General features: G+C 44.5%; 4 protein-coding genes and 1 long non-coding RNA gene across 9 annotated transcripts; 1 reads left to right on the forward strand and 4 right to left on the reverse strand.

Annotated features, from left to right (window-relative positions):
- Positions 1-14,266: 14,266 nt before the first annotated feature.
- LOC123094803 (protein FAR1-RELATED SEQUENCE 5-like) lies at positions 14,267-20,945 on the forward strand. Of its 3 annotated transcripts, XR_006445983.1 has the most exons (4): positions 14,267-14,641; positions 14,731-14,844; positions 18,558-18,689; positions 19,247-20,945. XR_006445983.1 is itself a non-coding variant. In XM_044516697.1 (2 exons), exon 2 carries the CDS (start codon positions 19,765-19,767, stop codon positions 20,563-20,565), a length of 801 nt encoding a protein of 266 aa, XP_044372632.1. In that variant the 5' UTR covers positions 18,289-18,689; positions 19,247-19,764; the 3' UTR covers positions 20,566-20,945. The 3 variants fall into 2 exon arrangements, 2 of the variants coding, with proteins under 2 accessions (XP_044372632.1, XP_044372633.1); XM_044516697.1 differs by lacking the exons at positions 14,267-14,641; positions 14,731-14,844 and having other exon boundaries at positions 18,289-18,689.
- Positions 19,076-24,322, reverse strand: LOC123094805 (uncharacterized). The gene is made up of 5 exons (XR_006445984.1): positions 24,066-24,322; positions 23,415-23,680; positions 23,050-23,312; positions 21,722-21,762; positions 19,076-19,339 (listed from the first exon to the last, which is right to left on the reverse strand). It is a non-coding gene; the product is annotated as an uncharacterized lncRNA (long non-coding RNA).
- Positions 24,323-25,242: 920 nt separating this feature from the next.
- LOC123094806 (uncharacterized) lies at positions 25,243-28,951 on the reverse strand. Of its 2 annotated transcripts, none has more exons than XM_044516699.1 (2): positions 28,015-28,509; positions 25,243-25,361 (listed from the first exon to the last, which is right to left on the reverse strand). In XM_044516699.1, exons 1-2 carry the CDS (start codon positions 28,243-28,245, stop codon positions 25,260-25,262), a joined length of 333 nt encoding a protein of 110 aa, XP_044372634.1. In that variant the 5' UTR covers positions 28,246-28,509; the 3' UTR covers positions 25,243-25,259. The 2 variants fall into 2 exon arrangements, 1 of the variants encoding a protein (XP_044372634.1); XR_006445985.1 differs by lacking the exon at positions 25,243-25,361 and adding an exon at positions 26,704-26,778 and having other exon boundaries at positions 28,015-28,951.
- Positions 28,952-33,410: 4,459 nt separating this feature from the next.
- Positions 33,411-36,698, reverse strand: LOC123094807 (uncharacterized). 2 transcript variants are annotated; one of them, XM_044516700.1, is made up of 2 exons: positions 36,194-36,681; positions 33,411-33,527 (listed from the first exon to the last, which is right to left on the reverse strand). In XM_044516700.1, the coding sequence occupies exons 1-2, from the start codon at positions 36,422-36,424 to the stop codon at positions 33,426-33,428; spliced, it is 333 nt and encodes a 110-aa protein (XP_044372635.1). In that variant the 5' UTR covers positions 36,425-36,681; the 3' UTR covers positions 33,411-33,425. The 2 variants fall into 2 exon arrangements, 1 of the variants encoding a protein (XP_044372635.1); XR_006445986.1 differs by lacking the exon at positions 33,411-33,527 and adding an exon at positions 34,883-34,957 and having other exon boundaries at positions 36,194-36,698.
- A 17,773-nt stretch (positions 36,699-54,471) lies between these two features.
- On the reverse strand, positions 54,472-64,241 carry LOC123092099 (retinoblastoma-related protein 2). Its single transcript, XM_044513780.1, has 18 exons — positions 63,979-64,241; positions 63,797-63,895; positions 63,590-63,717; positions 63,399-63,495; positions 63,240-63,286; positions 62,864-63,047; positions 62,561-62,627; positions 62,266-62,445; positions 61,972-62,162; positions 61,023-61,890; positions 59,904-60,048; positions 59,723-59,795; positions 59,472-59,645; positions 59,282-59,395; positions 59,033-59,162; positions 58,839-58,951; positions 55,084-55,199; positions 54,472-54,985 (listed from the first exon to the last, which is right to left on the reverse strand). The coding sequence occupies exons 1-18, from the start codon at positions 64,036-64,038 to the stop codon at positions 54,826-54,828; spliced, it is 2,946 nt and encodes a 981-aa protein (XP_044369715.1). The 5' UTR covers positions 64,039-64,241; the 3' UTR covers positions 54,472-54,825.
- Positions 64,242-71,223: the final 6,982 nt, after the last annotated feature.

The raw sequence follows: 71,223 nt of genomic DNA on the forward strand, positions 1-71,223 counted from the left end.
GAGGAGGTTTAATGGGATACTTTGGCGTGAAGAAAATGGAGGATGTACTTGCTACATATTTCTTTTGGCCAAAGATGGGACGGGATGTTGAGCGCTTTGTTGCTAACTGGAATACATGTCAGAAAACTAAGTTACGACCCAATCATCATGGTTTATACATGCCTTTTCCTATACCTAGTGTTCTAACTTTGTTTAGGTTTACCTCGAACAAAGAAGTCGAGGGATAGCATATTCCTTGCCATGGAAAAAGTTTAAAAAATTCCACATTTTATACCATGTTATAAAAGCGATTATGCTGCTAATGTTGTTGATTTGTTCTTTCGTGAAATCATTCGCTTGCATGATGTGCCAAATACTATTGTTTTAGATCATGATACTAAATTTCTTAGCCAGTTTTGGAGATGTTTATGGGCTAAGTTGGGGACTAAACTAATATTTGGTACTACTTGTCACCCCCAAACTGATAGACAAACTGAAGTAGTTAATAAAACATTGTCTACTATGCTTATGGTTGTTTTAAAGAATAACTTGAAAATGTGGGAAGAGTGTTTGCATCATATTTAACTTTCTTACAATCGATCTTCAAGAACAAGGGGAATGTTCAAAGATATACTAATTGCCATGGAATTAAGCTAATGAGACATACAATGAAGCTAAGGAAGAGAGTCCTTGAGCATCGCTTAAGAAGAATGACAAGCATGACAAAAAATCAGTTTGGTTTCATGCCAGGGAGGTCGACCATGGAAGCCATTTTATTGGTATGACAACTTATGGAGATATATAGGGAGCAAAAGAAAGACATGCATAGTGTGTTCATTGACTTGGAGAAGGCCTACGATAAGATACTGCGGAATTTCATGTGGTGGGCCTTGGAGAAACACAAAGTCCTAGCAAAGTACATTACCCTCATCAAGGACATGTACGCCTCATCAAGGAAATGTACGATAATGTTGTGACAAGTATTGGAACAAGTGACGGCGGCACTGATAACTTCCCGATTAAAATAGGGTTGCACCAAGGGTCAGCTTTGAGCCCTTATCTTTTTTCTTTGGTGATGGATAAGGTCACAAGCGATATACAAGGAGATATCCCATGGTGTATGCTCTTTGCGGATGATGTGGTGCTAGTAGATGATAGTTGGATGGGGGTCAATTGGAAGTTAGATCTATGGAGCTAAACCTTGGAATCAAAATATTTTAGACTTAGTAGAACTAAAACCAAGCACATGAGGTGCGGTTTCAGTACTACTAGGCACGAGGAGGAGGATGAGGAGGTTAGCCTTGATGGGAAAGTGGTCCCTTAAAAAGACACCTTTCGATATTTGGGGTCAATGTTGTAGAATGATGGGGATATTGATGAAGATGTGAACCATCGAATCAAAGTCGGATGGATGAAGTGGTGCCAAGCTTCTAGCATTCTCTATGACAAGAGGGTGGCACAAAAGCTAAAAGGCAAGTTCTATAGGACGACAATTCGACCTGAAATGTTGTATGGCGCTGAGTATTGGCCGACTAAAAGGTGACATGTTCAATAGTTAAGTGCGGCGGAGATGCGCATGTTGAGATGTGTGGCCACACGAGGAAGGACCAAGTCCAGAATGATGATATACGAGATAGAGTAGGAGTAGCACCAATGGAAGAGAAGCTTGTCCAACATCTTCTTAGATGGTTTGGGAATATTTAGCGCATGCCTCCAGAAGCTTCAGTGCATAGCGGACGGCTAAAGTGTGCTAATAATGTAAAGAGATATCAGCGTAGACCAAACTTCACATGGGAGGTGACCGTAAAGGGAGATCTAAAGGCTGGAGTGTCATCAAGGAACTAGCCATGGACAGGGGTGTGTGTGGAAGCTTGCTATCCATGTGCCAGAACCATGAGTTGGTCGCGAGACTTATGGGTTTCACCTCTAGCCTACCCCAACTTGTTTGGAACTAAAGGCTTTGTAGTAGTAGTAGTAGTAGTAGTAGTAGTAGTAGTAGTAGTAGTAGTAGTAGTAGTAGTAGTAGTAGTTGTTGTTGTTGTTGTTGTTGTTGTTGTTGTTGTTGTTGTTGTTGTTGCTGCTGCTGCTGTTGTTGTTGTTGTTGGTGGTGGTGGTGGTGGTGTTGTTTTACAATTGTTCGATGCATTCTCCCACTAAAAATGTGCCCTTTTGAAATTGTGTATGGTTTCCTACCTCGTGCACCCATTGATTTGTTGCCTCTTCCATCTTCGGGGAAGTTTAATTTTGATGTTCCACAATGTGTTGGATTGATTTTAAAAATGCATGAGTTAACTAAGGAAAACATTATGCGTATGAATGTTAAATACAAACTTGCTGAAGATAACGGTAGAAAACATGTTTACTTTGCACCTGGAGATCTTGTTTGGTTAGATTTACACAAAGCTAGGTTTCCTGATTTGTGATGTCAAAGCTAATGCCACGTGTTGATGGTCCTTTTAAGGTGTTAGAGAAAAAAATATATGATAATGAATATAAACTTGAGCTGCCTAATGCTATTGGATTAGTCCCACAATTAACATCGTAGATTTGAAGCCTTAGTTGTGTGATGAATATAAACTTGAGCTGCCTAATGCTATTGGGATTAGTCCCACAATGAACATCGTATATTTGAAGCCTTAGTTGTGTGATGAAGATGAGCTTCCGTCGAGCACACTTCAATTCAAGAAGGGGAGGATGATGAGGACATCCCTACCATAGTTATACCCATAGCCCCTACTACTATACATATTGGACTACCCGAGCTCGCGCATGCCAATTAAATTATTTGTACTTCCGTTTCTTGGTAATGATTCTAATGTTCATGAGAATATGATGCCTAAATTGGATATATTTGTGCTGTTTAGGAATGGAGGGCCTAGCATGGACAAGAGGGTGAACATTGGAGCATGATCAAGCATGAAGATGAAAGTGCATGCGCAGGGAACAAGAACAGAGTTTCTAGTGGAGTTTCCAACACTTTGAAGCCACCATGATGACATACAAGGACCTCGATGAAATATACAAGATGCCCTTTCATAAATTTTGTCTGAAGCTTTCTATAGTTGTTGCGCCACCTTATTTTTGGGCCAAGCCCATGTATTTTTTAAATACCTTTTCATGGCTATTTAGGGCCTATATTGTAGGGGAAATGACTCACGAAGGATTTTAGTCCCACCTTGCCAAGGGTGGACGAAATACCCTCTCTTTTCCCCTATAAATAAAACCCTCAGGGCATCATTTAAACTTGAGTTTTGGTTAGATTAAAGTTCGCCATAGTTGTAACTCGCCTACTTTGTTTGTGTCCAACGACAAGGCAAAGACATTTATAGAACACCCTACTTTCATCAATATCTTTCATCCTAATTCGCAATAACCAGATTGCAAATCTTACTTCTTGCTTGTTCTTCGTTTGTGTGCAGGAATTAGACCTTCGTGGTTAGGTTGATTGTGCTTCGGCGTGGTCAATAACCTCTCGGAGTTGGTTTGGCCATTGCTAAGGCACGACGCCTTCGCACGTTTGTAGTCTGACCATCAAAGTCTACTCCACCAAAAACGATAGTTACCCTTCATCAAAAGATTGGGACATCCCTGATCTATGAGGTTTGCCCACAACACAACCTTCTCTTGCATTCAACAACAGGGTAAAGCAACAAGGACCTCCCCTTGGTATTTCATGTACGACATGGATGAATTCACGGGGCATCATGCAACCTGCCAAAAGAAGGACGACATCAACAAACCGGTTTGACGTTCTTGCACCTGAGGACGGGATCTAGTTCAGACGGATTCAACAGACACTTGTCCAAATCATCAACAAGGACGTCCGCAGTGAGACAGTGTGCCTCTATGGCATCAGCGTATCGACCATTGAGGAGTAGTGTCATTGACACATGCCATAAGATCGTGACATGCCCGACTCCTTGTCGTCTCTGAAGCAGTGAATGTGCGGTATTGTGTTTAACAATAATTGTCGTTTTTAAAAAGTTTTTTCTAACTTGACGTGCAGCTAGACTTACCGTACCTTCCATGTAGTTGCTACTTAAGTCTTTAAGATGCATACTTGAAGTGACCTAGTATCTTGACTTAAGTAACCTTAATTGCCAAATATTCATTTCTAAGCCCATCACGTGCTCCCAATGAATAGTAAATTCGAAAACAAACTAGAAAAATCCAAAAAAAATCCAAGTTTTTTTCATTGAATATGTTCGAGTGCATGATGTCCATGCCAAATTTCATCATGTTTGGACATCTAAGTAGCTTTGAGCAAAAAAGACAAATCAGTCCGAATAGTAAATTTTCTCATAGGCCCCAAATTTTTGTTTTTTGATGAGAGCTAACCAGATGTCCAAACACGCTGAAATTTGGCATGATATCATGCACTCGAATATCTTCCATGCGAAAAACAGATATTTTTTTATTTATTGTTCACCCACGGCCACTTACCCTTAATTGCTATTTATGTTTTAATATGGGTGATTCATGCTGAAATTTGCTCTCCTCATTACCAAACGGCATAGGTTCGTCGACCGCAACTTTAACAAGGCCGAGGCACTGCCCCACGCAAAGCCGGCATAGTCAAATGCATGCTTCTAATTCAACCATATCGATGTGTTAAGTAAACGTGTGTTGCAATTTGGATATTTGAATTCATGCCATTTATTTACTGAATGCATTACTTTCATAGATATATGTAACAAAAATATGCAAATGTTGCCATGGAGGCAACCACTATCGTGGCAGATTCTTTTTTGCCCAAAAGATATACTAGCAACATTTAAGAGAGAAGCACGCGGCTTATGTTATGATACACTACTGGCGTGCGGATCTAGTACATGATGCTAGCTTTCTTTTGTACCTGCCACGCATCGAGAAATCACATGCTACTAGTTTAGGTATTACCAACGATGCACGGGGATAACTTGCTGCTAGTACGCAATGCTAATTAGGGGGCCCATGTACTAGTGTCTGAAGCTCCAGGAGCTAATGCTTTCGGGTACTGATGAATGGTGATGTCCCAGGCTTCTCATGTGCAAGGAAACATGCAGCAGTATCATATATTATTACGCAATCACTACAATGGTGCTACTTATATTGCTAAAAATAAATGAGTGTTGTAGATAGGTTAAAGTTGGGGGAGAAAAAGGTAGCTAACAATAGCTTATTAGTTGTGAAATGTTTCAGTCTTCTCATTTAACTGTAACTTTGTTCTTTAAATCTATGCAGTGTTCTCCTTGCAGGGCTCCTAGAGACCCAAATTGCTGATACACAGTGATCACCAAGAGTCCGCATGAACTTCTAAGGATAAATTGACACTATTCATCGACTAAAAAATGTAGCTTACGTTGACAAGAGCATTTGCAATCATGATCAATAGAGAACCATAAATCTGATTGGAGCAGACCAAATGACAAGTATACACGTACTGATAGATAAAACAGACAAGAGAACAAGTCTCAAGTAGTCACACCCCACCAGTGCTCTCGACAGTCCCACCGCCTTAAACGACGCTTCCTGCTTGGCCACACGACTCTTCTCCCCTACTATAGTGTCTGCCGGATGGCGAATTTGGTGATTTTGCCGATCTCTTCGACAGTTCCTCCTTTCTTCTCTCCTGATCTCTATTTATAGCCTCCTCAATAAGTTTTCTCTCTCTCTACTTCTTGCAGATCCCACCTGATTCCCCAGATCCATTCCCAATTCCTTTCCCCTTCGCTTCTTCTCTCTTTTCAGGGTTTCTGTCCATACAGGCAATTTCTCATCATCTGGTGCGGCTGGAGTCCTTGGCTCCATTGTTGATGGCGGTTGGTTGCGTTGGCATGGATTTGGTATAGCTGGAGAAATGGAAGGTGTGGGCATCACAGATATGTGACGATCGAAGAACCCTAGGGAGGGGATCGATCGCACGGGAGGGGAAGATCGGGATGAGGGAGGAAGCAGGTAGGTGAGTAGGAGAGGAGGAAGGGGATGAGAGAGTTCAGATCGTATTTCATTTCCTGTCTGTCTTGTTTGCGGTCATCGCTTAAGTACAAGTCCACACCAACACATGTTGGCTACAAGCGGCCCACTACACCCACTAGGCTTCGGCCCATGTGCTCTCATCCCCTATCTAGTCCACCGATGCATTCGCATCAGGCGTGACATTTGCCCCTCCTTGAACAGAAGCGTCGTCTTCATCCCAGTAAGGAGCCATCGGGTATCGGTGATGCAGCATGGTGTAGTCTTCCCAAGTTGCAGAATCTGGCGACAGCGAAGACCATTGGACTTGAACCTGTAGTACCGAGGAGTTGCCTTTCTTGACAGGGCGACGGGCGAGAATGGTCATCGGCTGTAGTGGAGCAGCAGTGAGGTCTAGAGTGTGTGGTAGCTCGGAGAAGACCAGAGAGTAGTCTGGCGTGAATGGCTTGATCTGGGACACATGAAAGACCGGGTGGATGCGGCTGCCCTCTGAAAGTTCCAGCTTGTACGCCATGGTGCCGATGCGCTGCTCGATGGTGAATGGACCAAAGAACTTGTATGCCAACTTGGGACAAGGGCGGTTAGCGATAGTTGATTGAATGTAGGTTGAAGCTTGAGCGGAACCTGTTCTCCCACTTGGAAGGAACGCTCCGAGCGGTGCTTGTCTGCCTTCTGTTTGCATCGATTCTGCGTGTGCACGAGCTGGGCACGCAGCCTTGTGTTGTGTGTCGCCCAGTCCAACTCCGTTCCCGCATCTTCAGGTAAGTTGGTGGCCAGGGCAGGCAAACCTCCCAAGTTGGGTTCCTTTCCATATAAGGCTTGAAATGGTGAAGTATTGAGTGAGGAGTCGTAGGTTGTGTTGTACCAGAACTCCGCGGTTGACAGCCACTTGCGCCATTGCTTCCGTGTCTCCTGGACTGCGTAACGAAGATACATTTCAAGGCACTGGTTCACCCTCTCACTTTTCCCATCGGTCTGAGGATGGTGGGCCGTGGAGTAGCTCAATTTAGTACCAGCAGCATCAAGCATTGCCCGCCACATTTTGCTGGTGAAAACACTATCCCTGTCAGAGATGATGGAATGGGGCACTAAGTGCAACTTGATAATGTTGTCCCAGAAAGCACGCGCGACAGAAGTAGCAGTGTACGGGTGACGGAGTGGCACAAAGTGTGCATACTTGGTGAACCGGTCGACGACGACCATAATCACCTCGTATCTGTCGGATGCCGGCAGGCCGTCGATGAAGTCCATCGTCAAATCCTGCCACAGTTGTGTGGGTACTGGTAGTGGCTGAAGCAGACCCGGAGTCCGGATATGTTCAGACTTCGCATGTTGACAAACTGCACACTGTCTCACAAAATCTCCCACAGTTGGGTTGAGGCCATGCCAAGTGAAATGTTTCTTGAGGCGCTGATAGGTGGCCATGACTCCAGAATGTCCCCCCACTGTGCTCGCAGGGAACGCACTAATTAGTTTAGTCTGCAGGTCAGTGTTCGCTCCGATCCATAGTCTGCCATGATGGCGAATCATGTCGTGTTGTAGCTCATAACCTTGGTCGTATGGACTGCAAAGGGCCAATCGCTGCAACATGGCTTGTGCCTCAGTATCTGCCTCATATGAGTTAGCGACCTCATAAAGCCATTGGGGTTGACAGACGGACAGTGCTTCGACGGACAGTAAGTGACCAATGCGAGACAAGGCATCTGCCGTGCCTTTGTCCTGGCCCCGGCAATACTTGAAGGAGAACAGTAACCCCACCAACTTTGACATGGCCTTGCGCTGAAGCTCTATTTCCAACTGTTGATCCCCCAAGCTACACAAACTTTTGTGATCGGTGACAATGACAAAGGGGGCTCTCTGCATATAGGCACGCCATTTATCAATGGCCATGATGATAGCGAGAAACTCTTTCTCGTAGATTGATAGCTGCTGATTGCGGACCCCCAACGCCTTGCTGAGATAGGCCACTGGGTGACCATCTTGGACTAACACCGCGCCTACCCCGGTGTCGCAAGCATCTGTTTCGAGGGAAAACGGACGCGAAAAATCCGGCAGTGCCAAGACCGGGGCATTGATCATAGCTTGCTTGAGCAGGTCGAAGGTTACTTGGGCTTGTTCAGACTAGAGGAATCCTTTCTTGGTGAGCAACTGAGTGAGGGGCTTGGCGATGATGCCATATCTTGGAACGAACTTGCGATAGTAGCCAGTGAGACCGAGGAATCCCTGCAGCTCCGTGGCATTTGTTGGTGTAGGCAACGAACACATGGTGCTAGTCTTGCTGGCATCCGTTGCCATGCCCTCCTTGGAGATCACATGTCCGAGGTATTCAATGCGAGGCTGGGCAAATGAACACTTGGATTCCTTGGCGTACAATTGATGTTTCCGCAAGATGGTCAACACCGTGCACAAGTGCTCGACATGTTCCTGCAAGGTATGGCTGAACACAAGAATGTCATCTAGAAAACTTATGACATACTTACAACTCCGACCAAAGAATGCTGCATTCATGACGCATTGGAAGGTTGGAGGTCCATTGGTGACTCCGAACGGCATCACGCGGAACTCGAAGTGCCCGTGATGAGTTTTGAAGGTCGTCTTTTCTTCATCACCTGCTCGCATGGGGATCTGATGATAACCCGAATGCAAATCAATCTTGGAGAAGAATGACGCACCCGCCAATTCATCCAGGAGCTCATTAATGACCGGAAGGGGAAATTTGCTCTTGATGGTGACTGTGTTCAATCTTTGATAATCCACGCAGAATCGCCATGATCCATCCTTTTTCTTGACCAAGAGGACTGGCGCAGCATATGGGCTCATACTATGGGTGATGAGACCCTTGCGGAGCATTTCAGCAACCTGGTGCTCGATTTCATCTTTTTGAAGTGGCGAGTACCTGTATGGTCTGCAGTTGATTGTTGTTGTTCCCGGTTCCAGGGTGATGGCGTGATCGTACTGTCGACGAGGAGGTAATGAGATTGGCTCCTCAAAGACATCACGAAAGTCTGTCAGTACCGGTTGGATTATCGGGGGAATTGGTTCCTCTTGGGTTGATGAGGGGGCCTGAATCTCCAACAAAGCCGCGCCCTAGATTTCGTTTGCCTCCTGCAATTACCAAATCATAGCAGCATCCATTGCGGCTAGTGTAGGCTGCTCCTCCGTGCGCACGCCGAACAGCTGTACCGTGGCTCCCTCCTTGAAGAATTCCATCGATTTCAGATTCCAATCACACTTCATTGGGCTATGCTGAGCAAGCCAGTCAACTCCCACGACAGCATCATACACGCCCAACTCCAACAGACGCATATCGGTGGCAAATTCATGACCCTGTATGGTCCAACGGAGCTGGGGTGCCATGGCTGTGCAGGTTAACCGTTGGCCGTTGGCGACGCGAACAGCCACTGCCAGAATCTTGGTTGTCGGAGCTTGAACACGTTCTGCAAAGGTTGTGCTGACGAAACGGTATGTACTGTCGGAGTCTACGAGCAATAACATGGTCTGTCCGCCCACAGCAGCACGAAGCCTGATGGTTTCTGCCGCTTCTGTGCCCTCAGCAGTGTGCACTGACATGAGGCAGCACGCGGCGTCAGCCACCACTGGTTCGTCCAACAATTTGAGAGCACGCACAGCATCATCTGACAGGACCTCTCCATACTCCCCAACCTCAATGGTAAGTAACTGAGCTGATCACTTGCACGGATGCTCCCTGGAGTACTTCTCTCCGCAGCGAAAACACATGCCATGTTGGCGTCTGTAATCTCGTAACTGCCGCTCTCTGCCGAAGTCATATGTCGCTAGTTTGGCTACTGCGATCGGTTTCGGTGGGTTCCCCGCTGGCAAAATGGTTGATGCTACCGGTAGGCGTCCCTGCGTTGGTGCAGAGTAGGGCATTGGAGGCGGTCGACCGGCCGGCAATGGTAGTGATTTGGGGTGCAGATTCGCGAGCTCCTCTTCCTGAATTCTCGCAAAAACTGTTGCACGGGTGATGTTGTTGGGTGCTTGAAGGCGTACATCAGTGCAGAGCTCATCCTTGAGCCCCAGCAGAAATTGTGTAACAAAGAATTTGGGACTCAGGGTTGTATCCAGGGCCAGTAAATTGTACATGAGAACCTCGAATTCCTGCATGTACTCGATCACACTCCCAGTCTGCCGCAGTTGCAAGAGACTGTGCATCACGGACTCAAATTCCTCCGGTCCAAACTCATCCTCAATTGCTCGCCTGAACATGTCCCAGCGGAGGATCGGGTTCTGTTGCCGAAACGCCCGTAACCAGAGGGCGGCATGCCCCTCCACATAGAGTGCTGTTGTGGTCACCCAGTTGTGTTCCGGCACGCGGTAGAGCCTGAAATATGCCATGCATCAATCCAGCCAGACGCACGGGTATTCCCCATCGAAGCGAGGGAATTGTGTTTGGGCAGCTTGGTGAAGTAATCCTCTCGTGGTTGGTGATGAGCGCACTCCGGTGGTGGTGGCTACTCTGGTATTGGAAGCAGGGACGGTCCATCGTTGGCCAGACATACGCGCGGCTGGCCTTCGGCTAGCGTCTTCAGATGTGGCAGCGCGCTTGGGGGCGGGGCGCCGCGCAGCTCGATTGGCGGCGGTGGTGGTGGTGGCGCCTGATGCTAAGGTGCATCCTTGAGAGGCGGCGTATGGAGCACGGTCGCGGCCGGGTCGTCGACGTCAGATCTGGCGGAGAGGGCCGACGAGTATGAAGAAGAGGCCCCTTATGAACGTCGTCGACCTCTGATTGGGTGAGGCCGATTTGCTTGGAGAGGCTTTTGAGCTTGTGGGAGACTTGACTGTTGAAGGCGGCCTGCACCTCGGCGCGCTTCCCCGCCTCTGCCTTCTCCTCGTCAAAGCGCTCGAGCAGCTTCTCCATGAGGGCCGAGAGGTTGGATGCTTAATTCTCCATGGCGGCCAGGAGATGCCGCATCTATGCAGAAGCCTTGGACGGCGCCATCGCTCCCGCTCCGAGCAAATTGAACCCCTCATAGGATTTCGCGCGGATTCACCAAAGCGAATCCGCACCTGATGCGGTGGATGTTACCGATCTGCCAAGAGAATGTGGGTGGCAGCGCGGATCGGTAGCGGAGGAGAAAAAATTTGTGGCCTCTGATACCAATTGTGAGGACCGAAGAACCCTAGGGAGGGGATCGATCACACGGGAGGGGAATATAGGGATGAGGGAGGAAGCAGGTAGGTGAGTAGCAGAGGAGGAAGGGGATGAGAGAGTTTAGATCGTATTTCATTTCCTGTCTGTCTTGTTTGCGGTCACCACTTAAGTACAAGTCCACACCAACACACGCTAGCCACAAGCGGCCCACTACACCCACTAGGCTTCGGCCCATGTGCTCTCATCCCCTATCTAGTCCACCGATTCATTCACATCAGGTGTGACAAGATAATCAATAGCTCGCCGGATCAGGTGCGAAGTTTCAAGATTTTGTGGGATAGGGCAGTGTCCCTGTTCAGATTAGGTGTCGGCTGGCAAACAAATTGCATCAACGAATTCTGGATACTGCTTCTACGACATCGGTGGCATCCAATAAGCATGTTGTTGGGCACGAAGATAGGAGTGAGGTGAAGCAACTGAACTTTATTGGTCTTGTTGCTAGCGGCGTTGCAAATGTTGCCGGCACTCGGGTCTGCTCCCTCAGTATGCCGGTTTTGCAAGCTTGTCCATCAGATGTCCACCGCCACCAGCCCTGCCAAATGGGGCGACACAACAAGAGTGAGGGCTGATTAATTTGATGCAGTGGTCCAGCCTATGGAATTTGTCCAAAGTCTGTCTTTTTTACGGAGGCCTTGTCCCTGGGGCTATTCTTTGTGTTCTAGCCATTGTTATCTTCTTGCTAAAGATTGATTTTTTGTGAGATGGCTTCAGTGGAATACAACCCATGAAGGCAAAATAAAGAAATGCATCATAAGGAGAGTAAAGATGAGGTTATTTGCATTTGTTGTGGTGCCTTTGAGCGAGGTATCAATTACCAAGGGTGGTAGAGATCGTGGAGTCAATTCGGCAAAGAGAATGGAGATTGACCGGGCTACACTATGGGAGAAGGTAGTACAAAATCTTTGTTCCTCTAGGGATTACGGTGCTGGCCTAAAGGAGATGAGGCTTCTCGATGGTAAGTTTGCATTCAAAGGAAAACAGAGACAAATTAAAGGGGATATGTACCGTCAGCAAGGATGTCAATATGGTTGTGGGATAATCTGTCAATTCTGAATGGGATCGGCAGCACCCTTCATGGGTGACTGCCAAGATCAATGAATATTCTAGCTCTGGACTGTCGGGGTTGCGGACGGCCCAAGATAGTTCATGAAATTAGTGACCTCATTAGGTCGCAACATCCAGGTCTAGTCTTTCTCTCATATACCAAGATGTCAGATAAAAGAGCTCAGGAACTTTGATGGCGGTTTGGCTTTGAACACGCTTTTGGTGTTAAGTATGTTGGCTTGAGTGGTGGTCTTTGTCTCTACTGGAATAATAATTCAAGTGTGTCACTAAAATCTTAGCAATTCTCACATTGACGTGATGGTAGAGATGATTCTATTGGTGATATGGAATGGAGGTTCACCCGCTTTTATGGTGAGCCGGTTAGATCAAGAAGGAAGAGGAGCTAGGATCTACTAGAATATATGAGGGAATATAATAACCCTTGGATCTACACAGGAGATTTCAACAAAGTATTAGAGGTTGAAGAGAAATTTGGCAGTTTGGAGAGACAAGAATGGAAGATGGAGAGATTCGGGCAGATGATGGAGAAGTGTAGATTCTCTGACTCGGAGTTCCAGGGGCTGCCTTACACTTGGGACAACAGGCAGCAAGGTGACAGAAATATTAAGGTCAGACTAGACGGAGCGCTAGGTGACGAAAAATTCTCTGAGTTTTTTGACAATACTCTGGTTAAACACATACAGTGTATGGAATCATATCATTGTGCCCTGCTTATTACAGTAAGAAAATCTGAATGGATTGATACAAAGATACGAGGTAAACCTTTAGGTTTGTTAATGCTTGGATGAGGCATGAGAAATATAAGCAGGTCGTGGAGGAGGCATGGCAGCCCCGGGTTAGTAATCTGAAAGAGATGTCGGATCATCTAAATAATATGTGAGTACAACTACAGTTCTGAAGCAAAACTAAGTTTGGCTCAATTAAAAAGCAACTCTCCTCCATGCAGGATCGGCTAGGAGTATGGAGTGAGTCGGTCCATTTTGGTCCTATGGAGGAAGAAACTGACCTGATGAAACATATCTCTGAATTATTGGCTAGAGAGGAATCTTTGGCAAATCAATAGTCAAGAGATCTATGGCTAAAGGAGGGTGATAACAATACAAGTTTTTTTTCATGCAAAAGCAAAGGAGAGGGCTCGTATTAACAAGATTAAATCTATCAAGAGGTCCGATGGTACGGTGGTAACTTCATAGGTGGATTTGGAGATGGAAGCTAATAATTTTTACAAGGCTTTATTCATAGTCCATGGTGATACAGAGCCAACCTTGGTCATTGATTGGGTGACTTCAAAAATAACTGATGCTATGAATAGCAAGCTTTGTGCCCCAATTACAAATGGACACCAATATCCACCACATGTATGGCATTTAGGGGCTGTGCCACATGCCCCATGTGGCACAGACACGGACCCGCCTGCATGACGGCATCCGGGTGCTCCCATCCACAGCCCACACATCTAGTGTGTGGAGCGATCGCCCGCACGTCCGGGCGAGCGACCCCGCTGCCCGCACAACCTCACGCGTCCGTCGGTCGAACCCCCCGTTCAAACCACATTGCCACCGGATGTCGTCATCTCCAACCTTTGCATCGGCACATCTTCCCCTACCTTTGTCGTCTTCCTTCTCTAGTTGCCATGACAACCAAATCAGATCCCTAGCGCCCACACTCCCCATCGACGGAAAACACGGCAACAAGCACGCAGGTCAGAAACATGTAGATTGCCCAACCCCTTCCCCACCCCCTACCCCTCCCCTCCACCCCCCTCCCGTCCCCACATATTTCACTTGTAGATTGCCCATGTAGATGGCGACTGGATCCACAATTCCAGTTGTTCGTGTTTATTCTCCTCTGCCCTCCAACGATCAAAAATTTGCCATGTTCTATCATGGATCTGATCTAAGAATTTAGGTTCCAGATGCTGTCAGTAGGTGTTCGAGAAGGATGTTTGAGATTCACTAAGAATAGGGCAGAACAGAGCAATTTGAGCAGGTCATATGGAGCGAAAAAATATTTACCACCTATCTATGTCGTCAGTTGCCACCTATCTATGTCGTCAGTTGTCATCATATTATATTGTTAGTTGCCATTAGTTCAGCAAACTAGTTGCCATCCAGGTTGTAGAAAGAGGATGAACATGCATGCCCTATCATCCGAAAAATGCACAGCTATGATGATTCCTACTTGGCATGCTGTAATAGTTGTTTATGACATAAATGTGATAAGATTGCCATGTTTCCTTTTATGTGAAAACAACAAACAAATGGAATTCAAATACTGAATAATGATGCGTTCTTATTCGTGCAGTGACCAAAAACACAGTGCGAAAAGCAGAGAAAATGAATCATGAAGACAGGACTGGTCCTTGGTTTTCTGGAAGGCCACAAGCGCCATCTTGGGATGCAATAGAGTACAATCAACTCATTTCCGCAGGACCATTGCAGCCACTTCTAGAGTAGTACGCGAGCTTAGGTACGATGCATGATCAAAAAAGGATAGTTGACATGTTTTCGGACTTCAAATGGTATTCTACTTATGTACTACAATGACATTGTTCGCAGGTTCTTATGACACAATCACACAGGTAGGTATACCATGGCAAGTTGGAACACAAGGGGCTATCGGTGATAGATATACAGGAAACCAACTTCAAGTAGCAAATGTGTCAAATCAAGGTAATGCAAAAAGAAAATAGCATGTTGATGTGACGAATAAAACTTGCAAGGATGGCAAGACTTACGAGTATTTTTGTAACATCCCAAAATTCTAAATTTTGAAATGTTATAAACAAATAGATAGATTTGATTGATTGTTTGATTGATTGACTGAAAGTGAGTGAATTCGAAACTTTTGAAAGTTAAATGAGAGGGAATAAAAGGACTTTCCCAAACTTTTATTTTCTTTTCTGATCTTCATGAATTCAAATTCTTTTCACCACCAAAACCCTGGAGAGAAGTTGACATGACTTCTTCCATTTATTTAAATGACAAGGGGTGTTGAAAATATTTGAATTTCATTTGGGAAATATTTCCAACCCAGGAACTTTATGCAACTCAACGATTTTCACGAGCGAAGATAAAATGACTTCTTCAAAACATATGAAATATGAGTTGGGAGTTTCAAAGAATTAAATTCAGAGTTCTTTTGAATTTATTTTCAATTTGGAGTTATTTGTGTTTTATTCAAATTATTTTTCTCCAAAAATTAAATATATGGCAAATAGGGTAACATGATTCCCTACATCAGAAAAATTGGAGAGAAATAAATTTGAATTAATTTTGGTATTTTTAAAATGATTTTTATTGGGTTTTATTAGGGCAGAAGCACTCTTGTTTTATTTGAATTTGTGTGTATTTTATTTGAAGCTAAAATAATGTTCATGTTGTAGAAAATCTTTTTCTGAAAATTTTGATATATTATATGCCCATATAATATTTTCATTTAATTTGTTTTATTATTTCATTTGTCTGGTAATTGTTTATTTAAAAAAAATCCTCTAGCCGAACTGGGTCGGCCCAGCTTCCTGCCAGGCCGCGGCCCAGCCCAGCCGCCGTCACCCCGTCCCCGATCTCCCGCAGGAGACCGACTCCCGCACGGGAGCGCCGCCGCCGCCGTCCCATGGCCGGACTCCGCGCCGCCCTTGCCCCTTGCCCACGCCACCGCCCTTCCCCTGGCCTTTAAAAGGCGGGCCCCGACGCCCCAACTCCCCTCTCTTCCCTCGCTCGCCGCCCCGCCGCCCAAGTCGCCGCCGCCGGCGAGATCCGCCCCGCGCCGCCGCCCGAAGCCGCCACCCTCGCCGCCTATGCCCACCGCCTTCGCCACCACTGCACCCGCCGCCCAGCGCCGCCCCTCCCCGTGCGCCTCGCCGTCTCCTCTGACGACCGGAGCCGCCCGCCGGAGCCCCCGCGCCGCCTCGCCGGACTCGCCGGAGTTAACCGAACCGCCCCAGGTTTTTTTTGACGAAAACCGCCTACGGTATAAAACCGTCCCGATTCCCCGTTTTTGTCTTATAAAACCGGTTTTTTTTGTTTAGTTATACAGAGAACGTTTTCCGTTTAGGTAGATCTAGCGAACGATTTCGTTCGTTAGCGTTCTGTAACGAACGTTCGCTATTTAGTTTTTTTCTTTTATTTTAGTTTTTCTGCCAGGGACTCGTTTGTGAATATTTTTATTTACAGATTAGCCCCTGTTTTTCAAACGACTATACTTTTTACCCATTAGTCGGAATCCAACGAAAACAATGCCGACTTCTTCGTTATGATCTCCTCTATCCAGTAAAACAACTCAAACATGTTTTTGAAAGTTTAAAATTTGAATTAGATCAGATTTGAATTTGAACTTCGTTTGATTATAACTTGAGTTTTATAACTCCGTTTGAGTTGATTCTTTTTGCAAATCGAAGCTCTTGACCTAAACTTTCTGATAAGGCCAAATTCACTTAGTTTTGGTACTGTTAGAAATTGTTTTATGCTGCAAGAGTTTTTTTCTTGGTTTTGATGTTTTCCGAGTTGTTCTCTTCGTTCTTTCCGATCTTTTGATTGATTGCTTATGTGTGGTTACTATTGATTGCTTACGATAGATTGACCGGAGTGTGACGAGTAGAAACATCAAGAGTATTGAGTGTGAATCATCTTCATCAACATTGCAGGCAAGTAACACTTTGATCATACTTCTTCTCATACCCAGTTTTTATGCATTAGATCTATCCTCAAACACTTGCATGATTAGGATCTAATTAAATTGTGGGTTTTGGGAAGTAGATTGAGGTAGTACCTATTACCTGGTTTATTATCAAACCCTTGGGAGTTACTTCTACGTTGCTTATTATGCCATGCTATGCTAGTAGACGTGGATTGGGTGAGTGTATCCATGACAGATGTGAGATTGTTATTTAATGGTTTATTTAAGGTGGCAACTTAAACACACATCTGGGTGGATTGAGGCACCTGGTTTCTATCAGGATTTGCCTGTATTTCTTCGGACCGCCACCCAGGCTCAAAGGGATCATGAGATTATTCAAACTAGAAACTTCCATGTGCAGCCACAAGCCATTATGGGCTCTGGCATAGTTGATTAAGTTGTGCAAACTCTTACGGGTAGACTAGCAGATGTAGGGGAAAGTAGGTGTACCGGTCTACCCACAAGTAAGGTGCTAGTGCTTCTGAAAGACTATGTCTCGGTCATCCGTCTCTCAAACACCATGTAGTGCGAGAAACCAAACGGAGGCGATCGAGTCTTGTGGGGAAAAGTGCGCAAACCTCTGCAGAGTGTATAAACTAATCATGGTTAGCCATGTCCCCGGTTATGGGCATCTTGAGTATCTAGAACTTGGATATCATGTGAATCTCATCATGTTACTCTAATTTAATGTTGTTGGGTTTAATGAGTACTTTTAATTGGGATTGAGGATGCTGTCAACCATTCTCAATGTTCAACAACCACCATGATAGTTAAATAAATTTATTCCTTTGAAGTAGGGAAAAATTGGCTTTTCGCAAAACCTTATAACCATAGAGCTTTTCCACCAGCCATATATGCATGTAGTATAGGCTTATTCATTCCATTATTCTCTATGTGTTACATTGCCAGCATATTCCATGTGCTGACCCGTTTTCGGGCTGCAACTTTTCATGTTGCAAACTTTTCAGACGACGAGTAAGTGATACGTTAGGGTTACGATTTCCTATACTCAACTTTGCCGTTGGTGTTGATGGGAATCCACAACCTTGTTGCTTCCGCTATCTTTTGGATTGAGGTAATAGTATTTACGTTATTTATACATGTGATTTACCTCTGTTATAAATCCTCGAGTACTGTGTGTCAGCATACCGATCCAGGGATGACACATAAGCACAGAGACTTGACCCATTCGGGTCGGGTCGCTACAATTTTGCAAAAACATAGTACCATCATGCAACACGTAGCGACAGGTGGCAACCAGATACCTGCCATCAATGTCGTACACAGGTGAGACATATGAAAATGATCTTGCGGCTAGTGTATCAGGAAAGGAAACTAGATGACATTGGTGTTCGCATGGTGTGACGATAAAACGGAGAAAAGATGGCAATTTGAATTTGTAGTTGATAGAAATAAAGAAAATGATGGAAAGTGCAAATGCCAAGCCTGCACAGCTATATTTGCCATATGTGGAAAACTGTGTGTGTGAAATTAAATGTAGGGTTGATAGTTGCCATGTCTCAACAACTGTAGTTGCCATGTCTCAACAACTGCAGTTGCCATGATTGAATAAGTACATATGCCATTTTAACAGCTATGGTTGCCATGCATGACCCACTGCAGTTGGTCAATGCTTGTTAACTGTACTTGCCTTGCATGCTGGACTATGTTTGCCATGATTTCAAAGTTAACTTCCATGTGATTGCAGGTTATTATGGTGCAACCACACCAGCAGATGTCTCGTAGCAAGCTTCACCATTGCAGGCCATCAGTAATGCAGATACAATGCACCAAATTGAAGTGGCACACCAACTTCGATTAGCACATGTGGCACAACAAGGTAATATCTGAACCAAGAAAACATCATGCATTTGCTTTGTGCAAAAGCATTGGGAAAGTGCATTTGTCACGGTGGTGGTGGCAAATGCCACCAAGTGAATATGTCCATTAGTAATCTAGGATCATCTAGATTTGTCAATTACTATCTGTGGGTATTAGCCATTTGTGATTATATGCATCTGCCATGTGGGCTCATATCTAGAATGCAAGTGTTGATGTTAAGATGTTGGTTGCCATGACTTGGCAACTACAGCTGCCATATTAGGTAAACTGCAGCTGCCATGGCTAGAGAACTGTAGTTGCCATGCATGGAAAATTGCAGATGCTCAAGACTTGCATATATTAATGATATCATGCCAAAAAAGGATGGGTTACAGTTGCCATGATTTCAAAGTTGCACATTCCAGCACTTTATACATGTAAATTATGCAGCTGTAGTTGTGTACCATATTTCAGATGCAGTTGCCATGAACAAATCGGATGCAGCTGCTATCATTTCATTACGGCGAATATGCCATTCAAGCAATACTGCTTACACGCGTACCTGATTTTTTGCAGGAGCTTCAGCTACAATCAACAGCGGCGTAGGAACATCTACTGCGAGAACCTCAGAGCACATTGAAGGAGCATTCCACGAGCAAGTCACCGATGCTGCAACAAACAATGCAGAATCAGTGTCAGATATGGCAATCGTTCCAGCAATGACGACAAGCACGCCTCTGCAAACCAGCACAAGCAACACTCAAGCAAATGAAACATCCGCCAATACTGAAGTGAATGATGAAACTGATGACGAAACACAAGGAGAAGAAGAAGATGGACAATCGGAAATCATGATACCTCAACCACCATATGTTGGGCAGAGATTTGGTTCTTTTGAAGATGCCAAGGAGTACTACCAGAGATATGCGATGTTCCATGGATTTGCGTGAACACATAATACCATAGGAAAATTAAAAAACTAACGAGTACAACAGAGGTGAGATAAGGTGCTACAAAGCACGAAAGAACAAGAAGAGTAAAGGTGTTGTGCATGTCGTGCCTGAACGAAAGAGAGGCATCATTCTCAAGACGGGATGCCCTGTCCGGTTGAAGCTAAACGCAAATGGAGCATGGTGGGTGTCACCAAATATTTCAAAGAACACAACCACGACCTCACAAAGAAGTTTGACCTAGTAAAAATTCTGAGCGCCCACAGAGGATTCAGCCGCATCAAGAAGAAATTCATAAGGTTGCTACATGATTGTAACGTCGGTCCATCAAGAATGGTCCAAATACGGTCCCTGGTCCACAGCGGAGATGGTAGTCTGAGTAGCATGCCCTACATACCAGCAGATGTCACAAACCTAAAGGCAAAGTACCGTAGAGAGAGCAGGTTGGATGACATAGAAGACACAATAGGCTACTTCGAAGAGAAAGCAAAAGCAGATAATGATTTCTTCTATAGGATAAGATTGGACGATGAGGACCATGTCAGAAACATGTATTGGGTGGATGGTGCTGCAAGAAGAGCCTACAAACATTTCCGTGATTGCATTTCGTTCGACGCGACATATCTCACGAATATGTGCAAGATGCCCTGTGATCCATTCATAGGAATAAATAACCACAATCAGTCCTTGCAGTTCGGTTGCGGTCTCGTTCAGAACGAAGATACCGATGGTTACAGGCTGTTCAAAACCTTCTTGGAGTGCATGGATGGACTTGCTCCGATGAACATAATAACAGACCAGGATGTTAGCATGCGCGCAGGCATAGAGGAGGTCTTTCCATCGGCAGTGCACAGGCACTACAGGTGGCATATTATTAAGAAGGATGAAGAGACGCTAGGACCATTCTTCGCTGACCGTCCAGAGCTACACAAGGCATTCGAGTAGTGTGTGGACCACAGCTTGACGGTGGAGGAGTTTGAACAGAGCTGGACGACTATGATTGAAACATACCAAGTCCAAGACAACGAGGCACTAAATAGCTTGTTGGAGAAGCGAATGTACTGGGTGCCGGCCAACTTCATGCAGTGCTTCTTTCCATTTCTGCAGACTACACAACACAGTGAGGGGTTCAATGCTGTTTTGAAGCGTTACGTGAGCCGTGGCAACTCATTGCTGCAGTTTGCCAAGCAATATTCAGCTTTGCAATAGAAAATACTGGGATCTGGGCTACAACAAGAAGAAAACACCGCACTCAAGCAGCCTAAATTGCTAACATACTTACTGATGGAGAGGCAGATGAGCAAGATATACACCAACAAGATATTTAACAAGTAAGCGATTGATCTTACGGTCTTATTTGCCATGTACGACAGGGCACATTCAACATTGAAAAATGCTAAAAAATGTATGTTTGCCATATCTGCTGATTTGAAGCTAACATCTGTAGTCAACACATGAATGCAAAACAAAATGAAAAACTATGTACTTGCAAAAACAAATATTAGCTGCTGCTTGTTGTGAAACAAAGTATAAATACCACTTAGAATGTGTTGTGGTTGCCATGTGGGATGTAGTATAATTGCCATGTATAATGCAAGCTTTATTTTCACATGGTAAATGCATTGAGAGCAGCATGATGCAGTTGCAGTACCATGAAAGTTGTTACCATCTTTTGACATGCTGATTGTTTGAAACACAGTAGTTGACATGTGAAGATAAACTGCATTTGCCATGTGAAAATGCAATGCATTTCCATGTGAAAATGTAATGCATTTGCCATGTGAAAATAAAATGCATTTGCCATGTGAAATAAACTGTAGTTGCCATGTGAAATAAAATGCATTTGCCATGTGAAAGAAACTGCATTTGCCATGTTAATAGTCTGCAGTTGCCATGTGGGAAACAATCTTTACAAAAAAATATGTCAAAAAAAAGCTTCTTTGCCATTGTTGATTTCAATATGTTTGCTATGTTGTGACCTACCTCAACAAAAGGTGCTACAAAAAAGGATATCAGAATTTAACAAGCACAAAACATTCAGATTCCAGGAAGAAATAAAGCGAGCCAGCATGAACACAGCTTACCAGGTTGACTAACATACCTTCAAGGTGTGTACTCTCATGGGCATTTCCGATTCAGAACCTGAAGACCCGGACAAGGGAAGAAACTACTTTGTCAAGGCCTCAATAAACAAAGGTGAATACTACTGTCAATGCTGCAAATACGAATGGGACGAGATTGTGTGTTGCCACATACTCAAAGTAATGGACATACACGCGGTCATGCGATTGCCCCGCCATTTCATATGATGGTAGTGGACTTGGGACGCTGACGATGCGTTGGGGCCACAAACATCAACTGCAGTTTTGGCTGTACATGATGACAGACCAGAGGCAACCATGGAGTCCTTGAGGCACGTTGTATTAACCAAGAACTATGATGATCTAATAGATGAAGCATGCACGAGTGATGAGACAGCCAGGGTGGCAGAAAAGCACAGGAAGGCCCTGAAAAGAGAGCTTGATGAGATCAAGAAGAGGAAGGCTAAAGAAGCCTTGCATCGGTTTCCCCGCACCTCAAGTGTGCCTTCGTCCACGGGTTCATCCTCTGAAAACTCGGAGGTAGGGTCTGGAATAGCAAGCACGCAGACTCAGGTCAGGAACCCACCCCGTTCCATCACAAAAGGGCGTCCAAAAGAGATACGATACAAATCGGGGTTGAAAATTCAAGCAAAGCACAAGAAAGCAAAGAAAGGGGCGGGCAATCCATAAGCAATTGTGGAGCATTATAACTTGGGTCTTGGTGAAAATTTTGTAACGTAGATGATCAAGGCTTAAAAAATGCGAGAGTGAATGTTGGTGGACAACAGGAATTGAAGAAAATGCCATGTATGCACAACTAAAATTGTCGTGTAATTGCTACTAAATCTGCCATGCAGCTTGCACTGAATCTACCATGTAATTGCTACTGAAACTACCTTCGCGTAGATTACCATTTTCAGCCCATGCATTTTTTGTTTCACACGTATTGAATTGTATACATACTCTGTACGAACTAGTTGAAATGACCACGTGCAAAAACACGAGATAGAACAGTTGCTTATGAACTACCATGCTTACCGATACAGTTATCAATGCAAAAACCCAAAACAAATGAAGTGATTACTTGCACTAACCATGCGTGATCAACTATATTTGCCGTGTTTCATCCATCATAAATGCACTCGAACTCTCAAATTGGTACTCACATTCACAAACACATACTAACAGTAAACATGAAAGTAGTTCTTGTCACACCTAAACAGGTTCAGGTCCGCACTTATATTACAAATATTCAACGCCACATACACGCCACCACTATATACTACAGTAAAGGGGGATGCAGTCATAACATAGCACAAGGACATAGTTTCAAAGAACAAGGTGATACCTTACGTTCCTCAGCCACAGAATGTAAGGTAGGCATGTGTATGAAGATTCACGCAATCACTTGTACTTCTTGTTTGCGGATTTGACAGCTCCCTCTATAAATTGTTGTGCTGAAGCCCGCTTGTTGAAATCTTCATTCAGCTGCAATAGTTGTGCATACATGGCATTTTCTGGAGCTCGACAACCATTGCAGCTGTGATCACTGGGACCCGTCGACCTTCCCACTTTGCAAGGTATTCCAACATGTAAAACCCGCAATCATGCCTAGAACAAAGCAAAACATGTGAATACATGCAAACAGAAACATAATAAACATTGATGAAGAGATGAAAAAGATGGTGAACACATAAAAAAGATAGTAATTACTCATTTTCTTGCTTCTCAGTCGTGACGTACTCAATTGGAAAGTGACTGATCTGATCCTTTGAGTTTTCGTAATGACGGTTCCAGGTCTCTTTCAGGTTGTTGATAAAGAATTCAGCATGAGTAGTAAGGTCTTCATCAGCTCCTGAACGGATTGAATCAAACACCTAAAAACGTTGGTTCTTCAGGTCAAGGCAAATGGAGTAGTGGTGACCACACATGTCATTTGGGTCTTCTGGTGCAAGCTCCTGGAACATGGGGAACATGACCTGCAAGTAAAAAAGGGGCAATAAAAAACAGAGTTCACATCTAAAACATAATGATGTAGTTGAAAAAATGGTATATATAAATATTGCCACATGCAGTAAGAGATACATGAAAAGGCAACCATTAAAGTGGCCAAGTGCATGCATGGAAAAAGGTTCATTTGCCATGTGTAATTATAAGAAATTGCCATCCATGGGCAAACAAAGTTGCCCAATATTTTAAGTGAAATTGCCACATAAATTGAATTAAAAAGTTCACACTAATGTTACATGGCAGTTGTTGCCACATGAAACATCTGTCATGAAGAGTATGTAACCCACATATGAAGTATAACTGCTGACAAAAACATAGCATGGAAAAAGATGTACAATGAGAAGAAACACTCACGTATTTCTTCAGTGTGAGCTTAAAATCACCATGTGCGGCAAAATGCTTCCTCGGGATTTTATAGTGGAAGTCACCATCCCAAATTTTGCAGGTCACGTTGTACTGCATGATCGTCTTGTCGGAACAAATGTCCACATGCTTGTTCATGAAGTCAATCCCACGCGCAACTACATTCTTCGACGATTTTACCACTAGGCCTCACAAACTCAGCAAGATCGCCTAGGTCGACATATGTCGCCTCGCATTGTACGATTTTGGTTCTGTCCAAACATGAGCTGTATGAAAATGATATAATATGAAAGAATCATGTCTACTAAAAAATTAAAAAACAATGCATGGTCAAAAGGACAAAAAAGCAAGTAAGCGCTTGTGTGGTATGGACATTACGCTTTCAGCTCCTTCATGTGCTTGTTGTTCGACCTCGCATTTCCGAATCGCTTGACAATATCGTATAGTTGGGTCTGCTCCTTTGTAGCCTTAACATCGGGCTCAAACTCATCCACCGGTGGTGCATGAACTACCCTCGTCTGCTTCGCAGACCCAGGGGTTGCACTTCTGATGGTATCCTCAAATATTGCCTCAGTAGGCACATCATAACTTGTTTTGCCCTGATTCCATGAGGACCTGCTGTTTAATGCTTCCTGCTCACCCTACGGTAAGCTTCTTAAAGGGACGACGAAATCTCCTCAGGGGTGGCTAGTAGAATAAAACAGTGTCATAAGAGACTTGGACGTAGAAAATTGTTGTGCAGGAAGTTCAAAATGTGAAGTGAAAGTGCTGGTAAGAAAGTATGAATGTCAACTGTTAGTTCGTAAACAAAGTTTGATGTGTGGAAAGTACAATGCAGTTGCCATGTGCAGGGCACTTCATCTGCCATAAGACAACAACTGCGGTTGTGTAACGCCCCCGATTCAATCGTACACTAATCATGCACGCAAATGTGTACGATCAAGATCAGGGACTCACGGGAAGATATCACAACACAACTCTACAAATAAAATAAGTCATACAAGCATCATAATACAAGCCAGGGGCCTCGAGGGCTCGAATACAAGTGCTCGATCATAGACGAGTCAGCGGAAGCAACAATATCTGAGTACAGACATAAGTTAAACAAGTTTGCCTTAAGAAGGCTAGCACAAACTGGGATACAGATCAAAAGAGGCGCAGGCCTCCTGCCTGGGATCCTCCTAACTACTCCTGGTCGTCGTCAGCGGGCTGCACGTAGTAGTAGGCACCTCCGGTGTAGTAGGGGGTCATCGTCGATGGTGGCGTCTGGCTCCAGGGCTCCAGCATCTGGTTGCGACAACCAGGTAGAAGGGAAAGGGGAAAAGAGGGAGAAAAGCAACCGTGAGTACTCATCCAAAGTACTCGCAAGCAAGGAGCTACACTACATATGCATGGGTATATGTGTAAGGAGGCCATATCGGTGGACTGAACTGCAGAATGCCAGAATAAGAGGGGGATAGCTAATCCTGTCGAAGACTACGCTTCTGGCAGCCTCCGTCTTGTAGCATATAGAAGAGAGTAGATTGTAGTCCCCCAAGTAGCATCCTCAAGTAGCATCTCCAAGTAGCATCTCCAAGCAGTATCGCGTAGCATAAACCTACCCGGCGATCCTCCCCTCGTCACCCTGTTAGAGAGCGATCACCGGGTTGTATCTGGCACTTGGAAGGGTGTGTTTTATTAAGTATCCGGTTCTAGTTGTCATAAGGTCAACGTACAACTCCAAGTCGTCATGTTACCGAAGATCACGGCTATTCGAATAGATTAACTTCCCTGCAGGGGTGCACCACATAACCCAACACGCTTGGTCCCATTTGGCCGGACACACTTTCCTGGGTCATGCCCGGCCGCGAAAGATCAACACGTCGCAGCCCCACCTAGGCAAAACAGAGAGGCCAGCACGCCGGTCTAAACCTAAGCGCACAGGGGTCTGGGCCCATCGCCCATAGCACACCTGCACGTTGCGAGGGCGGCCGGAAGCAGAACTAGCCCCCTTAATACAAGAGCAGGCTTACGTTCCAATCCGGCGCGCGCCGCTCCGTCGCTGACGTCTGAAGTGCTTCGGCTGATACCACGACGCCGGGATACCCATAACTACTCCCGCGTAGATGGTTAGTGCGTATAGGCCAGTAGCCAGACTCAGATCAAATACTAAGATCTCGTTAAGCGTGTTAAGTATCCGCGAATGCCGAACAAGGCCAGGCCCACCTGTCTCCTAGGTGGTCTCAACCTGCCCTGTCGCTCCGCCACAAAGTAACAGTCGGGGGCCGTCGGGAACTCAGGCCCACCTCTACCGGGATGGAGCCACCTGCCCCTTCAGCCCCCAACTCCGAACAGTAATACAGGTAATGTAACAGTGTAAAGTATATAGCATATGCCCGTGATCACCTCCCGAAGTGATCACGGCCCAGTAGTATAGCATGGCAGACGGACAAGAGTGTAGGGCCACTGATGGAACACTAGCATCCTATACTAGGCATGTAGGATTGCAGGTAAGAGTAACAACAGTAGTAACAAGGACAGGCTATGCATCAGGATAGGAATAACGGAAAGCAGTAACATGCTACACTACTCTAATGCAAGCAGTATAGAGAAGAGTAGGCGATATCTGGTGATCAAAGGGGGGGCTTGCCTGGTTGCTCTGGCAAGAGAGAGGGGTCGTCAACTCCGTAGTCGTACTGGGTAGCAGTGGCGTCGATCTCGGTGTCTAGCGAGAGAAGAGGGGGAAGAAACAATAAATATAATGCAAACAAATGCATGACGATACATGACATGACAAAGCGTGATGCTAGGTGTGCCCTAACGCGGTACGAGGTGGTACTTGTGAAGGGGGGAACATCCGGGAAATTATCCCCGGTGTTTCGCGTTTTCGGGCAAAGGAGCCGGAGGGGGAAAGTTGCGTGTTCGCTATGCTAGGGATGCGTGGCGGACGAACGGGCTGCATATTCGGGTTTGCCTCGTCGTTCTGAGCAACTTTCATGTACAAAGTTTTTTCATCCGAGCTACGGTTTATTTTATATTAATTTTTAAAATTTTAATTCATTTTCTAAAATTATGTATTTATTTTAATCCGAATTGACCAAGTCAAAAGGACTGGTCTAAATGGGAGTTGGTGGCCCACATGTCACTGCTTTAATAATTTCCAAAAGGATTTATCTAAACTAAATAGATGGGACCCACATGTCATTTGCTAATAGGCTAACTTAGCACTAAACTAATACTAAGCTACACCTAACATAATTAAACAAGGACCGGCCACTACTGGGCATAGCCTAGCCGGCCACACGTACGGCGCGCAAACACACAGAGCACACACGCACACACAATGCTTGGGTTTAAGAGAAGATAGCATTTTGTGATTTTTGTTGGATTTAAACCATGCATCAAATGAATTTGGTCCAATGGAGTAATATGTAGTTTGTCAAGTGTACATTCTATTCATATTTATTTTTGGCCTGTTAGTAGTTGTTTAACCGCTGATTAGAGGCTGCCTAGGGGGTTAGTCAAAGTAGATATTGAAAAGCTAACTAGTAGTACAGTAAGCAGCAGCAGTTATGCGCAGCAGGGCAAGAGCTTCAACAGAAGCAGCACGAGCAGGCACAGGGGCGCGTGCGGGATGGCAAGCAGGGCCGGGCGCGGCGTCGGGCGAGCAGCAGGCGACGGAGGCGGGCGCAGCCAGGCGGCGGTGAGAGCGGGATGCTGCGGGGTGACGCCGACGCGGCCGGGCGAAGGCAGGCGCGGCCGGCGCCAGCGGGCGCGAACGGCGACGGCGGACAGGGCCAACAGCGGCGCAGCAGTAGACGACCTCGAGGCCAGGCGCGGGCGAGACGCAGGGGGTAAGGCCATGGGCAGCAGCACCACGTACGCGTACGCAGACGAGCTCGGGGACGGCGGCTACGGCAACAAATCAAGGGGGTAATGAAGGAGGATGGACGCGGCTCACTTCGAGGGAGGTCGTGGACGTGCCTGGAACCGCCGGGAGGCGCCGGTGATGGAGATCGACGGCGATGGCGCCGTGGCCGTGGCGGGGAAGACGACCAGATGGCGAGGTTGTGGAGGGCTTCAGCTCGAACCGAAGGTTGTAGGCGATGCAGACGAGGTCAACGGAGCTGCAGAGCATAACCTCACGGGTCGGGGACGGCTCCGGCCATGGGAACGATGATGACGCGGCCATGGACGTGCTTGGGGCATGGGAGATCTGTGGGGAGGGAGAGAGGGAAGGAGTGGGGGGGTGGGATCGAGGGGTCGGGGCGTGGCGCCCTTATCCCCTCCCGGCGCTGTCGGCGAGAGGGTGCGGCGGCGACCAAGCCCCTGTAGCGACCTGGTCGCGTGAATAGGAGAGAGAGGAGGGTTCGGTGAGGGTGGGCCGGCCTGATGGTTTAGTGGGCCAAAGCCCGGGGGTAGGCTGGTTCTTTTTATTTATTTATTTTGTTTCGTTTTGGTTTTCTTTCTTTTTATTACACTTTGTTTATATTATTTTAGTAGGCAAAAACAGCTTTACTAAAACATATGACTGTCTCTATAAATCGATTTACAAAATAAACCACAACCACAAAAGGTTTCACACATAATAAAAATAGTTTAAAATTTTAAATTAGGAAAGGCATTTAACAATTATTTTTAGTCACTGTTATATTCACAAAAGAGCATTCAAATACTTTACAAAAGTGTTGGATCACCACCATAATTAGTTATGTAATATTTCCCACACTTTGAACATTTTATTTTGCATGGTCGGGAAATTTAAATTTTAAGCTTTAATTTGAATTTGAGTTTGAACTAAGAGTTGGATCAAACAAGGATTAGCAACAGTAATGTGATGACATGGCACCATTAACGGGGGATTACTGTAGCTTAATGATCCGGGCATCACAATTCTCCTCCACTACAAGAAATCTCGTCCCGAGATTTAAGAGGTGGATGACGGGGAAAGGTCTGTTTACGAAATTCTAACGAATCTTCTCGGTCTTGGTTGCTCTTCTCAAAGTGGTCGATCCATTTTATTGATGTCTTCATTTTTCTGTTTCAAGTCATCAAGATGAAGTCGGTATCCTTTCTTCGGGGGTTCCATCGTACTTACGAAAGAATAAGGGGGGTATTCCGGGTGAACGAACCTCTACAAGGTTGACTATCTGGTCGATAACATCGGGGAAGGTGGCAGAAAGTAATTCTTGAATTGAAACTTAAGAAAATATCGAGAGCAAGGTAATGATGTTTCATGGGAAGTTTCGAGCGAGCAGGCAATCGTTCGATGCCTGAAACAAAGTGTGAAAGGGGTCTAGAGCAACGAGAATAAGTATTGCGTCTGATACCAGAATAGATCACTTGGCAGGTGGCCCGTGAATTACATAAGAAGTCAAGTGCGAGAATAACTTTGTCATCAGGGTGTACAAGAGAGTCAGGTTTCGGTCCTGGGACCTGTGGGTTATGGGCCCACCATGTGGGTTAAAAGTAGGAGGAACGGTGACATCTTGCACGATCAGGATAGGAAGGCATGTCAGAGGGTAGACTGTCAGTTATGTCGGCAACAACATCGATACCAAGGGCGAGGGACGAAGAGAACCATTTTCTTGCTCGTTGAACGAGGCGGACCATTAGGCAAAGTTCTCGTCCATCGGTGGATACCGAAATGTCATCAACAATAGTAACAGGTTCTTACTAACAGAGTCGTACACCGAGGTGCTTACAAAAGCAGGAGAATATTACTGCTTAGATCATATAGATCACAAGGAAGATTAAACCAAACAATGGAAAGGAAAACATATGTATCAGATTAATCAGGACAATGGAAAGGATAATGTGTTTAAACACATTTTCAAGGGTATATCCTTCCCAAGAACAATCAGAGCATGATATCCATGACAGGATAGAAAGTAGGTAAGGGGAGAGGAATTTCAAGACATTACCCATACAACGGTGTTTGGATAATTGAGCAAGAAACATTTAGCATTGGGCTTCAAATGCTCTTATTGAAAATCGGAGTACCACAGACATGCTTCAAGATAGCATTGACATGGTCAACAGGTGAAAATCAGACTTTGGAAACAAAAGGATCCATCAGGAATAACTTGTAGAATAAATCTTATAGTTTCCCACGGAAGAAGGGGTAACCTTACTAAAAGGGGAACTATAACAATAGGGCCTCCGACCAGGTGCGCTAGGCACGAATCACCTTACCGGGTTAAAGAACAATGTTATAACTCTTGGAAATATGTTCCAACCATCATATCTGACCGAGGTGCAGATCTAATTGGTGTCATGATACCTCAGACTCAGGATGTCCGAGAAGAAAAGGTGCAACACAAATAGTCGAAATGACATTGCAAGATTCTCGGGAAATGAACCATGGGAGAGGGTTCCTGGAATAATAGTTCATCATTAAACCAAGGAGGGGATGAGAAGGTGGTTGTTGGGCTCAGCGACAATTCATCGAGAATTTCAAACGGAGGGCTTTCCACAATAATGTGAACAAGAAGATGACACTAGTCAATTCAAATGATATAATTTTGTATGTTCTAGGAAAACATACACCATCAATCATAGTTGAGAGGTGCAACCAAAATGTGGGCTTATAGTAGCATGATCAACGTTAGAATGGTGGTTCAGCAACCGATAGGCTAAGAATGAATTATCGATCATTAACTCCAAAGCAATAGGGTTGCTAGAAGGGCAAAATCCAAACAGCACCGTTCACTTGTTGGTACCCCGGTTGGAATCAATATGAGGACCAAGAAAGAATGGTCATGGTGAGAAGTATCACTATACCAAGAATTCTTAAGTGGTGGAGCAATCCTCACAACATTCTTGACATCAAAGATGGTAATACTTCAAGGCAGAACACAACATTAGCTGGAGAGCAGGTGGTATTCATAATGTGGACAAGCTCGCGATGAAAGGAAGTCAAGGGTGTTGTCGATGATAATAAAAATCATCGAGGGCAAGGAGGGTATTTCTCATCATGAACACAGTTAACATCTCGAAAGAAATCAAAGTGTTGAAGGTGATCCGACACAATTGTCGAGAGATTTCATGAAGGTGTAATTGATCGACGATGACAACAAGTCAAAGGAATGATGAAGCGAAAGGTTTTTGAAACCACTAGTACAATACAAACTTGAAATCAAAGATTGTTATTCAAGGCGAAATGATATGCCGAGGACGATCGTCGTAAGCTTAGCTATCATCGAAAGTTGTGCTCCGGGAATAAGGACCAGGTAGTACGGTTAAAATTTAGCATGATAATGATATAGCCGATCAGGCTAGGAATGACTTGATGGAGTATTAAAATTCTCAACAACAAAGCACTGGGAGTACTGAATCTCAGTGTTGATTTGATTCACAACCCGGTGTTTTCGGTTGACGACAACCTAGAACCCGTGGAGTGACTATGACGGGGAAAGGTATTACTTCATCAGAAATTCATAAGATGAAGTGCAATGGGTTGATATCCTTGAGATACCAGGGGGTAATACTCGAAGGTAGAGTAGAATAGAAGCTTGACAGGTGAAATGATGTGCAAAAGACAAGTAATTTAACTTGTCCGAGAAACGGGATCAAAGAAGAACAATATGGCTGGAACCACGATTGCAAAACATCAAATCCCAGATATAAGATGAAATTACACCAAGGGGATAATTAATTTAAGAGAAGCTTCCATCATAAGATCTACATCGTGTCCATGGGCATGAACACAAAGTTCAAGGTCGACTCCCACTTCTCCAATGCATAACCTTTCATTCACTTCTCACGTTCGATGAAGTTGCAGTGTTGAAATTTTATCTGGTGAAGCACCAGAAGAGTATGACTCGTGAAAACTTTCGGGTTCACACGGTTTAGAGAAGGCATATGTTCAACCCATAGGGGCTTCTTAGAAGCATATACCACAAGTTTCAAGAGTAAATAACACAAGCCCGAAAGCAGAGCATGGTTGGCCAAGCAGAGGATACAACTTAACAAAGGCATTATGTATCAGGGGAAGAACTCACAAAGTGATCAAATGTGAAGGACACTGGCGGATAACAATCCAACAAAGGACTTGATGGTCCACAAAGGATCTGATACGAGTATCGGTACTCAACTAGAGGAAGAAGAATGCAAGGAGATCATATTATAGAAACAACTGACTAACTCATTTGTCAAATGCAAAGGAAATATGATTTCCAAATCAAGGGATCAGAAGCAATGCTCTGATTAGGGGTGGATAAGTTGAATAGCCTTATGGTACAATCAAAGACAATTGGATTGGTCGAGAACCAATTCCAGTCAAAAGGATGGCAGCTCAGCCGGAAAATTAATTTATAAGGATCAATGATGATTGCGTGTATTCGCAAACATATTGAGTCAACGGACTCAAAATGATAATGACAAGGAATGTCATTAAGACTACGAGACTTATGGGATTAACCATAATTCAAACAAGCAAGAATTTCAAGAGCCAAAGGCTCCAGAGGATTTTCGGAAGATCGAATATTATTTTGAAGACTTTTGTGAAACACAAGAACAACTGGGGATGAGCGGATACTCGGCAAGCGCGAGTAATTATCCGTAGGGGTATTCATGCAGCAAGGAACTGCAGGGCAGTAAGCGTAAAGAATTCTCGGAATACCGAAGAGTATTTCAGGACATTTTGTAATAACAAGAGCAACTGGGGATGACAATATGAACGATAGGTGTAAGTAGTTATCCAGAGGGATTTATCGATGGAAGTGAATTGCAAAAGCGATGGCACATAGTCTCGAGAGCACATCGTAGAGTATCTTCGGAATCTTCTGGTGCAGCAGGCGGTCATCGGTAACAAGTGGCTCTCCGGGAGAAAGTACTTGCGAGAACCTAAAGTTAGTTTTGTTTTTAGCAAAATCATTTAACCCGAATAGAAGGGAGCTCAGAGTCCCAGACTAAAGGTCGAGGAGTAAAAGATCCTAATACCATCCAATTGGCGACATGGGCCCATGGGCCGCACAGCCAAGTTAGTAAAACAATTTTCATCGACTAGACTCAACTTCGGCCAAGGAGTTGGAAAGGGGGATTCCTACAGGCAGTCGGCTCTGATACCAACTTGTAACGCCCCCGATTCAATCATACACTAATCATGCACGCAAATGTGTACGATCAAGATCAGGGACTCACGGGAAGATATCACAACACAACTCTACAAATAAAATAAGTCATACAAGCATCATAATACAAGCCAGGGGCCTCGAGGGCTCGAATACAAGTGCTCGATCATAGACGAGTCAGCGGAAGCAACAATATCTGAGTACAGACATAAGTTAAACAAGTTTGCCTTAAGAAGGCTAGCACAAACTGGGATACAGATCGAAAGAGGCGCAGGCCTCCTGCCTGGGATCCTCCTAACTACTCCTGGTCGTCGTCAGCGGGCTGCACGTAGTAGTAGGCACCTCCGGTGTAGTAGGGGGTCGTCATCGATGGTGGCGTCTGGCTCCAGGGCTCCAGCATCTGGTTGCGACAACCAGGTAGAAGGGAAAGGGGAAAAGAGGGAGAAAAGCAACCGTGAGTACTCATCCAAAGTACTCGCAAGCAAGGAGCTACACTACATATGCATGGGTATATGTGTAAGGAGGCCATATCGGTGGACTGAACTGCAGAATGCCAGAATAAGAGGGGGATAGCTAATCCTGTCGAAGACTACGCTTCTGGCAGCCTCCGTCTTGCAGCATATAGAAGAGAGTAGATTGTAGTCCTCCAAGTAGCATCCTCAAGTAGCATCTCCAAGTAGCATCTCCAAGTAGCATCTCCAAGCAGCATCGCATAGCATAAACCTACCCGGCGATCCTCCCCTCGTCACCCTGTTAGAGAGCGATCACCGGGTTGTATCTGGCACTTGGAAGGGTGTGTTTTATTAAGTATCCGGTTCTAGTTGTCATAAGGTCAACGTACAACTCCAAGTCGTCATGTTACCGAAGATCACGGCTATTCGAATAGATTAACTTCCCTGCAGGGGTGCACCACATAACCCAACACGCTTGGTCCCATTTGGCCGGACACACTTTCCTGGGTCATGCCCGGCCGCGAAAGATCAACACGTCGCAGCCCCACCTAGGCAAAACAGAGAGGCCAGCACGCCGGTCTAAACCTAAGTGCACAGGGGTCTGGGCCCATCGCCCATAGCACACCTGCACGTTGCGAGGGCGGCCGGAAGCAGAACTAGCCCCCTTAATACAAGAGCAGGCTTACGTTCCAATCCGGCGCGCGCCGCTCCGTCGCTGACGTCTGAAGTGCTTCGGCTGATACCACGACGCCGGGATACCCATAACTACTCCCGCGTAGATGGTTAGTGCGTATAGGCCAGTAGCCAGACTCAGATCAAATACCAAGATCTCGTTAAGCGTGTTAAGTATCCGTGAATGCCAAACAAGGCCAGGCCCACCTGTCTCCTAGGTGGTCTCAACCTGCCCTGTCGCTCCGCCACAAAGTAACAGTCGGGGGCCATCGGGAACTCAGGCCCACCTCTACCGGGATGGAGCCACCTGCCCCTTCAGCCCCCAACTCCGAACAGTACCACAGGTAATGTAACAGTGTAAAGTATATAGCATATGCCCGTGATCACCTCCCGAAGTGATCACGGCCCAGTAGTATAGCATGGCAGACGGACAAGAGTGTAGGGCCACTGATGGAACACTAGCATCCTATACTAGGCATGTAGGATTGCAGGTAAGGGTAACAACAGTAGTAACAAGGACAGGCTATGCATCAGGATAGGAATAACGGAAAGCAGTAACATGCTACACTACTCTAATGCAAGCAGTATAGAGAAGAGTAGGCGATATCTGGTGATCAAAGGGGGGGCTTGCCTGGTTGCTCTGGCAAGAGAGAGGGGTCGTCAACTCCGTAGTCGTACTGGGTAGCAGTGGCGTCGATCTCGGTGTCTAGCGAGAGAAGAGGGGGAAGAAACAATAAATATAATGCAAACAAATGCATGACGATACATGACATGACAAAGCGTGATGCTAGGTGTGCCCTAACGCGGTACGAGGTGGTACTTGTGAAGGGGGGAACATCCGGGAAATTATCCCCGGTGTTTCGCGTTTTCGGGCAAAGGAGCCGGAGGGGGAAAGTTGCGTGTTCGCTATGCTAGAGATGCGTGGCGGACGAACGGGCTGCATATTCGGGTTTGCCTCGTCGTTCTGAGCAACTTTCATGTACAAAGTTTTTTCATCCGAGCTACGGTTTATTTTATATTAATTTTTAAAATTTTAATTCATTTTCTAAAATTATGTATTTATTTTAATCCGAATTGACCAAGTCAAAAGGACTGGTCTAAATGGGAGTTGGTGGCCCACATGTCACTGCTTTAATAATTTCCAAGAGGATTTATCTAAACTAAACAGATGGGACCCACATGTCATTTGCTAATAGGCTAACTTAGCACTAAACTAATACTAAGCTACACCTAACATAATTAAACAAGGACCGGCCACTACTGGGCATAGCCTAGCCGGCCACACGTACGGCGCGCAAACACACAGAGCACACACGCACACACAATGCTTGGGTTTAAGAGAAGATAGCATTTTGTGATTTTTGTTGGATTTAAACCATGCATCAAATGAATTTGGTCCAGTGGAGTAATATGTAGTTTGTCAAGTGTACATTCTACTCATATTTATTTTTGGCTTGTTAGTAGTTGTTTAACCGCTGATTAGAGGCTGCCTAGGGGGTTAGTCAAAGTAGATATTGAAAAGCTAACTAGTAGTACAGTAAGCAGCAGCAGTTATGCGCAGCAGGGCAAGAGCTTCAACAGAAGCAGCACGAGCAGGCACAGGGGCGCGTGCGGGATGGCAAGCAGGGCCGGGCGCGGCGTCGGGCGAGCAGCAGGCGACGGAGGCGGGCGCAGCCAGGCGGCGGTGAGAGCGGGATGCTGCGGGGTGACGCCGACGCGGCCGGGCGAAGGCAGGCGCGGCCGGCGCCAGCGGGCGCGAACGGCGACGGCGGACAGGGCCAACAGCGGCGCAGCAGTAGACGACCTCGAGGCCAGGCGCGGGCGAGACGCAGGGGGTAAGGCCATGGGCAGCAGCACCACGTACGCGTACGCAGACGAGCTCGGGGACGGCGGCTACGGCAACAAATCAAGGGGGTAATGAAGGAGGATGGACGCGGCTCACTTCGAGGGAGGTCGTGGACGTGCCTGGAACCGCCGGGAGGCACCGGTGATGGAGATCGACGGCGATGGCGCCGTGGCCGTGGCGGGGAAGACGACCAGATGGCGAGGTTGTGGAGGGCTTCAGCTCGAACCGAAGGTTGTAGGCGATGCAGACGAGGTCAACGGAGCTGCAGAGCATAACCTCATGGGTCGGGGACGGCTCCGGCCATGGGAACGATGATGACGCGGCCATGGACGTGCTTGGGGCATGGGAGATCTGTGGGGAGGGAGAGAGGGAAGGAGTGGGGGGATGGGATCGAGGGGTCGGGGCGTGGCGCCCTTATCCCCTCCCGGCACTGTCGGCGAGAGGGTGCGGCGGCGACCAAGCCCCTGTAGCGACCTGGTCGCGTGAATAGGAGAGAGAGGAGGGTTCGGTGAGGGTGGGCCGGCCTGATGGTTTAGTGGGCCAAAGCCCGGGGGTAGGCTGGTTCTTTTTATTTATTTATTTTGTTTCGTTTTGGTTTTCTTTCTTTTTATTACACTCTGTTTATATTATTTTAGTAGGCAAAAACAGCTTTACTAAAACATATGACTGTCTCTATAAATTGATTTACAAAATAAACCACAACCACAAAAGGTTTCACACATAATAAAAATAGTTTAAAATTTTAAATTAGGAAAGGCATTTAACAATTATTTTTAGTCACTGTTATATTCACAAAAGAGCATTCAAATACTTTACAAAAGTGTTGGATCACCACCATAATTAGTTATGTAATATTTCCCACACTTTGAACATTTTATTTTGCATGGTCGGGAAATTTAAATTTTAAGCTTTAATTTGAATTTGAGTTTGAACTAAGAGTTGGATCAAACAAGGATTAGCAACAGTAATGTGATGACATGGCACCATTAACAGGGGATTACTGTAGCTTAATGATCCGGGCATCACAGGTTGCCATTGTCAATGCTCTGTAGTTGCCACATGGCAACAACTATGGTTGCCATGTGCAGTGTACTGCAGTTGCCACATGGCAACAACTATGGTTGCCATGTGCAGTGCACTGCAGTTGCCACATGGCAACAACTGCATTTGCCATGTGCAGTGCAGTGCGTCTGCCATATGGCAACAACTGCAGTTTCCATCCGCAATGCATTGCACTTGCCACATGGCAACAACTGCAGTTGCCATGTGTCAGCAACTACAGTAGCCATGTGCAAATGCACTGTAATTTCCCTGTGCAATCAACTTGAGTTGGCATGTGGCAGCAACTACAGTTGCCATGTGCAACTAACTACAGTCACCATGCATCAACCTCTACAGAAAGAAACGGTTGGCATCTAGTAAAAATAAAAAATCAGTTGCCATGTTTATATGAACAGCAATTGCCAAATTAGGTAACCTAAAAATGACAACTACATGTGCATCCCATGAGATTTGCCATCACAGTTGAGAACCCAAAAGGTTTACCTTGCACAATGGGATCTGCAAACTTGATAGCCTTCCTGCCATCAGCCGGTGGATGCGCCATCATTGGGACCGTGCCTGCCGAGAAAGAAAGGGCAACAGGCATAGGATTGTGCACTGGTACATCCTGAGTGCGGTCGATGCCAATACTAAAGCTCGGTGGGGTGAAAGCCATGGGGTGCCTCTCCTGTCTACCAGCCAGATTGCGAACAAATTGATTGGGAGAATCTAGAGGTGACAGATCAACAAACATGTCTGCCTCGTCTGCTGCAGGATCATCAGGCTTGTTAGTGGGTCGGGGCGTGCTATCAGCGATCTCAATCACAATCTGAGGATCCCCTCCAATCATCATCTCCGGCGTCTTCTCCTCTCTCAGGTGATACTCTTTTCTCATGGCGACCAATTCTGGATCAACCCTTGGCTTGGATTTCTCCAAGGGTTTCGAGTTTGCGGATAAGGTTTTCAGATCTACTGGCTTTCCCGTCCATCCTACGGACGACACTGGCCATTTCACGATGGTTGTGTCTTTTGGATGGCATGATTTTCGGCTCTCGGAAGATTCTGTGGCGGCGGCTTTGGAGGCGGAAATTGGAGGTTCTGCCATTGAGTTAGGAGTTTCATGCATTCGGGACAAGGTTTTTTCCTTCAACGTTTCTTCTAAGCAAGTTAGCTTCTGTGTTCTTGATCTACGCTCATTTGCTTGCCTAAATTTTAAATGCTATTTCAATCTATGGGGTCGTGGTGGACCTAATTGGGAGCATGAGTTTTATTGTTGGAAATTAGAGTGTGATGCTGAGTGGATTCTGGTTAGTCCATCCAAACATCGTGCGGCTTTAGGGATGTTGGCTATGCATCATCCACCTCGCAAATCTTCCATTAGATCGGGGCAAGCCATTAGGATGAAGCTTTCCTTTGCCACGCTACAACAATATGATGCTTGTAAGGGTTACCAGTACCCTGCCACCCAGGATGATATTCTGGCCCTCTCTGATGTGGGTTATGATTTTTCGGCACATGAGAGGTCTATTGTTCCTCCCCCACCGCCGGTGAACCTTCAATGGACGGCGGCGGCGCCATCCATTGTTTTTGGTACTGTTAGATCACCGGTGATTCAGCGTCTGGATATTTCGGCCAACTCTATGCAACTGCATGATCTGCATGGCAGAGAGGAGAATCTTCACAATTCGGTCACGTCGGCCCAAGAATCTCCGGTTTCCCATGTTGAGCCGGAGTTAGCGGCTGGGCTGGATTCACTCAGCCCCCAGGATGACCTGCACGGCCACATTCCGTCAACACAGGAAGCTGATGCGGCGTTTGATGCTATAGTCGATGACATGGTGACCCGTATATTGACATGCAACAAATGTCATCAGCAGGGCCACTTGTCAGCTGCTTGTCCAATATGCCTAGCATGTAATCGTTTTGGTCATCGCCGTTTTCAATGCACTCAATGGGCTCGGGATAATGGATATGTTTGGAAAGTTAAAAAATTGCTGGAAATCTGGGTAAATCGCAGGCGGTGGTATCCATACCTGCCACGACTCACAATCCTATTCAACCACCACGGGACTCCTCGGGTTTTGCGACGACTACCCACGCGCCCCAGCAGGGTATTCTCATGTCCCAGCCGTCTTCCCCGATTTCCTCTGCTCCACAACCATCGACTCCCCCAACAATGGCAAAATTTGCTCTGGACCCGATGGAGTTCATCCCTCCTGGCTTCGACATCATCGATGGCGGCCCGACGCGTCTGCCACGAACTTTCTTCTCGCCTGCAGTTGCTCAGATCATCGTCATGAGCAGTACGCCATTGGCATCGTTGAGCCTCCGCCGCCGCCTGGGCAGCTTCAGCAATTTCATCAGATGGTTAGTGATGTCGTGATTACTCAGCTTCACCGTGATGTGCTTAGTGATCAGCCATGGATCGAGGGTGTTGGTCTGTTTGAGTTTCATAGCCCTGCATCTAGACATGCCATTATGGATCATTCGCCTTATGACCTTGGCAATGGCCACTTTGTCTGTTTCATCCCGCATGATCATGGAATCAATCATAGAGCTACTCAAGGTTTTCGCCGTGGCTGGATTATGCTTCTGGGTGTTCCGTTAGACTACCGAACAACTCAATACATATCTGATGCTGTTACTACTTTCAGTCGATTTCATTTGTGGCACCAGGAGGATCCTTGTATGGTCAGAACTCTGTTTTATGCTTCTTTCCCTTCCCCTGAACAAGTTCCTCGTGATGTGGTTTATCGCGAGTATGCAGATTTTGGAGGAACCAGGGTTTCTTGGATTGCCCCTGTTTATGTTCTATATGCTGAGTTCACCGATATCTTGCTGGATGATGAGGATCAGATGCCCCTCAATGGCAATCCCCACCCTTTGCCTGGTCATTTGCAGTTCGACAACTTGAATTTTGTCATGCCTGAGTTTCCGCGGATTGGTTGGGATGACCCACCTGTACAGCCTCACAACCATCATGGAGATATCAATGATGATAATGTTGAAGTGGAGGATTGGATTGAGGATGAGGATCTGCATGTTGTCTCTCAGGAATCAGTAGCGCTGCAGAACTCTGGGCCAGCTGATAGCTCGGAAGCTGAGAATCAACATGCACTGGCAGTGTATCAACCTCCTATGGTTCAACCTCAGATTGTTATTGGTCGGGTGCTTACTGTTTTTGGACCTGAGCTCCCGCCTGTTATGCAATGGACTAGAAGCTTTGCTCTCGTGATGCCTTTTCTGGACGCTCTGCATATTCCAAAAGGAATGCCAACCATTAGTCCTTTCAAGCCAGTTGTCTTGTCCAAGATATCGTGGGATGTGTCGTTTTCGTACACTATCATGGGCAATAAGTTGGTGTATCATCAGTCTCCACCACGCAAGTTTGTGACTGCTCGTCCTAAGCCTAGTGTGGCTCGTGCTCTCTGTTTTGATGCAGTTGTGGATAAATCTGCTATTTCAGATGATTCTGTCTTGTCTGACACTACCCCTTCTATTCTATCAGAGGTGGAAATGAACGCGTTCAGCTTCACTTCCTCTGTCAAAGGATCACGCCGTCCTCGCAAGCAAAAAGTTGTTGTGGTTGAGTCTGAGGTCAGACGAAGTGCTCGTTTATCGGCCCTCAGGGATGGCTTCAAGCACAGCTCGCCCAAGCCAGTTTCTCTTAAGAAGCCGTTTGCCAAGCCTATGAAGAAGCGCAAAGTGTTGCATAGTTCACTTGTGCATGAGCCTGAAGATTCACATGAGGCTGCTCCTCCTCCACTCCAATCAGGGTTTTGCAACACATTGGAGGTCGTCTTGGAATTGCTCCAGAGAAGCTCACTGATGACCACCTTAATGCTGGTCCTATATCTTCCTCAACTACCCCATCTTCTAATGATAATTAGAGCCTTATTATCGTTGGGTTTATGGTTAACCCGTGTGAAAAACATCTATCTAGGGCTTTATTTGCTTTCTTATCAGTACTTTGTTTATGGTGTGTGGCTGGAGTTGTACTGCCATTATGTGGTCGTACTTTGATTCTATTTTGCTTTGGTCTGTAATGAATCAGAACAACTTTAGAGATTGGAAGGTTTTACGCTGGAATGTGTGTGGCTTGAACTCTGAAAATAGGCAGCATGCAGTTCGTCAGAAAATTGATGAAAGTGGGTGTTCAGTCATTTGCCTGCAAGAGACTAAGTGTGAAATGATGGATCAGCACTTCATTCACAAATTCTGCCCTCGACGTTTTGATCATTTTGTTTTTGTGCCATCTGGTGGTATGATTGTGTTGTGGAACTCTGCACTTTTTAGTGGCAAACTGATTGCTTCATTAAGCTATGGCATCACTGTGGAATTTCAGTCTAAACACAATTATGATATATGGACTTTAGTAACTGTTTATGGCCCTTGTCAAAACCCTGCCAGAGAAGAGTTCATTAACTGGCTGCATAATTTGTCCATTCCTGTTGATGCTAACTGGCTTTTGTTGGGTGACTTTAATTTCTTGCGATCTATGGAAAACAGAAATAAACCAGGAGGAAATGTGAACGACATGCTTCTTTTTAATGAAGTCATTGGTCACTTGGGGCTAATTGAATTACCCTTAAAAGGGAGAAGGTTTACATGGTCCAATATGCAAGATGTACCTCTCTTGGAGCAAATTGACTGGTTTTTCACAACTGTCAGTTGGACTTATAGTTACCCAAACACTATGGTGCTTCCCCTTGCCAGGACTGCATCTGATCATACACCCTGTGTGGTTTCTATCAGAACAATGATCCCAAAGGCAAAGATTTTTCATTTTGAAATATATTGGGTCAACCTGCCTGGCTTTCTTGACTGTGTTAAAGATTCTTGGTCCAAACCAGTGCACAAAAAGTCCTCTGCTGTTGTCATCACAGCTAAATTCAAAAACCTCAGACACACACTCAAGATATGGCATACTAATCTTTAAAAGGTTAAGGCCTTAATTGATGATTGTAATAAGGTTATTTTATGCCTTGATTCTCTTGAGGAACAGAGGCCTCTTTATTTGCGTGAATCCAACTTTAGAAGAATTGTGAAGGTTCATTTGGAAGAAGTTCTTAGACTTCAGTTCATATATTGGAAGCAAAGATGTACTATTAGGTCAATTAGGGTTGGAGAAGAGAACACTAAATTTTTTTCATGCAATGGCAACTGAACGTTTCAGGTCCAACACCATATCTAGCAGCACTGTTATGGCAGCACTGTTATGGCAACACTGTGGTCTCTGACTTTCTGTTATGGCAGCACTGTTTTTGACGGATTTCAAGCAAATAATGGGCTGCTCTAATGAGATCCAGATGGGCCTTGATCTAGGGACCATAATCAAAAATGTTAATGGGCTGGATGATTTGACAAAGCCTTTCTCTGATGAGGAGATTAATCTGGTAATTAAGCAGATGCCTCCTGACAAAGCCCCTGGACCTGATGGTTTTACTGGCTTGTTTTTAAAAAGATGTTGGGATTATCAAGGATGACTTTATGCTACTTGTGCAAGATTTTTCAGAAGGGAAATTGGATCTTGAGTGAATTAATAGCTCTCTGATAACCTTGATCCCCAAGAAAATCGGTCTTGAGACTTTAAATGATTATAGACCAATATCACTCACTAACACCTCTCTGAAGTTCTTAACTAAGCTCTTGGCTAACAGGTTGCAAAAAGTGCTTTTTTCATGCATTCATAAAAACCAGTATGTTTTTTTGAAGTCTAGATCTATACAGGATTGTTTGGGATGGTGCTTTGAATATATTCATCAATGTCAAGCTTCTAAGAGACCAATTGTGCTGCTCAAGTTGGATTTCACAAAGGCATTTGACACCATTGAACATGAGGCAATTATCAGAATCTTGAGGTACAAAGGTTTTAATGAAAAGTGGATTTCTTGGATCAGGAGCATTTTATCCTCTGGTTCATCCTCTGTTTTACTGAATGGTGTGCATGGCCATCATTTCAAGTGTAATAGAGGTGTCAGACAGGGGGATCCAATGTCTCCCCTGCTTTTTGTGTTAGTTGCTGACATGCTTCAATCTGTGGTCAATGACATGTGTGCAAAGGGCATCTTATCTTTGCCAATTCCTACAAACTGTCAGGATTATCCTATAGTATAGTATGCTGATGACACTTTGATTGTTCTTCCTGTTGAGGATCAATAACTTCTTGCTTTGAAGGGCATGTTGGAGGTTTATGCTGCATCTACTGGATTGTCTGTTAATTTCTCCAAGTCCATGATGATACCTTTGAATGTTTCTCAGGAGGAAGCTAACAGATTATCAACTATCCTGGGTTGTAAGCTGGGAACAATGCCTTTTACTTATCTTGGTTTGCCTATGGGCACCACTAGGCCTTCTGTTCAGGATCTCATCCCCCTTGTGCACAGAATTGAGAGGAGACTTTCTGCTACTTCATGCTTCCTCAACCAAGGCAGCAGGTTGCAATTGCTACAGTCTGTCCTTACTTCTATGCCAATATATTTTCTTTGCACTCTGGACATTCCACCTGGCATTTTGAAGCAAATTGAGCGTATACAGAGGCAGTGTCTTTGGAGAGGCAACATAGACACACCCAGACAATCTCTTGCTGCTTGGAGCTTGGTTTGCCTTCCAAAAAGCAAAGGTGGGTTAGGAGTTCTGAATTTGAGAGTGCAAAATGAGGCCCTCCTCATGAAATTCCTTCATAAGTTTTATAACCATCATGATATTCCTTGGGTTGGTCTGATATGGGACTCTTATTACCATGAATTTGTGCCTCATGCAACTACTCTTTGTGGTTCATTCTGGTGGAGGGATGTGTTCAAGCTATTTTCAAAATACTGTCAGTTTGCTAGGCCTTCTCTTGGCAATGGAAGATCCATAATGTTCTGGAATGATACTTGGATTTTGGAGCTGAATGGATCATCCATTAGTCAAAGCTTCCCACGTCTATTTTCATATGTTCTTGATGGGCAGCTCTCAGTGGCACAAGTTTTGGGGAATGATTTGCTGGAAAAAAATTAGTTACCTCTGTCCACACAAGCTTTTCAGGAACTGCAATCTTTGCATCAGATTTTGGCTAACTATCAGATCTTTGCAATGAATGATCATTGGATTTGGCCTTTCAATAAGGGGTGCTTTAGACCCAAATCATACTATATTCAAGTGCATGGCAGTGTTGTGATTGATCCTATATTTCCATGGATATGGAAGAGTTCATGTACCTTGAAGATCAAGATGTTTGGGTGGCTTTTATTGAGAGATAGGTTAAACACCAGGGATATGCTTCAGCGCAGGCACTGGCATGTGGATGATCATACTTGTGTTCTTTGTCCCCATTTAATACATGAAGATGTTGGACACCTTTTTTTCTCCTGTAATTTCAGTCAAAGGGTATGGAATTATTTGCAAATCACATGGGACCCTTTGCCTGGCATGACAAGATATCAGATGGCTTTGCAGGCCAGGAATGATTTTGGCAAGCCTTTCTTCACTGAGGTGGTTTTCGCTGCTGCTTGGAACATCCGGATCATCAGAAATGGAAAGGTTTTCAGAAATGAAAAGTCTCTTTTCAGGAATTGGAGGCACAACTTCATCCATGACATGACCCTGTTAACTCATAGGATCAAATGTAAATTTAAGGATAGCTACCTGGACTGGCTGACTAACCTGCCCTAGTTGTTTGTATAGTCTAATCTTTTTCCTGTATATTTGTTGTAAGTTTTTTTTCTTCTTTGTTTTTAGTTTGTAAAGGACTATTTTCTTGGTTTTAATAAAGAGAGCTATGAGGCTTTTGCCTTGCAGTATATAGTCAAAAAAAACTTTCTTGCCTATCTTCCTGTTTGGGCTATAGGGGACACCAATGTTGACAGGGAGCTTGGAAGTGCGCAGATTTAAGTTGGTGTTCTCCAAGGTGGTAAAAGACGCAGTCTGCTCTGAACGCCCACCTCCTTCAGTAGTGCATGGCTTACCGGCTGCATCTGTTATACTACGAACTTCCGTCTTCTCGAGTACATTGCTTTTGGCAGACGGTGGGAACAGTGTGGAAGCAGGTACGTAACCAGAGTCACCTCTGTTGCTCTTAACTACCTCTGGTGCATTGGATACCTATGCAGGATTCTTGCGGGGGCTACGCCGCCTAGGTGGCAGGCTAGCTCGCACAATGGTTGCAGTAGAAGACTCTGGGCCACCAGCCGCTGGAGCCGTTGTGACATGAGAGTCAATTGTGGATGGCATTTCATTCTGAAATGTGGCTGCATCCCCTTCTTTCATGGACACAGAAGTGCCACCAGCCACACGCTTGGAATCTGTATCAGATAAGCGGGAATCTTCCTTGTTTAGGTTGACCTTGGGAGCGTCCACTTCAACACTTGCTGATCGGGTGGCATGGGTGACAACAGCATCTCTCATTGCCACGAGGGTAGGCAATATCTTAGCAGTCCTAGCAGATACAGACTCATCACTCCCAGATGTACGGATGCATGCCATTGTAGTCTGCACATCTGCAACCGATGGAGATGCGCGGCCCCTTGCATCAGAGCTAGCAGAAACAATGGATGGTGCAGTAGCAGATTGGTCGACTGGCAGCTCATGAGTATCTGCAACATCGGATGTCGACAACTTGGAGTGAATGCGTTCAAGTGGGTCTTTGGTAGTATGACCGGTCAAGCGTGTAGTAGTCTTCTTCACCCTGCAAAAAAGAAATGTGTCGAATGATAATCGGCCATTCAAGAAAAGCATGAAGAGAAGAAAAAGGTGAGCGCTAGGAACAAAATTAAATTGCCATGGTAATCATAAAAATGAAATATGAGTGATATGCCAGAGCTGCCATTTGAAAACAAGGTAAGGATGAACACAAATGAAGTGCAAGTGGTTGAAGTAAGTGGAACCTACCAGTTGCCATATGAGTGGACAAGATTTTCCATGTGGTATAGTAAGCAGTTGCCATGCAGAAGAAGCAGGAGTTGCCATAAAACAGATTTAGATCATAAAACAACAGTTGCCATGTGGGATAGACATGATTAGCCATGTGTCAAGTTAGACAGTTGCCATGACAGGCAGATAGTAGTTGCCACAAAAAATGGGTCAAGTAAAAAGTTGTATACGATTTAGAATGCATCGAACAAAATTAGCATTAGGCCAATAAATGACTTGGCAAGCTCATCACGTGCAACTGCCATGAAAATAGTTCAAAGAGAATGCATTTCCATATCGCGACGTAATGAAGATAGCTCAATCACACAAAAAAAGTAGATAACACACAGGGAGAACCCACCTCTTGGTTGTCTTCCTCAAGTCTTCCAGCACGACAGGATCCCTGGTGTTGGACGTCGATGTGCGAGGAGACGACCTAGTGGAGGTGGTGGAACCAGCAGCGGGAGCCCCCTTGTTCAACCGGGCAGAAACACGGGTTGGCGTAGGTGCTTGTTTCTGCTTAACTGATTGTCCACCAGCTGTCACCTCACTACACGTACAAAAAAATGGCAAAAGTAAGCAAAAAATGCAAAATATAAACAAGTGTGAGACACAAAAATAATGGCGCACATAGGAACGAAAAAAAGTAGGGCTGTTAAAAAGGAAGAACAAAAAAACACTAAGTAAACATCAAACCTCCTCCTAGCAGCTACTGGATCAGTCCTACACCTCTTCCCAACATTGCATTGGCCAGCATCCTCTGGAGCCCTGCCCCTCTTTGAGAGCGAAACCCCCGTGTCTCTCACAATAGTTGGATCAATGCCTCCCTCCGGTAGAGGAACTTTCGGTGCAGCCTTATCGTTCTTGCCCCCTACACGAACTTCATGATGTTCATCGTGGTCACTGTCATGCGGCACATTCTCCATGTCATCGTCGCCGTCCTTGTCGAGACCAGCATCCACGCCACCAAAACCATCCCCATCTAGCTCATCTTGCGTGTCAGGGAGCTCCTGAGAACTGTTGTAGTCATACCGGCCACGGCAACCAGTTGGACGATGTGTCCGTTCTCCAATAAATGATATGAAGTGCCTTGAAACCGCGTCGCTATCAGAACCATCAAGTGTTGTCCAACCCTCGACCAACTTCCCAAGCAAGCTGGTCATGCCCGAAGCAAACTGCCCAACTAGGTGCTCAACGGGGGCCCTCGCCTGATCAGAAAACAAAAAGTAACAAATTACAAAACATATTAGAGACACGTGATTAGGAAAAATAAGGCAGAACAACCATGAAAGAGCAATCAAATGCAATAAAAAATAATGTCAGAAAACAAATAAACATGCTTGACTACCTCAGCGGGACAAGATGGAGTTGAGTGCACATCCATTCACTTTCCAAAGTTTTGTGGCCCGCCAAACACACTGTAGTCTATAGCATGCTTAATCATCAGCTGAAAAATAGCAAAAACAACTAAAGATGTCAAAAGAAAACAAGAAGCAGTGACTACAATCATGGATTGCAAGGAAAAAAAGGAGTTTTGACGAGGAACGGCGGAGTTGCCGTATGGAGACAAGTATGGTTGCCATGTGCAGTCAACCATGGTTGTCAAGTTCTTTATGACTTGTCAGCCATAATGGAAGCGGTTAGGTGGTGTAAAGAAGACACAACTAACCTGCAGTTTCCCATATTGTACAGCCTTGACAGCATCATACGTCCACGCAGAGACAGCAAACTTATGTGGAGGCAGCGAGCCTCCTATCTCACTAAAGTCTACAGTAGACAAATCAAGCCTATCGACGTACATGAGCTGGTTTGCACAATAAAGCGAGCAAGTAAATCAGAATATGACAATGATCAAATGTTGTGCAGGAAAAAGAAAACATATAGAAATGCAGGAAAAAAGAAAAGGAAAATGACCACGGTTTAAACGTCATTGGTAGTACAATGTCCCTTGAGTCACAAGTTTTTAAAAAAAAGGAAAGAAAAGATTTTTCATCTGTCTATGTTGTTAGTTTCCACCTATCTATGTTGTTAGTTGCCATCATGTTATGTTGGCAGTTTCCATGTTACTATATTGTTAGTTGCCACCAGTTCAACATGGTAGTTGCCATCCAGATTGTATAAAGAGAAATGAACATAGGAAGTGATCACTATGTGTATTATAGCTAGAAAAATGAAATTGCCTTGTATACACCAACTACAGTTGCCATGTATCAAACAACCTTCACTTTGACATGAAAAAGTCACAAACAAAATATAACAACCATGCACGATCGACTATAATTGCCGTAAAAAAATCATATAAAAGCTTTGTCAAGAACTATGGGTTGTCAGATTATGACCAAACAGAGATACCAAAATGCAAAACAGTTCGGTTAACACTTATTAACAGCTGCAATGTTGATTTATGAAAGAATGAGTCGTGCTAAGAGCATTTGCATAAAGAGTAGGGGAAAATACAATTAGGTGCAAGCGACATCCCTTTTGGTACATCTTAGTCGAGAATGCATCATGCAGGAAGTCGGCAATGAATTTACACCAATTCATGTTTTTAACATCTTTCAGCTTCGCCTGCACAAATAGAATTCGGGATAAAAAGATACCGCATCGACATTCAATAAAAACATGAAAACTGGCAGTGACTAACTTCTGCATGACATCAAAAACAAAAGAATGTATGTAAAAGAATAGAGAGAGAGAGCATTCACCAGGATAGGGAAGCACTTGTTGCTTGGGAGAAGAGATGTGGTAGGCGCAAATACAGTCGAGATCAAGTACATGAGCAGCTTCATCTTTAAAACCTCGCCATGGGTTGTCATCCCCTCCAGCGAAGTTGCCAGTACAGTCGTATTAGGCATGGATGCCATTCCAGGAAACAAATGGGCGAACAAAGCTTCCTCAATCTTATTGTTCACCTCATAAGGGACTTTGATTTCTTCATGGGGGACACCCAAAGTGCAGAACACAGATTCCTCTTTCAAAGGCAGTCTTCCACGTCCCGGAATCACGAATTCCCTAGACGCGGGCTCATATATCTCACCGAGCCAGTTGCATACAGGGTTTACTATGTTCGTGCACCGAACCTTCATCAGAGCTTGCATACCTATCTCACCGGCAGCTCCCTTCTGCTCATCAGTAAATCCCTCTGTCAGTATAGTCAGGCATTCTTGCGAAGCCCTATTGCACGGACGCTTCTTCTTCTGCATAACATAAAAAGGATCATTTGTTGCCATGTTTCAATGTAGTAAAAATTAGTTCTAATAGAAGAATGAAAACTCGGTATCAAATTAAAACATAGGGGGAGAGTGATCTCGTCACCATGATTCCGTGGTGGTGGCTCCATGAAGTCATCATCATCTTGATGGTCACCACGAGCCATATCTACTACGGTAAGAGCAAAAACACGTTAGTGTGAAATGAAAACACATCCGACAGATACAGAAAGTGATACACGAAGTAACGAATCACTGGATATCATCAATAACAAAAATGAAAACTGCCATATTTACCCCAAAGTTTTAGCATGCGAAAGGATGTAATTGCCATGTGCTGAACATGCACAAAAAGGCAAAAAATAACCAATGGAAAAACAGGTGCAAAAACATGGCAACTGGATATGTGTTTGCTTCTTAAGAATGCAGTTGCCATGTAGGAGATTCAATTTTCCATGTTGGTAAAATAAACAATATGGCAACTGAGGCAGTACATTGGAACACCCAACTACCATTGTCCAACAATCAGTGCAGCAACTAACACATTGGCTTAATAAAAGCATAGGCCACATCTACTAGGTTCAAGTTGCGATGTTAATAAAACAAAAAGATGTGGCAACTAAGGTACTGATTGATTGATTGATTGAATCAGTTGTTTAGATATACACAACCAACGCCATGGGAATTAATGTGTTTGTTGGCTACCAACAATATATGACAAGAGAAGACAAGAGATTAGATGGATACATACTCTGCTTTGAGACCTCTGAATATATACTCTACTCAGTGGCAGAGCCAGAAACTGAATATAAAGGTATAGTGTTAGAGGGGGCCAAATCTCCTAAACATAGCTAATTTTGTCTGACAAATGGAGGATTAGGAGTACATATATGTGTATTTATGAGAGCATAGGGGGGGCAAGGCCCCTGCCAGCAACCCCTGCCTCCGCCACTGACTCTACTTTGCTCTTCTCTGAATATATATAGAGTGAAGAGTGTGGATGAGAAAATCATGAAGAGCAGAGTGTGCCATTCCACAACGTATAATGTGGCAACTCGCATATTGGCCTGGTGAAAAAAATGAGTTGCCATGTACTGCAATCAAATATGTTGTGCTATCACAAAACAGTATGCAACGAAGTGAGTACATGGTACATACAAACTGCCATTACTCTACATATGACATGGCAACTGTCATAGTTGATTTACAAAATTAGTTGCCACTTAGAAGGATGGTTGTAGGTAAACAAAATGCAATGAAATTGCCATGACTGCCATTGTCCCACACTTAAATATGCCTCTACCAAGATATACGGATCATACACAACTATCACTCCCTGAGTTTGGATCTCATAAACTGCCATTATCCTACATAGGACATGGCAACTGACATAGTTGATTCAGAAAATTAGTTGCCATCAATGAGGATATTTGTGGATAAAACAAGTGTGTTGAAATTGCCATGACTGCCATGATCCTGCACATTGAAATGCACCTAACTAGATCTAGGGTTCATACACAACTATCATACCCCTCAAGTCAACAGCAACATCGCCCTAAGACAGTGAAGATCATAGCCTTCGAGGCAAATCACAACTAACAATTAGAATGGAATCGCTCACGCATGTAATTGCAGGAACCTAATTGTCGATCGGGCGAGCCTCACCGGCTTGACTACCACCGCGACGGCAACGGGGCTGCGCAATGCCACCCTAAAATGGCACACGCGCGACTCCCCCGTCGATGGGGACGCCGGAGCGGACGCGAACCCGCCTGAATCTCGGGAGGGCTCGAGAGAAATGTGACTAGGGAGGAAGGGGGACAGTACAAAAGCTTCGACGGCCTTACCTTCTCATTACGACTGCTCCGGCGACGATGCTCCGGTCCGGCAAACACCAGCAACGGCCGCGAATGCCGTCGACTCTTCCGCCGCCGCCGCCTCCTCCTCTCGTATTCTCCTTCAATCGAATGGAACTGCCTGTGGAAGGTTAGTTGAGGAGTAATGAATGGGATGGGAAGAAACCACAGAAGCACTGAGGGGGAAATGGCCAGTCGAGGGAGACGGGGACAGAAGTCGTGCGCCACGCATGCGGGCGCGACGCTAGTTCCACCGCACACCCCGACTTGCAACTGGTGACGGCCGAGGGAGAAACGGCGTGCGGGCGAACTGTCAAAGACACCGCACATTGGCCTTGTCCTACGTGGCAACCAAAAACTGCCTCGTCGCGCCAAGATTCATGCAATTTGAATCGACGGCGATCTAGGCGTGTGGGCGGGTTGGAGAAGTACCACACGTGTGGGCGTTAGTCTTTCTGTTACAAATAATGAGATTGAAGAAGCTCTTTTTATTATGCATCCAGATCGATCGCCTGAACCTGATGGGTTCACAGCTGGTTTTACATACATCACTGGAGTATACTAAAAGATTCAGTGTGTGCGGCAATTAGGAACTTTCTAGATGGTGGAGACATGCCTGAACTTGTGAACTCTACTGTTCTGATACTGATTCCGAAAGTTAAGAACCCTCAAGAATTTTCACAGTATCGGCCTATCTCCTTGTGTAATGTGTTATACAAAATAGCATCAAAGGTTCTAGCCTTGAGATTAAGACCTTTGTTGGAGCAACTTATTGCTGAGGAACAAAGTGCCTTTGTTCCGGACCGCCTTATAACGGATAATGTGCTTTTAGCTTACGAATGTGTCCATGACTTGAGGAGGAAAAAAGGTAAATCTGTGAATTGTGCGATCAAACTGGATATGGCCAAAGCATAGGATCGTGTTGAGTGGTCATATATGAGGGCAGATATGAACAAACTCGGCTTTACGAGGAATGGATTAATAGAGTCATGTGTTGTGTGGAATCAGTCACTTTTTCCGTCAGAGTTAATGGGAATTTTTCACAAACCTTCAAACCTACAAAAGGCATCAGACAAGGTGATCCAATTTCACCATATCTTTTTCTCATCTGTGCTGAAGGATTCTCATGTTTGCTGAAAATCTATGGGGCTAATTACCTATCTAGAGGAGTAAGAGTTGGAATTCACTGTCCTTGGACTTCTCACTTGCTATTTGCAGTTGATTGTGTGATATTTACTCAAGCTAGTGCAGAGGGAGCCAACATGATCCAAGAGGTTTCGGAGAGATATCGTGCAGGATCTGGTCAAATGGTTAACAAACAAAAATCCGCAATATTTTTTAGCACCAATACTGGAGATGTTGTGAAAGCGGTAGTTTGTCAAGGACTAGACATACCCACCGAAGCATTGGGAGAGAGATACCTGGGGATTCCTACAGCTCTGGAGCATTCTACAGATCAGCATTTTGATCATATTCTTGCTACAATAAAGAAGCTTGTTGCAAGTTGGACCCCAAAACTACTCAATAGTGCGAGAAGGGAGATGTTCATCAAGGCAATATGTCAAGCAATTCAACATATTCGATGAGTTGTTTTAAACTTTCCAAAAAGCTTTGTAATAGCGGCTATTGCACGTTTCTGGTGGGGAGGAGATGAGACCAAGAGGAAAATGCACTAGGTTAAATGGTATGAGTTGGCAATTCCTAAAGCACTTGAGGTATGGGCTTGAAAGATTTTGTACCCTTCAATAAAGCTATGTTAGCGAAACAATGGTGGCGGTTAATCAGCAAGCCTGAATCACTATGTGCTTGAGTCTTGAAAGGAAAATATTACCATGACAGTAATATCATGTCTATTGACTGCAAAAGAAATGCCTCTCACATATGGAGAGCCATATTGTCAGGACGAGAAGCCCTTAACCTTGGATTGATAAGAAGAATTGGAGATGGTGCTCATACAAGAATTTTGGAGGATCCTTGGATCCCCTCAAATCCGGGATGGAAGCCAATTGTTAGAATGCCCAATTCTGGAGTTACACTGGTTCGGGAACTGTTAAGACAAGACAATGGTATTTGGGATGAAGCTCTAATTAATAACATCTTCCTACCAGTTGACTCCCAAGATATAATGCAAATACCGGTTGGTAGCCTGAATGTGGATATATGGGCATGTTAGTTGGAACGACATGGTAATTTCTCTGTTCGCTCTGCCTACAGAGCTCTACTAATAGCAAAGAATGTCATTGGGAACACAATTGGTTCTTCAGGAGAAGAACGCACGCTTTGGCGAAAGCTTTGGCGACTAAAGGTCCCGCCAAAGGTCCGCAATTTTTGGTGGCGAGTTATCAAGAAATTCATTCCATGCTGGTCGGTTCTCAAGGATAGACATGTTGAGAAAATCCCTTTCTGCCAGTCCTGTGGTAGGGAAGAAAGCATGAAGCATGCTATGTTTGAGTGCACTTGGGCCAAGAATTTTTGGCACCACCTCAAAAAGGTGACCTCGGTAAAAATTCCACAACTGCATCCGACTACATTGGGCCATGGACATAATTGATAGCAGCACGGTGTCTACTTATGATGTACTCCCTCCGTCCCATAATATAAGAGCGTTTTTACACTGGTATAGAGTCAAAAACGTTCTTATATTATGGGACAGAGGGAGTACCTTATATCTTGTGTGGAGCTTGGGCAGTCTGGACAGAGAGGAGCATGAAGGTAGCACCAGGTCAGTGGATGAATCAGTTAAATGGGTTTCAGATGTTGCTATAGACCTTTCTATGTCAGCTCACGCGTCTACAGAAAGTGCATGGAAGAAACGGGAGCGATGGACTACACCGGCGGATGGCTTGCTAACAATTAATGTTGATGCAAGCTTCATTTCCAATACAAGGGTGCCAGGGTGCTGAAGGAGCCTAACAAGGAACCATCAAGGAATTATGACAAGGGGCCAGGCTTGGTATGGGCAGGCTACTAGTGCTCTAATCATGGAATCATTTGCGATTTCTTAGATGGCATCAAATTAGCATGTGATATTGGTCTTTCCAAGATCATCATAGAATCTGATGCGAATAGGTGGTCAATCTTTGGAGGAACAGAAGCGAAGGTAGATCAGAGATTGCATCCATCCTTCAGGAAATAGAAGAGCTTAGCAGGAATCTGGAGGTATTCCAGTTAACCTTTGCTGGTGCCAATGAACATCTTTGCGCTAAGCAAGCCTCAGAGAATAGAAGATTTTTATGGATTAATTATGTACAGAACTTCTTTGTTCCCTACTTGCTGAACGATTGTAATCCCGTTGTTTAAATGAATGAAAGCTCTCGATTTGCAAAAAAGAAAGTAGTCACACCCAGTTTCCATTACACATGCCACAAGAAGGTAGTACAAACAAATTAATGCTATACTATCACTGGCGGGAAACTGGGACAGTAAAAGCATTCCACAAGTCACATGCCGGATTTTCTATAGTAAACGCCAACAGATTATACACTGAAACATAACGCCGGTTATTATTTTACACAGCTTACACCCTACTGTTTTTCATCAGCTGGAAAATAAAATGATACACCAGGAATGGTAATGCTTAAGTAATCAGCCACTTTTATACTGCTGCTACTCCCTAACACACAGATGTACTACAGTTGAAGCATTCTGAGTTCACCCACTTATTCAGAAGAACAGAAGGCCTTCTGTGGGGTCGCGAGCTATATACAGAGGGAGATGCTCATTTATTTGCTCAAGAATCTGGTCCTGGGTTGTCCTTCCTTGACAAGAAACTGAATGAACCCGCAGGATCCGAAGAGGCAGGGACACCATTTGGTTGGCCCAGACTGCCAGCTACCACTGAATCACTAACCATGTCAAAGTTTATTCGAGTGTTGATTCTCCTGCTGGTGCTGCAGGTTAGAGTGAAATGAGTGATGGCAATGTGTTGTCAACACAACTCCCATGTAGCAAGAAAAATGCCTTATATTTTTTAAGAAAGTTGACATACTAATTTAGACAATTATTTATAGCGGCCAAATCTTCAGATGGGCTCTGGTAAGCATGTGTGCTTTCGCCAATGCAAGCATAAAAACTCCTCGAACTTGGTGAAAGCAATGCATCCTTCTGTCAAGTGGAATAGAGAAGCACATGTTGCAGAGAGTTAGTTCACAAAGATACATTAATAACTTATATGTTTCACTGCACTCATACAGTCAGGGTTTTAGCAGAGACCACTTGCAAGTGGAATTGCAGTTTGTAGACCTAAATAACTCGAAGTGGCTGTTATGGCAAACACGTGTGGTTCTGGTGTTAAAGCAGACCATGCTATAGCAGACAAGAGTCTAGCAGCACCACGATGGTTCAGTTTTTTTTTCACTGGCATATGTATCTTCATGATTTTTTTTGGGAACACACCTTGACTACCCATAAGTAACTAGTAAGTCTCTGCTTTGCATGGATATAAGTAATCACTTTACTTCTGAAAACATCAAGCTTGGTGTGCTCATCACAGCCAGGACATATGCTAGTGCTGCCCATCCCTGGACTAATTTTCTGTGCTCCTTGGAGTATGTACTCCCATATTTAATATACCTCTTAACTAACTTATTATACCTCTTCATCATACTCAATATACCTTATTAATTATTCCAAGATACCTCGAAACAAGTTTTACGAAAAAATATCGTCAGTGTTATGGCGCTGCTAGAAGGAGGGCGCGAGAGGGCCGGCCGGGGGCCTTTTTGCCCACGGCCGGGCAAGAGGGAAGGGATTTCCTTCTTAATTCTTGCTTGATTAGATTGATACATTTCCTCTCTTTATATAAAAAGGTTTACCTGACTCCCAAGCAAGGCTTACTTGACCCCTAAGCAAGCGACTCTTATCTCTAATTAACCCTAAGACTAATGGGCCCATTAGGCCCATTACATACTCTAACACTACACCCCACCTAGACATGCAGCTTGTCCTCGAGCTGCAGCCTAACCAACTTATAACCATGACTGACGCAACACAAACCTAACACCTAAAAACAAGCCTTTTACATCTCGGCTTGTTTTATTATTCTCAACCTGAAATGGACTGGGACGCTTTATTTTGGACCCCTTAACAAAAAGTGGACACCATCCGCACGTCGGATGTGCACGTGTACAGCCACCTGGATCCCATGGACACCACCTGGACAAAAGGAGTGCATGTGTATGACCACCTGGAAGTGGTCGCAAGAGTGACCAGCAGAGGCGCCCTCGCGGCGGCCGGTGGCGGAATGCAGTGGTGCTACGCGGTGCGCTGCTGTCGGTGACACCATGCCTTCTCCCTGCCGGACGGCTGTTGGTTTGCACCGCACAGGGAAGAGTGGAGGGCTTGCGATGGAGAATGACGAGGAGGGGTGCGCCCCCCAACCGCCAATGTCGCGGACTTTGAGGTCGCTGCCCGCGGGGAAAACAGCGTGCCCGCCGCCCGTGGGGAAACCGCATGCCCAAGATCCCCGACGCAGCGGATGAGATCGAGGTCCTTTGCGCAGCGAAGGGCAACTTGGAGGAGCGGCAGTTGCAGACCACGCATCTCCCGCACACGCCGACGCGCTAGGAGGCCGCGCGTAGCGGCCTGCAGCCACATCGCCGCCGACACGTGGCGGGTAGCGATCCAAGACGAAAGCGGTGAAGGCGACGGCGGGGACTTGATCTGCTGGATGTGGACGCCCTGGGATGACGGCGGCGCTGATGGGAACGAGGTAGTCGCAGTACCGTTGTAGGGCATCCCATACTAGGCGGTGGAGCTGACCGGCGGTGGCTGCTGCAGCTGCAGCGGCTGCTGCGGTGTCGCGCCGGGCAACGGCAGCGGCTGCTGCAGCGGAGCGCCGGGCACGGCGGCGGCCGCCAGGAGCGGCGGCTGCCACTGCAGCCAGGGCTGGGCGGTGTTGGCGATGGATGGCAGCTACAGCGGCCGGCGAGCGCGGCGAAGGCCGCCTGGTGCGACGGCTGCCACTACAGCCACGGCGGCGCGGGGGCGGCAATGGGCGGCGCAGCCGGATGCGACCCGTAGGACCCGGCCAAGAACAGGTGGATCTCCTGGACCGCCTGGGTTAGGTCCCGCAGCACCCCGGACACCTCCTCCGAGGTGAGGACGGCGGGGGCGGGCGCGACGGAGGATACCGGCGCGAGCAGGAGCGAGGCGACGGTCGTGGTGGAGGTGACCGGCAGCGGAAGAGACGGGCTTGGCGGCGGTGAAGACATGATCGAACCGAAGCTAGTTGATACCAAATTGTTATGGCGCTGCTAGAAGGAGGGCGCGAGAGGGCCGGCCTGGGGCCTTTTTGCCCACGGCCGGGCAAGAGGGAAGGGATTTCCTTCTTAATTCTTGCTTGATTAGATTGATACATCTCCTCTCTTTATATAGAGAGGTTTACTTGACTCCCAAGCAAGGCTAACTTGACCCCTAAGCAAGCGACTCTTATCTCTAATTAACCCTAAGACTAATGGGCCCATTAGGCCCATTACATACTCTAACAGTCAGAGCCCTCAGTTTATGCAGTATAAAACTGTAGTCCCTCCGTTCACAAATATAAGATGTTTTGGATATTACAAAATGGAGTACTTCCGGACTGAAATGAGTAAACAAAAACACTAAACCGTGTCTATATACATCGAATTCAGAAAACAGTTAGAGCATCTTATATTTGTGAACAGAGGGAGTAACATACAAAAAAACAGTTTAGGTGTAAATAATATTGAATATATGGTCTGAAATACAATTTTTCATGAAACTCGCTTTGGGGTATCTAGTACAACCTCTGCCAATATGTAAGACGTTTTTTGGTATTGCATAGGGCATAAAAAACGTGTTCCATTTTGTTATGGAGGGAGTAACGTTTAATGAAGTATATTAAAAATGATTTAAGGGGTATACTCAATTCATCGATGTGGTATATATATTAGGAGCGGGAGTACATACTCCCAGGAGTATCGAATCATTTTCCCAAGTTACATGTTTAACAATATATATAATAGCGGTACCACAGGTTGGAATTTCAGGCATCATTCATAACATACGTGTATGTCAGTTGAACCTAAGTTACATTAAGTGCTTATAGATGCATTGTGCAACCTCCAACAACCACTAGCTCTACACCGCAAAAAAGAACAACCATGAGCTCTGTGTTTCCTCAGTAACTACAATAAATGCTTGTCTTTTCATAGTAGTTTCATGGGCAGTTTAACTACTGCAACCTTTTCTTATATATCAACTCAATGTTATCTTTTCTGTGCCAGTAAAGAAAATCCAGTCAGGAATATAAACGTTTACTTGATGAGTTGCTTTCCACACTATGATTTGAACTGTAGGCAACTTTCCTCCACTTTTTCAAAAATGGACCTATTAGCCTGAGCATACTTAGAGTGAAGCGTCCCGCAAACAAAAGAATTAAGTGAAATGTGGTGACACAGGAAATAACAGCAGTAGGAAGTGTTACAACTTACACGCTCTTTAACAGTATAAAAGGTAGTCTGATGACCTGTATTGCTAGAATTGCCACAGTTATTGATTCAAAAGCAAAGAGTACCCTAAAATGGTCCTATGGAGAATTTAGAACAGGAACACGCTATATGGAAATATCATGCATAAACCTATCAAACTAAAGGCACACTGACAGACAGCATATATAGGTATACAGGTCAGCCTAACAATTTAAATATACTAGACGAAGAAAAACAGAAAAAAAAAAGTAAAGCAATTGAACATGGAAATGAGCAAACACAAAAATCACACCTTGGTTTGCCGCAGAGGAGAAATATAAACATTATGGGAAGATGAGACTTTCTTTGGGGACATATCTGGTAGATTTGAGAAGGGGGATGGCTTTGGTGATCCAGAAATTTGGCCTACAATGAAGGTGATTAAAATGGTATTAGTTAATTATAAGTTAATAGACATAAGATAAAACTAAAGAGCAGAGCAAATACTATTAGGATTCTTCTTGTTGTCCGGATGAGCACCACCAGAAGGGATTAATGCCACCAAGAAAGGCTTGACTGCTGGAACAAACACCTCATTATAAAAAACAATGATGTCAACATGGTGTGATCCAAGTCCCTGACAGAAAGAAAAAGAATTGTCAGAAGAGAAGAACAACAAAGATGAAACCAGAAGTTCAGGAAAGAATTATCAGAAGAAAAGAAAAATAAAGTGAAATTTCATATTCATGTACATACTCCATTGTGATTTGTATTCACAACAAAGACACTTCTAAAAACTTCTGGTATACATTGTTGTTCCCTTCTGTAATTGTTGACAATCTCCTTGAACGTCAGTGTTAATTGAGAAACCTGTCAGAAGAGCTGTTGTCAGCAGAGAGAACTCGAAAGAAGTAATATAGAGCTAATTGGCTAGCATAAGCAAGACCTTTGCAACACCATAGAGAGAACAAAGGATAAGCTGATCAATGTGTCGGTTAAAAAATAAAGTTGTCTGTTGATCAAGAATCTGCTTGAAGATATTATAGACACGCTCTGTCTGTTCCACATGCCGAAGCCTTTCACACAGGTTCCTTATTCTAATAGCAGCCAACTTCAAGATCTACAGAAGTTCAACCCAGAATCAGAAATATGAAAACAGAACTAAATGGTCGAAAATGAAGATTACACGACCCGCACTTTGGAGAAGAAGATGTGAACCCCTACTTCAGCACATTTTTCATTCCCACCAACCAGATTGCTGACAGTGGGACTGCACAAGAAACAAGTATAAATATAACCTTCAGAAAAAATATGAATGTTTGGTTAACATAAAAATACTATGTCTGGAAACTAGTAAAAACTGAAATGTGAGACAGGCCTTGCAAATGTCGACTGGAGAGGACGCCATTTCGCTTTCAAAGTATAGCTTTGTTTTGCTGGTGGTGTCTGTGAAATTTGGTCTACCAGTGTGCTCCTCGGTTCAATGCATAATCTCTTTGGTGACCTACTGTCACCATTCTCATCTACATTGAATATGTGAAGCAATTAACAGAAGAACTTAAAACCATTGGCAGTTACGTAAGATTGCAGAACTGCTTGTTTCAAATAAAATCACAATTAGGTTCTTATGGTTATTGAACTTTGAAGATCTTGCATGATGAACACCTCAATATGCCCCATATTGGCATACCATTCACTCTGCAGGCATGTCTCAGCTAGAAGCAATCATGCTACAGTTCATATAAACAAAAATAAGGCCACCGGACTACTCTTTGAAAATTTCAGTACATGACATGTACTAGTTAATGGACCAGCTGCAGTAAGCCGAATATACTGTCATGAATAACCAAGTTTATATAGCAACCTCGGGTTTTATTGATGCATACTACTTTTTCACAATTGTAGAAAGGCTAGTTTTTAGATTCTGGGGACCATAGTCTGTCAAGCACGAACCGCCCATCCAAACTTACACTAGAAGGATCTACTACTGACATAACCCTAATTATTGAAAAGTAGAAAAAGTAAATGACAATATTCTTCATTGAGAGGGGTCGGCCCCTTTATATGGTAGACAAGACTTGACCATCCAGCCAGTAAATCTATTCAAGCTCTAATAAGATCTGGATGAGGATTCGGAGCTCTGGGGTGCTCCACCCCCCTATATGAATATTAAAAAAAAAATCTAGAATTTTGGGATATCAAACCTGGGTGCCCAATCTAGCTCATGTGTATTTTTCCTAAACTGACTGGACTCTTTCTAACATAGTTGCTTAATCAACCAGGACTCTACTTAAGGGATAAGACTGATGTAAGGAGCATGAGCACTGTGCAATCAAATTGGCAGATGGACATCTCAAAATACCAAAATAGACGAAATTGATCAGAAGATGAACAATGTGCAAGTAGCAACCTCAATATCAGGACTACTCGGTTTGAAGTTTCTGAAGAGTTGGTCTCAGAAAACTTCAGATGAAGTCAAGGCCGAATAGCAATGTACCTGAATCGGCAGCCCGTTTTTTAGATGGTGTAGCTGGCAAGTCTTCAGCATGGAAATTCTGCCTTGCTACTATGTCATCAAGAGATGGCATTGATTCAACCAAAAGACCAAGGCGATTTATTTCCGGAGCAAGTGATGGCCTGGCAACAACCAGTGAATTATACAGTGATGAACCTTTCTCCCATGCCATGCTTTCCAAAAGCTGTTCTTCTAATGAATTTAAATGTCTTTTCAATTCTCTTGGAAGGCTTTCTTCATGTCTCACGAAGTTCTCAATTATCTTGCTCAAATCAAATGCAGTTAGACCAGTACTCTCCAAGACAGCAGGGAACATCATGATGACTGTCTTATGTGTTGCCAAAACCAGTTCGGCTGAACATGCAATCAAGCATCGGTGAAAACGCTCATTTGACAACAATGGAGTCAGATTATTAACATTAGTATTGAGTGATTCTGCTCTGCAAATTGCCTCCAACACCCTATAGTACAACTTGGAGGCCTCCATCTTTCTTGCTTCGGCCCATGGAATATCAAAGGCATTTGTACAATTCAGGCCCATGGAACCAGCCCAATGGCCAGAAGGCTTAGTTGGAAAAATTGCTTCCAAAATTATGCTGACCCTTTTTGTTACATCACTTGTCAAATCAGTATCACAAGACGAAAGAAATTCCTCAAGCTTAGACGAAGGCTTCTCTGGCAACAAAGATATCACCTCACGAAGCCACTTAGCAGTTGTCATGGCAGAAGTCACTGGTGTCATCTGCACTACCTTAACTGAACCACCATTGGCAGGTGATGAAGGGGAACTAGGGACAGTCAACATGTTCTTTATTGTCTTTGTAGGCGACGCTAATGTTTCAAAGACACGCTGCAAAATGAGAGGGTCAAAATCATGTGGGGAAGGAATTCAATCTAGACTACTGACAGAATTATGAATTACTGAGGATACCTTCGGGCAGCTTAGATTAGTGAAATCTCTAGAAGAGTTCTCAGCACTGATTATATTGTCATTATTGATCAAAAACCTTTTCAAATCAAGCTCCCCTTCCCAGCTAGTGGTACTACTTAGCTTCTCCAACTTCTCAAAATTTGAATGAAAACACTCCTTATCAAGGAGATCTCTGAAATAAATTAGACCATCTGCCACCATAACAACACAACACTTAAGCTAATTAAACATAGCAAAATAACCGAAACTCAATAGGTCTGTGTGCACGCGAGAGAATGGATATACGGGTCATGCCTGTATCTATTTTATCCAAAGTTTCTATTTTGCACTCTGAAGCCCTTACTGCTTTCGTGCTGAAAAACACCTCTATAGCCTTGTGGAACTTCCCCATCATTTCTTTCAAGCGGTCTTCAGAGGTATGATAGTTATGACATAACGAAGCAAGGAGATCAACACCCCTCACCGTTTGTTTTACTGAATTGGATTAGAACAGCAAAACAAAATTGTAACTATGTGTTGCATAATGACAACTAAATTAAGGAGTGTGCCTTCAAGAAATAATAACTGATATAAAGGTGGGAATATTTACTTGAGTGAGAAGAACCTTCGATTGTGAAGCTCCTAAATTTAGCAGGTACATGAATTAAAAGTATGGCCTGCCACAGATTAAACAATTTTGACAAATAAGCCCAAGAAAGGATAGAAAGGATAAGAGAAAGTGGTGGCTATTTGGGAAACTGGTCACTTGAATATAAATACCAGCTCGTATTAAAAAAAATGAACTGTACCAGCTCATATAAAAAAAAATGAACTGTACCAGCTCGTGTTACTAACGGCTGAATAGAATATAACAAAATCAAAACAGAAGGGGGGGGGGGGGGGGGGGGCTGACCAATATGGCAACTAATCCATGGATGCAGGATACCAAGTCCTTAAACAATTCTGGTGATTTTGAACGGAGGGCTAAGAAAAATAGCCACCCAAAACAAAAATATTCAGGATTACTTTTAGTCGATCCAGGCTCCTGGCCAGTACTAGCATTTAAGAATAGCTCATTAAATGCTTTACAATAGAACCTGTCATATTGAGCATACGTTAAAACTAGACTAGAATTACCATGCAGAACAAATAAACAAATCACAAGATAATCAATTATATATTATTTTTAACGAAATTATGAACACCCCATCCTGCTGAAAGAGAAGAAAATCCACTGGTTATACTATTATCAAACTGAAGGTGATCTTATGGCATGTAAAGGTTTTCACCTGCTTGCATCTGCCAACAGATTTACCAAACTCTGCAGTTGTTTCAGCTGGAACCACAAGTTACAACACCAGTACATAAATAAACAAGTTAGCACCTGCACCTCATGAAGATCTCATCTCAGTATGTTGAAAATGAGACAGGACTGACCATCAACCCACCTCTAGCTGATCTTCCCAATCCGTCCCATACCAGCTCCGTAAAACATGGTCAATCTTCGAAAGAAGCTGCTGTGATTCCTTGAAGAAATCATTATACCTGCAAAGAAAACAAAAGGAAACCGCAACCAATTCAACCAAACGCTAATATTTACTAAACCAGAATTACAACCATCATAACAGATATCACGCACTTGAGTTTGCATCCCTCCAAGATCTTCCACAGCCTAACCCTGGAGCTCTCCTCCTTCATCCCCTTTCCCTTCAGCTTAGCCACGCAGTAAAGCACAAAAGCAAAACATAGCCTCTCCACATCCTCGGGCTGCAGGGATCCAATCCAAAACTTAGCAAGAAATCGCGTAAGAATTGAGAATTTCAGCACAAAAGAGAGCACTCCTGACCGATTTGCTCCCAAACGAAGGGGGCGTGAGAAACACGCCCTTCCCCTCCTCCAGCAACGCCGCGGCCTCGCCAGCGACGCCCTCGTCCACTTCCAATTCCTGCATCAAACCTTCAGTGATTAGTAAGAGAATTCTCACCCCGGACGTCAGAGGATTTCAGCAGTGGCGAAGAAATATCTGACCTTGCAGAGATCGGCGAAGTGCGTCTCCACGGCGGGAGTAGGCGGAGGTTGCGGCTCCATGGATTATACGAGTTGTTCGGTCAATCACGAGGCTTCAGAGGCATCAAACGGTGTAGGCTAAGAGGCCGACGCCTCGTATTGAACCGCTTGAGAATTCACCGGATTGCGCAGCTCCGGCGAGCTAGGGTTTGGGGGTTTGGGGATCGGGATTAAGAAATAACTTGTTCAAAGGGGTTTATGGAGAAACTTCCGTTGTCCGTCTTGCCCCGCTTATGAACAGTGGGGTTTGCTAGATATTTGCGAATTGTGTGATTCAAAAGGGGCTGGACTGCAAAAGTAGGCGCTGTTATTTTCATTTTGGACCCCACTGCTCCCGATATAATTTTTTCAAAACTAGTAAAACTGCCCGTGCGTTGCAACGGGTAAAAAGTATCCCTACTACCACCGGAGCAAAAACTTGCACCATTCTGCTAAAGGGCACAATGTGTAAGATCGATCTCTACTTTTTTTTTGAGAAACAACTTGAACTTTATTAATTAGAAATAATCGTTACATCGTCTATAAGTAGAGTTACAAGATTTTGCATGGACTCCTCTATCCAATCCCTAGTAATGGAACATTTTGCTAATCTAGCAAGCTCATCAACTACTTTATTCGCTTCACTACATCAACTACTTTATTCGCTTCACTATTACAATGTTCAAAACTGGTGTGAGGAAAATCACAGGACATAAAAGAACAGTCCTCAAAAATTGCGTCAATGACTTCCATATTATCAGAATTGATAATGAGACGATTGCAGCTTGTCTTTTGTGCCAAACCTAAACCAAACCTGAGTGCTAACACCTCCGCTGTCAGAGCATCCGCACAGTACTAAATCTTCCAGCTACCACCTACTATGAAGTTTCCTTTGTCGTATCTAGTAACAGCACCCGCTGTGCCCCTTAGCTGATCATGATCAAAACAAGCATCCACATTCAATGACACAGGCTTTTTTTACCACTTCATACAACCCCAAATGTTCCCACACTTTTGTCGGATTAAAGGATCTGCAAACCCTTGAGAGGTTCGAACTCTGGGGTGCATGCGGAGATCTCAACCTACCCAGCCTGCCTACTCGTGATCCTCCTAAGCCTAGAGCGACAAGCTCAAAAAGACAAAGAGACACAACAGTTTATCCTGGTTCGGGCCACCTTGCGGTGTAATACCCTACTCCAGCGTTTTGGTGGATTGCCTCGGAAGGCTGAGGATGAACTAGTATAGTGGATGAACTGGCCTCAGGAGGTGAGGTGTTCTTGAGCTCAAGGGAGCTGGTGTGGTGTGAGCTAGTTCGACTTGTCCTCCTCCCAAAGGTTGGCGGGAAGGGAGCTGATTCCTCCCCATCTATCTCCATGCTCTTCTCGCGGGGTTGATTCCTCCCTTCTCCCCCTTTCTTCAATGTTGTGACATCGCATTACCAGATCCACCTGCTGCATCTGGACCCCCGCTCTGTTATCCTTCTCACAGTCTTCGCCTTCCTCTACGAGGCCATGGTCGGCATTACTCCTTCCATGGCCTTATTTCGCCATTTTTCCTTGCTTCGGTTGGTCGATGCCCGCCAATGCTCTGGGTGCGCGACCTTTGAAGCTATGGCCGCAACCGCCGGTTCGGGAATCGACTTCGAGCTCTCGCCTGCTGCAAAGGGATTCCGAAAGCAGTGGATGCTCATGGATGCCCGCGCGTTCAGCCCCCTGCTCTTGACTCCTGGGGCACCGGCCTCGCCTAGCTCCGGTTGGTGCCACGAGAGGCTCTCCGACCGGCGTCTTGCTTTCGTCTAGAAGAGATTGGCGAGGCTTCAGGAATTGGAAGTGATGGCGCCAATGGTGGTGAAGGAGTTTTTCAGGCAGTGCATCGCTCCCCTTCAGTGCCACTCTTGTCCAATGTGGGACCTTGCGGGCGTCGAGGATCCAATGAGGCTGCAGAGGCCATCATTGGCCGCTGGGACCCTAAGTATGGTGCTCAAACTCCTGATAGGCGAACCCGAGTCTGCTGACCTTCTGGGGGGTGGCTGCCTGATGACCCACAAGTGTAGGGGATCTATCGTAGTCCTTCCGATAAGTAAGAGTGTTGAACCCAACGAGGAGAAGAAGGAAATGATAAGCGGTTTTCAGTAAGGTTTTCTCTGCAAGCACTAAAATTGTAGGTGATAGATAGTTTTGTGATAAGATAAATAGTAACGAGCAACAAGTAAATAAAGTAAATGAAGTGCAACAAGGTGGCCCAATCCTTTATGTAGCAAAGGATAAGCCTGGACAATTTCTAATAATGAGGAAGGAGCTCCCGAGGACACATTGCGAATTATCTTCAAGCTAGTTTTCATCACGTTCATAAGATTCGCGTTCGGTACTTTGATAATTTGATATGTGGGTGGACCGGTACTTGGGTACTGCCCTAACTTGGACAAGCATCCCACTTATGATTAACCCCTATTGCAAGCATCCGCAACTACAAAAAGGAGTATTAAGGTAAACCTAACCACATCATTAAGCATATGGATCCATATCAACCCCTAACGAAGCAACGCATAAACTAGGGTTTAAGCTTCTGTCACTCTAGCAACCCATCATCTACTTATTACTTCCCCATGCCTTCCTCTAGGCCCAAATAATGGTGAAGTGTCATGTAGTCGATGTTCACATAACACCACTAGAGGAAAAGACAACATACATCTCATCAAAATATCGAACGAATACCAAATTCACATGACTACTAATAGCAAGACTTCACCCATGTCCTCAGGAACAAACATAACTACTCACAAAGCATATTCATGTTCATAATCAGAGGAGTAATAATATGCATAAAGGATCTGAACATATGATCTTCCACCAAGTAAACCAAATAGCATCAACTACAAGGAGTAATCAACACTACTAGCAACCCACAGGTACCAATTTGTGGTTTTGATACAAGATTGGATACAAGAGATGAACTAGGGTTTTGAGAGGAGATGGTGCTGGTGAAGATGTTGATGGAGATTGACCCCCTCCCGAAGGGAGGTGTCCCCGGCAGAACAGCTCCGCCAGAGCCCTAGATTGATTCCGCCAAGGTTCCGCCTCGTGGCGGCAGAGTTTCGTCCCGTAAGCTTGCCCACAATTTTTTCCAGGGTAAAAGTGATGATATAGCAGAAGATGGACACCGGAGGCCCACCAGGGGGCCCAGGAGATAGGGGGCGCACCCTATAGGGGGGGCGTCCCCCTGTCTCCTGGACAGGGTGTGGCCCCCCTGGCCTATTTCTTTCGCTCATAAATTCTTATTAAATCCAAAAAGTTGCTTCGTGGAGTCTCAGGGCTTTTGGAGCTGTGCAGAATAGGTTTCCAATGTTTGCTCCTTTTCCAGACAGAATTCCAGCTACCGGCATTCCCCCTCTTCATGGTAAACCTTGTAAAATAAGAGAGAATGCCATAAGTATTGAGATATAATGTGTAATAATAGCCCATAATGCAATAAATATTGATATAAAAGCATGATGCAAAATGGACGTATCAACTCCCCCAAGCTTAGACCTTGCTTGTCCTCAAGCGGAAGCCGAAATCGAAAAATATGTCCGCATGTTTAGAGATAGAGGTGTCGATAAAAATAAAATACGGACATGAGAGCATCATGATCATTCTAATAACAACAACATATATAGATTTTGTCATATGATTTCCTATGCTCAAGTAATAAGCAATTCACAATGTCAAGTATGGTTCAAAAACTTCATTGGGAACTAACAAACTATAATCTCAGTCATTGAAGCAATTGCAATTTATCGTAACATCAGAAAGAGTCAATAATAGAGCTTTTCAGCAAGCTCACATACTCAACTATCTCGTAGTCTCCTGCAACTGCTAACACTCACGCAGTACTTATGGTTATAGAGTTTCAGCCGGACATTGAGAAAGATAGGGGCTTATTATGTTGCCTCCCAACATATTCACCTTTAGGTGATGTCAACAATAATAGCCTATGCCAACTTACATCCAATTGGATGTATATATCATGATCTTTCAAACACGAGGAGCTTGCCAAAGGATAAAATGAAAAAGGGAAAGGTGAGGATCACCTTGACTCAAGCATAAAGTAAAAACATAAAGTAAAAGATAGGCCCTTCGTAGAGGGAAGCAGAGGTTGTCATGCGCGTTTAGGGTTGATGTACAAAATATTAATGCAAAAGAACGTCACTTTATATTGCCCCTTGTATGTGGACCTTTATTATGTAGTCCGTCGCTTTTATTACTTCCACAACAGGTTCGTACAAAGCTTATTTTCTCCGCACTAATAAGTCATACATATTTAGAGAGCAATTTTTATTGCTTGCACCGATGACAACTTACTTGAAGGATCTTACTCAATCCATAGGTAGGTATGGTGGACTCTCATGGCAAAACTGGGTTTAAGGATATTTGGAAGCACAAGTAGTATCTCTACTTGCTGCAAGGAATTTGGCTAGCATGAGGGGGAAAGGCAAGCTCAACATGTTTGGAAGGTCATGACAATATACTTTAACTGAGATGTCGAAAAACATAAACCATTACATTGTCTTCCTTGTCCAACATCAACTCTTTTAGCATGTCATACTTAATGAGTGCTTCACAATCATAAAAGATGTCCAAGATAATATATTTATATGTGAACCCCTCTTTCCTTATCACTTCCTATTAATTGCAATGATGACCAAGACTACGTTCATCAACTCTCAACAATTTTTATGCCTCATACTTTCTATGTGTGAAGTTATCACTATACGTAAGATCAATATGAACTCTTTTATTCTTTCTACTTTCTCAAGATCACAACAACATAGCAAAGCCCTTAGCTCAACACTAATCTTTATTATAGATAGCATACGGACTCGATTACATAAAGAGATCACAAAGCAAAACTCGAAACTACTTGATATCAAAACTTCAAACTACTAGATCAAGATACTACTAAAAGGATCGAACTAAATAAAGCGGTAAAGATAGGAGTGTGATGGTGATACGATACCAGGGCACCTCCCCCAAGCTTGGCAGTTACCAAGGGGAGTGCCCATACCCCTGTGATTATTTCTCCTTCTTCACGGTTGGTGTTACGATCTTCTTGGCGATGATGCCCTTCAGGATACGGTTCTCCTCCTCGAGCCTATTGACTTGTTGTTTGAGGTCCATAATTTCTTTACGGAGCTTGCCCGTAACGGCCAAAGCTCCTTTTACCCAAGGATGCTGCATAGCTTCTGGAGAACACATGAAACTCTTTTTCATATTTTCATAAGAAAGAAAGCTAGAGTTGGAAGGGATGACCGAAGCAGGGACAGCCAGGCTAGGTAGTTCCCCAATAGTGAATTCTGCTTGGAGATGAGAGGTAACTTCTTGATCTTCCTCCATGGCATCTATCCTTTTCAAATCAGCCTCCATCTCATCCTCCATTGATTGTCCAAAGTGATAGGCATCGCTATTTGCCCCTGGACCTGGCGTTGGGTGAGACACCCGACTCTCCCCAACTGACTCCTGAGAAGACATCTTGCTTTATTCTGCAACAGGAACAACTCGAAACGAAAACAGAGGATATTTGCGTGATACGATAGTTAAAACCTTCGGGAGTATATATAATGAATTTTTACCGACCAAATATGTAATATACAAGAAAACGGAGTCCGGGAGGCACACGAGGTGCCCACCTCGTGTCCCTTTCGGACTACTTCTTCCTTCCTAAAATTCTTAAATAATCCAAAACTGATAAAAAATGCCTTTAAAGTTGTTTTGGAGTCGGTTTACTTACCGTACCACATACCTATGCCTTTTCAGAGTCTGGAACGTTCTGGAAAGTGTCCCTTATATATTCCTCAGGAGTTACGGTTTCAATAATATTAGTTCAACATTGATAGGATTACCTGAAATATAATGTTTAATTCTTTGACCGTTTAGCACCTTCGGATTTGTGCCTTCGAAGTTGTTGATTTTTATAGCACCAGAATGACAGACCTCCTCGATAACGTAGGGACCTTCCCATTTTGAGAGAAGTTTTCCTGCAAAAAATCTTAAACGAAAGTTGAATAATAACACATAATCTCCTACGTTAAACTCATGCTTTTGTATCCTCTTATCATGCCAGCGTTTGACTTTTTCTTTGAAAAGCTTGGCATTCTCATAGGCTTGGGTTCTCCATTCATCAAGTGAGCTAATATCAAACAACCTCTTCTCACCAGCAAGTTTGAAGTCACAATTGAGCTCTTTAATAGCCCAATATGCCTTATGTTCAAGTTCAAGAGGTAAATGACATGCTTTTCCATAAACCATTTTATAAGGAGACATACCCATAGGATTTTTGTATGCAGTTCTATAGGCCAATAATGCATCATCAAGTTTTTTGGACCAATTCTTTCTAGATCTATTCACAGTCTTTTGCAATATTAATTTGAGCTCTCTATTGCTCAACTCTACTTGACCACTAGACTGTGGATGATAAGGAGATGCTATTCTATAATTAACATCATACTTAGCAAGCATCTTATGGAAAGCACCATGAATAAAATGTGAACCACCATCAGTCATAAGATATCTAGGGACTCCAAACCTCGGAAAAATAACTTCTTTAAGCATTTTAATAGAAGTGTTATGATCAGCACTACTAGTTGGAATAGCTTCTACCCACTTAGTAACGTAATCAACAACAACTAAAATATGTGTATAACCATTAGAGGCAGGAAAAGGTCCCATATAATCAAAGCCCCAAACATCAAACGGTTCAATAACAAGAGAATAATTCATAGGCGTTTCTTGACGTCTACTAATGTTACCTATTCTTTGACATTCATCACAAGATAAGATAAACTTACGAGCATCTTTGAAGAGAGTAGGCCAATAAAAACCAGATTGTAGTACCTTGTGTGCAGTTCTGTCTCCAGCGTGGTGTCCTCCATAGGATTCAGAGTGACACTTGTGTAGGATCTGTTCCTATTCATGCTCAGGTACACAACGTCTAATAACACCATCTACTCCTTCTTTATAAAGGTGTGGATCATCCCAGAAGTAATGTCTTAAATCATAAAAGAACTTTTTCTTTTGCTGGTATGTGAAACTAGGCAGTATATATTTAGCAACAATGTAATTAGCATAATCAGCATACCAAGGAGCAGTACGAGAAGCATTGACGACCGCTAATTGTTCATCAGGAAAGCTATCATTAATAGGCAGTGGGTCATCAAGAACATTCTCTAACCTAGACAAGTTATCTGCAGCG

Source organism: Triticum aestivum, chromosome 4B, assembly GCF_018294505.1.
Source record: "Triticum aestivum cultivar Chinese Spring chromosome 4B, IWGSC CS RefSeq v2.1, whole genome shotgun sequence".
In the NCBI taxonomy this organism is placed as follows: domain Eukaryota; kingdom Viridiplantae; phylum Streptophyta; class Magnoliopsida; order Poales; family Poaceae; genus Triticum; species Triticum aestivum.

What these genes read in the sequence shown, in the direction of transcription:
- LOC123094803 (XM_044516697.1), top strand. Translation starts at nt 19,765, where the DNA reads ATGCCCTGTCCGGTTGAAGCTAAACGCAAATGGAGCATGGTGGGTGTC.
- LOC123094806 (XM_044516699.1), bottom strand. Translation starts at nt 28,245, where the DNA reads ATGGCCGCGTCATCATCGTTCCCATGGCCGGAGCCGTCCCCGACCCGT. An exon ending in CGTCCACGACCTCCCTCGAA is followed by an intron (nt 25,362 to 28,014) that starts GTGAGCCGCGTC and finishes TGTCGCAACCAG; the next exon opens with ATGCTGGAGCCCTGGAGCCA.
- LOC123094807 (XM_044516700.1), bottom strand. Translation starts at nt 36,424, where the DNA reads ATGGCCGCGTCATCATCGTTCCCATGGCCGGAGCCGTCCCCGACCCAT. An exon ending in CGTCCACGACCTCCCTCGAA is followed by an intron (nt 33,528 to 36,193) that starts GTGAGCCGCGTC and finishes TGTCGCAACCAG; the next exon opens with ATGCTGGAGCCCTGGAGCCA.
- LOC123092099 (XM_044513780.1), bottom strand. Translation starts at nt 64,038, where the DNA reads ATGGAGCCGCAACCTCCGCCTACTCCCGCCGTGGAGACGCACTTCGCC. An exon ending in TTGGAGGGATGCAAACTCAA is followed by an intron (nt 63,496 to 63,589) that starts GTGCGTGATATC and finishes TTTTCTTTGCAG; the next exon opens with GTATAATGATTTCTTCAAGG. An exon ending in CAACAAGAAGAATCCTAATA is followed by an intron (nt 58,952 to 59,032) that starts GTATTTGCTCTG and finishes CCTTCATTGTAG; the next exon opens with GCCAAATTTCTGGATCACCA.